Source organism: Haliotis rufescens, unplaced genomic scaffold (genome assembly GCF_023055435.1).
Source record: "Haliotis rufescens isolate VD_foot unplaced genomic scaffold, xgHalRufe1.0.p SCAF_12, whole genome shotgun sequence".
Lineage (NCBI taxonomy): Eukaryota > Metazoa > Mollusca > Gastropoda > Lepetellida > Haliotidae > Haliotis > Haliotis rufescens.
The window spans coordinates 23,332,606-23,404,694 of NW_025963802.1; the positions used below are offsets into that span (position 1 = coordinate 23,332,606).

Consider the following 72,089-nt stretch of genomic DNA (forward strand, 5'->3'; position numbering starts at 1 on the left):
GCCATCACTAGTACACCACCTCCCGCCATCAACCACAACGATTGCACCACCTCCCGCCATCAGCCACCACGAGTACACCACCACCTGCCATCAGCCATTATGAGTACACAACCTCCCACCATCAACCACCACGAGTACACCACCTCCTGCCATCAACCACTACATCTACACCACCTCCCGACATCAACCACCACATCTTCACCACCTCCCGCCATCAACCACCACATCTACATCACCTCCTGCCATCAGCCTCCACGAGTACAACACCTCCCGCCATCACTCACCACGAGTACACCACCTTCCGCCATCAGGCTCCACGAGTACACCACCTCCCGCCATCAGCATACCACATCTACACCACCTCCCGCCAACAGCCACCACATCTTCACCACCTCCCGCCATCAACTACAACATCTACACCACCTCCCACCATCCACCACCACATCTACACCACCTCCTGCCATCAACCACCACATCTACACCACCTCCCGCCATCAACTACAACTACACCACCTCCCGCAGTCAACCACCATATCTACACCACCTGCTGCCATCATCCACCGCCTATCATCATTCCCTATCACTGTACACCACCGATCACACCAATATTCGACTACATATCTGACGTGTGCCTATAAAACATGGAATTTGACCCCCTGACGTGACGTGACTGGCCAATACACCACTGTAGGAAAGGCCTTGTCGTGATCAAAATGCTGGTTGAGACCTGACACGCTGTCATTTGGAAGTATTTTCCAGGCGCTTCAAATGTCATTGTCGGCGCTCGAGTCGATGCCTCTTGTTTCCTGTTCGTCCCGAGCGTCTGAGCAATCTATTTCACTATGGCAGGCATTAAGCATATAGACATACAGACGTACATAGTCGTGACAGACCACTAGACAAATGTAGAATAGACGTGTATAGTCGTTACAAACCACAGGTGTATATATATAATAAGAAATAAACGGTGAGTGGGAGTTAATCGTACAATAAAACACTGCAGGAAGCATATAAACCATTCTACATCTGTCTGTATACTAGTGGTCTAGTGGTACATTTATTTTTCATAAACCAATTATGTCAACATGAATTGCTGTGTGTTAATAACATAGCTACCCTTAATAGTATTACATATAGAAGGTTTTAGCGTTCGGAATAATGGGATTGTGTTTCATTTGCCGTTCCGTATGTGATTTCAGATATTACTAAAAAGACGTTTGAAAGTTTATTGAGGTAAAACATTATTTACCCAAAAAAGTCATATTTGATCTGTCATCCGCTTTTATTGCAACAAAAGCATCAGGGGTGAGACAAAACAGCATGAGTACGTTGAGGAAGTGTATAAGCGAAAGATCGCATATTTCTCTTGACGAATCTTCAAGTCATTATTGGTTATCTTAATCAGTCTGTTGATAAAGCATTAATTACACATCTATTTATAGCATGGCTTCTCGTGTACGTCTTGAATTGTCTCAAGATATCAATAATGTAATAACCTTAGGTGATCATTAAGTTTGTCTTTCGTACATGTAGCTTTGATTTCTAATAATTTGTACAATAGATTCCTATATTACGAGGGGGCACGGGTGGCCCAGTCGTCTAAAGCGCCGCGATTCGCTGTGCAGAGTTGCTTCCCTTGGGCACGCCAGAAACCTATGATTGTGGGTTCGAATCCCGGTTCGCTCCGATTATGTTTCTAGGTTTGTCAGCATCATACCCGTGCTCGTGGGTTTCACCGAAGTGGTAAACGTCTAAGACCTGCATCACTTCGGGCTTTCCTCCCACATTAAGCTGACACGCCTTATATAACTGGAATACTGTTAAAAGCAGCGTTAAACCCAACTCACTCACTCCTATATTACGTTAATCATTACCAGATTTAACTCAAGAGTTAATTTTCGGCAAGTTTATATCTGTTTAGTTGGTTAAATAAATCAAAGTTACAAAACTATGCTGAAACCTTAGCCCCAAACTGAAGACTTTAAAAATATATATTTTCATTTTTGTTGTCTTAAAACGTAAGATGCCAACTCGTGTCATTCCGGGTCAAACCGAATGGCGACTCGTGCGTACGGAGATAAAAAAAATCCACCAGTTAACTGGTTGTACCACACCCACCATTGCTTCCACGTGGAAAATATTCTTAATATAACACAGTTGCCACTTGCTTGTCAGTGTGGTGAAACAGCTCATTTTGTATGTTTTAGATACATATACCTATAAAGAAACACATTAAGGAGGAATTATACGACCAACATACGTGCACATTGCGTTTCACACTTTGATCGATAGGCGTTGGGATGAGTCTCCTTGCAGATTACGGAAGAGACGAGTGGTGACAAATAGCACGCTCCATGTTGCAGTTATCTCCCTTTCATAGTCAAATTGAGCGATATCTTCACAGCAGCACGCCCAGATTTGCAGGACGGAAGTCGCAGGTTAACATCGCAAGGTAACAAACGTGCTTAGACTATCTGGACACGTTTACTTGTGATACCTTCAATTGGAGTGACAACAACATCTAAGTACAACATGCACGCATAACACGACCGACATGTGGCTGCGTGGTATCCTCGACACGCTTCTGTGCACGCATCCAAGATGATTCATTCAATGAGCACTCCCGAGTTTATACTCAGTCGTAGTTTGTTGAACAAGATTGTCTAGTAGGCCTCATTTGGAATTTTGAACCGCCTCCGTGGTCTAGTGGTAGAGCGTCCGACCGGAGAGCGGAAGGTCAGGGGTCCGATCCCCGGCCCGCCCTTTTGCGCAATGATGTAACCAAGTTGATAAATTGGCCTCATGAGGGAATGCATTATAAACAGCTGATAAATGATTTCTTCATCGGCGTGTACAAAGTGTGCAGGTGTACGAGTAAGTGAGTGTGTAGCCTGGCTGGTTGTGTATGATTGTACGACTACCAAGTGGATCTTGGCTGTCATATCAACCACTGATTTGCCCGGATTAGACTCGATTAGAAGTACTTCACAAACCGCCTCAATATGGTTAGAATATTGTTGACTGTTGCGTCACTGAGTACACACTCACGCTGATACAGAGCTACGAATCCATCTTCTAGTGATCTTCCTTAATAGAATTCACCATTAAATAATTCAAGTCAAGACAGCGTTGCTATTTGAAGAATACATGTACATTATATCAATGAACCGCAAGTCTCGTTGACTTGTTTGTGCTTTCTTGTACATAAGTTTCAGCATATTTTTTTATTCGAAATTATTTTGGAGAACTTATAAAGGTCCATGTATATATATTCATCGGCGACTCAAGATATACAGAAATCAATATCGTATTGATCACTGTTATTGGTGGGTTCATCAAATCTGTTAAACTCTTTCTTCAAATGTCCAAACCAACAGTGTGTATAAAACTGAAGCTCCGTGATACATAACATAACAAGTCCATTTATACTGCGCCAGATTGCATTCACCAAGTTAATGCTCATGTTACTACATAGTTTTAGCAAATAATGCTAATGAAAGGGGAGTAGAGTTGATAGAACTGTCTGAAAAGGTGTGTTTTCCGATGAGCTTTAAAGGATGGAAGCGATGGCGACAGCTTAAGATCGGATGGTAGTTTGTTCCATAGCGAGGAAGCGCAGAACTTGGAAGATCTCTGACCAATGGTTTTGAGACGGGTATCTGGGACTTGTAACAGGTGGTTATTCTGAGAACGAAGAGATCTGGAAGACTTGTATTTAGGCAGTGGTTCGGTGAGATATAATGGGGCTGTTTCCATGTAGCATTTATAGGCCAGGGTTAGAATTTCGAATTCAATTCTGGCTTTAAGAGGTAACCAGTGCAGCGACATCAGAGCAGGTGTTACTGGAGTCCATTTTGATGTCCTCGTGACGATACGTAATGCTGTATTTTGTACACGTTGGAGCCTGTGGAATTGATCATTTGTGATGTTACTCATGAGACTGTTGCAATAGTCAAGCCGTGATATAACTAAAGATCTAGCCAAAGTGTGTGCAGCTTCTTTTGTGAGTAGATGTCGAACACTTCCGATGTTTCGGAGATGAAAGAAGCAGGACTTACACGGCTTACATGTTGTTCCATAGTTAGTCAACTGTCCAGATAAACGCCAAGAATTTTCACTGATTTTGAGAATTCGATATTGGAATCACCAACTAGAATCTTGTTTACTCTCATTTTCTCAAGATTTGTTCGGGTACCAATCAATAAAGCCTCTGTCTTGTTGTCTTTCAGTTTGTTCTCAGTCATCCACGACTTGATGGCTCTGGTGCAATCTTCGACTTTTTAAAGCTCTGTTTCAGTTTCAGATGGCATGAAAGTCTTCATTAGTTGCGTATCATCGGCATAGCAATGATAGTTCAGTAGCCGCTTAGAGATGATATGACCCAAACTTTTAGTGTACAGTGTGAAAAGAATGGGGCCCAGAACTGACCCTTGGTGAACCCCACAAGAGAGAACAAAACTATCTGATGTTGCTTCATTGACAGCGACTGACTGACACCGTCCATCTAAGAATGGTGTAAACCATTTGAGAGCATTTCCTTCTAGTCCTATCTGATGGTGTAAACAGTCCAAACGCTTATTGCGGTCTATGGTATCAAATGCTGCAGACAGATCAAGTAGACCAAGCAAGCTTACGTTACCTATGTCTGCAGATGTAAGGATTTCATTTAAGACTCGGAAGTAATGCAGTCTCTGTGCTGTGATTAGCTCTATGTGCGGATTGGAATTTGTCCACTAGGTTATGGGCATGAAGGTGTTCGGACAGTCGAATTTTTACCGCTTTCTCAAGCACTTTCGAGATGAAAGGTAGGTTTGATACCGGACGGTAGTTTTCCAGCAAATTGGGATTGAGACCAGGCTTCTTGAGGAGGTTTAACTATAGCTTCCTTGAAACTCTGAGGAACTTCACTTGATGAAAGACTAAGGTTGATAATCTTTGTTATGGCAGGAAGTAGAGTGTCAAGGTGACCAATGACGATCTTTGTTGGAATTGGATCTAGTTGACAGAACGTAGGTTGTGAATCAATGATCATTTTCCGGATTTCTAGATCTGAGAACGGTTTCAAATCCTTCAGAGGTTCACCATTGAAACTGTTTTGCATGTCATGTAGTAGCAGGGGACTGTCACGTAAACAATCTGGAATGACGTTTGTGTGACTGTCATGGATGGACTTCTCATCTAGGCTTTGTCGAATCTTTTGTATCTTGTTGACAAAGTGTTACTAAAATACAGATTCGCTGTTATATTTTATTTATCGGCCGTAATGGCAAATTTATGCAGAACAATTTCGTACAAATAAACGTATGTCGTGAAAGCGGACGTAAAATCAGTGCTTACTCTCCCGCTTCGTGGAAATTCCACGTGAATCAGTTAAATATCATGAACAAAGTTATATTTTGTATCCCCATTGTATTTGAACAATTTGACGATTTCCCAGCAAAATAATTCAAATGCGAGCAGTTGTCTTCTGGTGTTAAATAAAGAGGTTTTAATCAACTTTGATCACCCCTTGTTATATGTATCGAAGTATCAAGCAAAGGTGACAGGTTTTCACCTGGCATGCCAAAGTAGTTTATGCACAATATTGAAGCATGCATATAAACCGGAATGGACAATATGTAAGAAGTGAATGAAACACCTCTAGTTCTATTACTTAATAAATATTTGTAAGCAGAGTCCATTGTACGATTCGGACTATGTCATAAGCATGAATTGTGTTTATAAAACACTATCAGATGGTGATGATAACGGGTGTTTGCTAAAAGGAGAGTGTATTCTGTCCCACCAGTGGCACTCGTCACAAACACATGCAAAGGCAAGTTTCTCGTGTCGGGTAGTGTGCAATATGAAAAGTCAAAGGTTTTCCATAAATGAACTCAGCTCTTTCTGAGTTTGCAATATTCAAGCAAATTCTTTGTTTTGTTTTTGACAATGCATTGGTATCAACTCCACTTTTCTAAAATGCTCTCTGTAAATATATTGACAGACCTTCCCTGATTGTATGAAGGATTATGGTTACTCACTGAGACAGGGGTGTGCTGGTACATTTGCTGGACGCGGCGATGTCTCTCTCTCTTTGTATGGATTTTTATAGAACTTTGGAACCAGGTGCAAAAGAGGAATGGGCATGTCTTCAGGTGTTCGAGTCAAAAGTGGAAACTACTAATGCTTGTTTGGGCAGATTTCTTCTTCAGGTAGCATATGGCCTTATATATGGCAATATTAAATATGTCGCTAATTCCAAGCTATTTGATAGAACAATTAATGCAGTGATACTTACATATAATGGTTGTGTTATTTGTGGCTTCGTCAGTGAAAACAACTACAAACGTTTCTTTTAGGGCAGCCAGACTTGGGTCTATCCGGTGTACTGCGACAAGTAATATTTCAAACGGACCAGCAATTGTTTAGAGTCAACTCTCTCGTCTGCACAGTAGCATATATTCGGACTTATTCCGCACAGATCTAACACTGGTAGAGTAATATCATGCCTTTTGACAGTCTAGTATAAACTTGCGTGAAGCCAACGCATCTGAATGATGGTGTAAATCAATCATAGCTCTCTGTTCCATAATACCCACAGATTGTTTCAACACGAATAGCTGACTAGACGTTGAAGCGCCTCTCGTCCTACTGGAGAATCATGCTGAGGGGTGGTTACTGATCAGTAACTAGTGTATCACGACACGTCCCTGCCTCAGGTAACGGACGCATAGCCTTTGAAGAAGAAGTTTATTCTCACAAATCACGATGGTGGCGAGAGCAGTGCACAACACATACACATATATACATTACACTGCCGACATATTAGAGTAGCATACGAAATCAACATTTTACAGATTGTTATATTTTCACAAAAAATAGTTTGTAGGCGCAAGACACGAGGAAACTAGGAATATGTGGATGTGATGCATCAACACGGCGCCAAATTCATTCGTCATATAATATTTACTATAAAATACTTTCCCCACAATATTTAATCAACATCGGCATGTTTAACAAACAATATATCGAGACTTTTAAGAATTAGTAGACCAAATATGACATGTCATAAATAAAACGTTTCAAAAGATAGAAAAGCACCCACAGCCTTCCGGGAAAACGGTCTTCCTCTCATGTTTGCGGTAGATTTTGTTCTGATGTCATGCATTTCAGGGTCAGATCAAACTACAACTGAACAACCAACACAATATCTGGATTTTAAGAACTACTGCAGATCAAATGTGAAATGTTGTGAACAATTGGTTAACAAAATAGAAATGCTTGTAGAACTACCCATAAGGCCATATCTCAATTACCCTAGACTTTTCAGAAACATGTAGAAAAAAAGTTATATCAACACAGACACATTTAGAAGAAAAAATAATGTTCGTTCGAATGCATTATTGGTCCACTAGTTCTGCTTGAATGTGTTTCACCACGGATAACGTCACTGAAAGTGTTATTCGGGTTCGCGGTTTCACTATTGTTCACTACATGCGGTTGCCTCCCGTACTTACTTCCTAAACTCGGGGTATAGTGCGCTACACTATTCTGGTTAAGGTCTCCCTTTCATTATTGTGACAAATTTCCTTACACATTTAATTAATGTAAATTCGTTATAAATATATCTGAACAACGGACAACATAACGCTAATGTGTAAACACATATACATAAAAACAAATTGTCACAGGCAAAATTAGAAATGCGTGAATTTCCTGAACAATTTCTCCTAAACCCCAATGTGCCAACAGACGTTTAACAGAACTACTACAAACAGACCACGGGTGGCATGGCTGCCGTGGAATAAGTGTGTTGATATTGTTTACAAGGGTATGATGGAACTTCACAATATTCTGTAGCATAAAATCAAATTCGTTCAATTTTCAATCAGCTTTGTAAACCTGGACCGACGAGAACATGTTTTATATTAGCTTTTAACCATTGATATAACCATATCATTATAATCTTCTAGCAATTGACTTGCCTTTGTATGTGTTTGTGACGGGTGTCACCTGTGGGGCAGGATACGCTCACCTTTTTGCGAACGCCTGGTATCGTCACTATTTGATACTGATTCATAAATATATAATCATGAAATAGTCGGAATCGTATAATCGACGCTGTTTTTGGCAGATATTTCTTATGAATATGGAAAGTGTTTTGTCACTTTGTTTCTCCCCTCCCTCAGAAGACGGACACCCAGCCTAGATCTGTATGTAGCTTGTTTGTATCTAGCAGACTGCGTATCACAACACTATCTCCCTCAGGAGACGGACACCCAGCCTAGAACTGTATGTAGCTTATTTGTATCTAGCAGACAGCGTATCACAACACTATCTCCCTCAGAAGACGGACACCCAGCCTAGAACTGTATGTAGCTTGTTTGTATCTAGCAGACAGCGTATAACAACATTATCTCCCTCAGGAGACGGACGCCCAGCCTAGAACTGTATGTAGCTTGTTTGTATCTAGCAGACAGCGTATCACAACACTATTTCCGTCAGGAGACGGACGCCCAGCCTAGAACTGTATGTAGCTTGTTTGTATCTAGCAAACTGCGTATCACAACACTATTTCTCGTCAGGAGACGGACGCCCAGCCTAGAACTGTATGTAGCTTGCTTGTATCTAGCAGACTGCGTATCACAACACTATCTCCCTCAGGACACCGACGCCCAGCCTAGAACTGTATGTAGCTTGTTTGTATCTAGCAGACAGCGTATCACAACACTATCTCCCTCAGGAGACGGACGCCCAGCCTAGAACTGTATGTAGCTTGTTTGTATCTAACAGACTGCGTATCACAACACTATCTCCCTCAGGACACCGACGCCCAGCCTAGAACCGTATGTACCTTGTTTGTATCTAGCAGACTGCGTATCACAACACTATTTCCCTCAGGAGACGGACGCCCAGCCTAGAACTGTATGTAGCTTGTTTGTATCTAGCAGACAGCGTATCACAACACTATCTCCCTCAGGAGACGGACGCCCAGCCTAGAACTGTATGTAGCTTGTTTGTATCTAGCAGACTGCGTATCACAACACTATCTCCCTCAGAAGACGGACACCCAGCCTAGAACTGTATGTAGCTTATTTGTAACTAGCAGACAGCGTATCACAACATTATCTCCCTCAGAAGACGGACACCCAGCCTAGAACTGTATGTAGCTTGTTTGTATCTAGTAGACAGCGTATCACAACATTATCTCCCTCAGAAGACGGACACCAAACCTAGAACTGTATCTAGCTTGTTTGTATCTAGCAGACTGCGTATCACAACATTATCTTCCTCAGGAGACGGACACCCAGCCTAGAACTGTATGTAGCTTGTTTGTATCTAGTAGACTGCGTATCACAACACTATTTCGCTCAGAAGACGGACACCAAACCTAGAACTGTATGTAGCTTGTTTGTATCTAGCAGACAGCGTATCACAACATTATCTTCCTCAGGAGACGGACACCCAGCCTAGAACTGTATGTAGCTTATTTGTATCTAGCAGACAGCGTATAACAACATTATCTCCCTCAGAAGACGGACACCCAGCCTATAACTGTATGTAGCTTGTTTGTATCTAGCAGACAGCGTATCACAACACTATCTCCCTCATGAGACGGACGCCCAGCCTAGAACTGTATGTAGCTTGTTTGTATCTAGTAGACTGCGTATCACATCATTATCTCCCTCAGAAGACGGACGCCCAGCCTAGAACTGTATGTAGCTTATTTGTATCTAGCAGACAGCGTATCACAACACTATCTCCCTCAGGAGACGGACACCCAGGCTCGAACTGTATCTAGCTTGTTTGTATCTAGCAGACAGCGTATAACAACATTATCTCCCCCAGGAGACGGACGCACAGCCTAGAACTGTATGTAGCTTGTTTGTATCTAGCAGACTGCGTATCACAACACTATCTCCCTCAGGAGACGGACGCCCAGCCTAGAACTGTATCTAGCTTGTTTGTATCTAGCAGACTGCGTATCACAACACTATTTTCGTCAGGAGACGGACGCCCAGCCTAGAACTGTATCTAGCTTGTTTGTACCTAGCAGACTGCGTATCACAACACTATCTCCCTTAGGAGACGGACGCCCAGCCTAGAACTGTCTGCTAGATAGCTTGTTTGTATCTAGCAGACAGCGTATCACAACATTATCTCCCTCAGGAAAGGGACGCCCAGCCTAGAACTGTATACAAGCCTACTGTAGCTGTTATGGAATCACAGTTTATATGAATATATCGTTTTCTGCAACTCTCATTTTACATATGGGATGTGTTATTGATAATTTTACTGACAGATGTACTTTGCAAATCCACTATATATTCATAAAAAACATAATCAACGCTTTAAGATAAGTAGTTCAGACTATGCAGGCGTGCAACATACACAATTGACCTTTATTACACGCGGAATGTGTAAATATACGATTTAGGGTAAGGCTTATAGAAATATCCTTATTATGATGTGAAATACGCATATCTCATTGAAAGTGACAGTTGAAATAGACAACATTGTCACCTGTTACGATTGATAGGGGGTTAATTGGTAATATGATATGAGGTAGTTGGCCTGTACGAATAATTCACTCCAAATCGGTATGAAATCAAACACTATTTCACGAATCTGTTAGCTGAATAATTTGACAGCTAATAATCCTTACTGCTTTCTAACTAGCTTGATCCTACAATAATATATGATATGACAAAAAAACACGATAGAGTCGTGAAGCGCTTCATTACGGTTTTAATATGTCCAACTCAATTCAGAACATCCTCTCTGTTTGGGGGGCCTGTCGACCGTAGACAGACAGACCAGATAGACAGTATCGATACAACATCACTGGCATCAGGGAAGCCGGTAATTACCTCGCTACACACCCAGCTCATTAAACCAGAAAGATGGATATTGATAAGAATCATTGACTTTTTTTATTTAAATATATTGCTGGGTGTTGGCTTTATCCCATTCGACACTCGACGAACTGTGAATGCAATGAATGTTTTTGAAATGAAACAGGTGTGGGACGCAGCTCTGTAACACCGGCGTTGTAATCCCGCCAGTTTGGTACATTGGGTAGTACTTGTATGATATATATATATTGGCATCTGGTTTAAATTTTGTTTATGTTTTTATTTGTCTTTGGGGTAAGGAAATAAACTAATCACACAACCAGGACAAAATCGAAGAATGCGATTTGTCAAATAAAAATCCAAACTACTTTTCACAGTACGTATCATGATTCACGTGGAAATCGGACAAGCAAAACTGTATTTGCTGAGTTATCTCCCTTAGATTGCAAACATACTCCTAGGTATATTTGACAATTCTTGTTGCAATGTATTGATTTGTGTGGAATGAATCAGCTTTCGGTTATCATTGTTAATACATTGTACATGATATCCTATAGATATATGGTCGGCTAGAATAAGTAACACATAATTTATCGGTGTATATGGTGACATTATCATCAGCTCTGTAAACGTGTGTGATATATGACTCTTTGGGCATCACATGGGTAGATGCAAATAAGAAGTCACCAGAAATAATGTTTTAAAGCTGAATTAATTTTTACAAAATTTCACTCATTGGAATAAAACGACCCAATAGACTGAATCCAAGGTGGTAAGAATATATTGAATACCCAAATAAAACTATCACTAGCCAGTGTGAAGGATGACTTGGGTGTAAGTGGCTAAGAACCTGGCTAAAATGGCGAAACCACTTTCTTGAGCCCTGAGTTTATATTGGTCTTCTCTGGAATTTAATCTGTTTTCATTTAGAGTAAGAAAAAATAATATAATTAAGTCATCCCTTAAACCCAAATAAATCGTCTCCGAAGTGTTTGATAGGCATTTTTTTCTTGTAAATTTACGGATGACAAAGTAGATAAAAGTTTAAGGACAACAACTTCTTCATTATACTGTAATAGCGACGTTTCGGTATAGATCCTTATTCTGTTGTCAAGCAAGACTGAATAATGAACATGGTACATAATTATATATGACTGGTGAAGGACTAACAGTTACAACAATTCTCCCGCTCATGTAGGATCCAAGAGATGAGGAGTACTTGGACATGCGGTTCATGAGAGCAAGAGTGAGTGAGTATTGGCGGGGGACACCAGAAACGGGCTTCACACTCATATGTAGAATCGAACCCGGGTGAAGTTCGAACGCTTTAACCACTAGGCCACCCTTCCGCCCCTTGAGAGCTGAGAACGGTATTGTCAACTCCAATAGAAAAAACTAATGACAAGCAGGTCCTTGACCAAAAATGATGGATATATCTAAGTTGAAGACTAGCTCCTACTTGTTCCAATATTAGAAACATGCTTCCTGAAAGTCGCTAATTGACACATTTTATATTAACCTCCACATAAAGCTGACCAAATCATGCAAAGTTTAATACTCAATGTAAAAGAAATTTCAGTGTTAACGTTGATAACAATTCATAAAGGTTTATCCCACTCCGATGACTATGTTCATCCTGTTGGCCAGAACGTGTCCCAGAATACCTTGTTCTTTGTCATAGAGGACTGGAGACACGCCCAGCCCACACTCTGTGCGCGAGTGGACGATTTGTACAAACGGCTTCTATCTTAAAACCGCTTTCGAATGTTTGGTTATATTCATTTTCAAGGACATACCATAGTGATATTTAGGGTAATCTACTGTGAGATTACTATGAAATCTGCGATATCTGGCCACGACGGGAGATTATTATAGTCTTATTTTATCAAAGTGATTCCTCGATCGGAAATAATGAACTTTTTCTCTATTAACGTTTGAGCTGAAAACAACCTCCCCCCAAAATAGCATGTCAAAAATTTCAAGTCACTCAACAATTATGCGTTTATGATTCTTTGAATAAATTACATTATATTTGACGTTCTACCTCAGTGTATCAACTAATGCCGAAGCTTGTCACGTGACCTAAAGATGTTGGCACCCGTCTCCACGGGGTGGATGGGAAGGAAGGCGATTTCTTGCACGAGGAGAATGTTGGTGATTATTTTGATAGAGATCTCGGCATCCCCGCAGTGTCCCAACCTGAACATAATTAGACCCGTAGCTACATCAAATCAAGAGGAATGCTGAACATGCCCAAAAAGCTCGAGCCATTTGTCGTCGCGAGTGAAGTTTACAACGACCAGACAGGGAGATGTGGCTAATTTGTGTTTCAATATGTACCAGTTTGTCGCTACATGCCCGACACCCCCCGAGCTGTGTAGGGGTGTACACATCCTACGTCTCGTCCAGCTACTCACATTCACACTTGAGCTGTTTCCTACATTACAAAACTACTGTAAACACTTCGAGCTTTCTGATAAACAAAGACATAAAGACTTTCATCGTAACGGGAGATTTATAAAAAGGCATGAACGTGTAAATTTGAAATAACTTTCTAAAATGTGAAATTATTAAAATATGCTGAATTGTTAACATGACGCAATCAAGGGTATGTATCTGTGTATGTCCACGGGGGAGTAAGGGTGAGAGTAGCCACTCTCATGTCGAAAGATTCAACTAAAGCGGGGATCAATTGTCATATCTCCCCTACCTCGTGGAGCGTTGCTCTTGCTGTCTATGACAGTTTTCGTGGCCAAGACTCGTGATACAGTCGGAATAGTGCTGCCTGTGGCGTAAAACACAGTCACGCATACTCTCAGATGGGTCGCATTCTGAAGTTGGAAGTAGTTGTACGTTGTGTACAACTTGACCTGCTTGTCTTTCATATTTTCTCCCACGACTGGCTGATCGTGCCTAAACCATTCATCGCTTGCTACAATGCGGTGTACACATCTCAGTCAACTCCTCCTTAATTTGCATAATTGATCATTTGGCCCTGAAGTGGGTTCTCTAAATGTAACACTCGCTGAAGTCATTACTTCTCGATTGATACAATTACAAAATTCATTTTCTGAAAAGCAAGATACTTTAGGTATTGATTTTAAGTGTATTTTAAAATTAATTCTCTCAATTAAAAAAACAGTTCATGTAAGCGCAAAATTTCCATTTAAACATTGTAAACGATGCGGGTCTACTATGACTAAATGTTGCAGTGCCACAGCTCGCGCCCAATGCTCCCGCATAGGAAGATGAGCCCTGCACGGAAGGCTATTAATTACTGCTAATTTCCTCTGATTTAGTCCCATGGTTTCTAGGCGGCCAGATTCACAAGGTGCCCTGATTTAATTAAGCAGAGCGAATTACGGAGAGAACGCAGGCCTGTGTCACAGTGGGATGTCCTAAGCAGATGCTGATGTTGAGCGTCATCGAGAACGCTGGCCCAATTGCCTCACATTGACGTAAGAACCTCGATATAAGGCTAGTAAATCTAAGTAACGACGAAATGGATTCGTGAACTAATCTCCTGCAACTGTGACGTATTGACATACTATGTTGATTTAAATACTGACGTTGGCGTTTGTGACGTTTCGTTGACGTTGCTGGAAAATGACGTTACAACGAGGTAAAATCTTTAATGTTTGACCCAGTGACGAGTATGATCTATGCCTTTAAGATTAGGAGTATGCGGGCTTGTTAATTTCAAAGACCATTTAGATGAAACTGTCATAATCTTTATTTAAACGCATTGTTAACTTGGCGGTGAGAGTTAGAATACTAACAACGTGAGGAGCGTGCGTGGCAGATACATATGTGTCCCTTGCGGCGCTTCAACACCACATTCCACTTTCAAAACCATTCGTGATTGAATCCAAACATGTTCCTAGGTAAGTTATATGATTGCAAATGGGGTCATTTACTTGAAGTAGCGTTGTACCTAATGACGGAGACGTTGTGGGCCGCAGAGGTAGTAGTATGATAATTGATAATAAAAGTAGCAGCAGCAACCACAGCAGCAGAAGCAGTATTGCAATCAGCAGTAAGAACGGAAAAGTGACAACAAAATCAGCAGCAGTAGTGGATTTGGTAGGAGGTACAGCAATAACAGAAATAAGGGACAGCAGCAATAACAGTAATACAGGGTAGAAATAACAGCAATAACAGTAATACAGGGTAGAAGTAGCAGCAATAACAGTAATACAGGGTAGTAGTAGCAGCAATAACAGTAATACAGGGTAGAAGTAACAGCAATAACACTAATACAGGGTAGAAGTAGCAGTAATACAGGGTAGAAGTAGCAGCAATAACAGTAATACAGGGTAGTAGTAGCAGCAATAACAGTAATACAGGGTAGTAGTAGCAGCAATAACAGTAATACAGGGTAGTAGTAGCAGCAATAACAGTAATACAGGGTAGAAGTAACAGCAATAACACTAATACAGGGTAGTAGTAGCAGCAATAACAGTAATACAGGGTAGTAGTAGCAGCAATAACACTAATACAAGGTAGTAGTTGCAGCAACAACAGTAATACAGGGTAGAAGTAACAGCAATAACACTAATACAGGGTAGTAGTAGCAGCAATAACACTAATACAGGGTAGTAGTAGCAGCAATAACACTAATAAAGGGTAGTAGTAGCAGCAATAACAGTAATACAGGTTAGAAGTAACAGCAATAACAGTAATACAGGGTAGTAGTAGCAGCAATAACAGTAATACAGGGTAGAAGTAACAGCAATAACACTAATACAGGGTAGAAGTAACAGCAACAACAGTAATACAGGGTAGAAGTAACAGCAATAACACTAATACAGGGTAGAAGTAACAGCAACAACAGTAATACGGGGTAGAAGTAGCATCAATAACAGTAATACAGGTTAGAAGTAACAGCAATAACACTAATACAGGTTAGAAGTAACAGCAACAACAGTAATACAGGGTAGAAGTAACAGCAATAACACTAATACAGGGTAGAAGTAACAGCAATAACAGTAATACAGGGTAGTAGTAGCAGCAATAACAGTAATACAGGGTAGTAGTAGCAGCAATAACAGTAATACAGGGTAGAAGTAACAGCAATAACAGTAATACAGGTGAAAGTAACAGCAATAACACTAATACAGGGTAGAAGTAACAGCAATAACAGTAATACAGGGTAGAAGTAACAGCAACAACAGTAATACAGGGTAGTAGTAGCAGCAATAACAGTAATACAGGGTAGTAGTAGCAGCAATAACAGTAATACAGGGTAGTATTAGCAGCAATAACAGTAATACAGGGTAGAAGTAACAGCAATAACAGTAATACAGGGTAGTAGTAGCAGCAACAACAGTAATACAGGTGAAAGTAACAGCAATAACACTAATACAGGGTAGAAGTAACAGCAATAACAGTAATACAGGGTAGAAGTAGCAGCAATAACAGTAATACAGGGTAGTAGTAGCAGCAATAACAGTAATACAGGGTAGTAGTAGCAGCAATAACAGTAATACAGGGTAGTAGTAGCAGCAATAACAGTAATACAGGGTAGAAGTAACAGCAATAACAGTAATACAGGGTAGTAGTAGCAGCAACAACAGTAATACAGGGTAGAAGTAGCAGTAATACAGGGTAGAAGTAGCAGCAATAACAGTAATACAGGGTAGTAGTAGCAGCAACAACAGTAATACAGGGTAGTAGTAGCAGCAATAACAGTAATACAGGGTAGTAGTAGCAGCAATAACAGTAATACAGGGTAGTAGTAGCAGCAATAACAGTAATACAGGGTAGACGTAACAGCAATAACAGTAATACAGGGTAGAAGTAGCAGCAATAACAGTAATACAGGGTAGAAGTAGCAGCAATAACAGTAATACAGGGTAGAAGTAACAGCAATAACAGTAATACAGGGTAGTAGTAGCAGCAATAACAGTAATACAGGGTAGTAGTAGCAGCAATAACAGTAATACAGGGTAGTAGTAGCAGCAATAACAGTAATACAGGGTAGACGTAACAGCAATAACAGTAATACAGGGTAGTAGTAGCAGCAATAACAGTAATACAGGGTAGAAGTAGCAGCAACAACAGTAATACAGGGTAGTAGTAGCAGCAACAACAGTAATACAGGGTAGTAGTAGCAGCAACAACAGTAATACAGGGTAGTTGTAGCAGCAACAACAGTAATACAGGGTAGTAGTAGCAGCAACAACAGTAATACAGGGTAGTAGTAGCAGCAACAACAGTAATACGGGGTAGTAGTAGCAGCAACAACAGTAATACTGGGTAGTTGTAGCAGCAACAACAGTAATACAGGGTAGTAGTAGCAGCAACAACAGTAATACAGGGTAGTAGTAGCAGCAACAACAGTAATACATGGTTGAAGTAGCAGTAATACAGGGTAGAAGTAACAGCATAGGTGACAGAGGTGACAGGCTTGTAGTAGTAAGAACAGAGGTAACATCAGGCTAAGTGGTAACAGCAGAGGTAACATGAGGTTGTTATGGTAACAGCAGAGGTAACATGAGGTTGTAGTGGTAACAGGAGAGATAACATGGGGTTGTAGTGGTCACAGCACAGGTACCATGAGGTTGTAGTGGTCACAGCAGAGGTACAATGATGTTGTAGTGGCAACAGCAGAGGTGACAGATGCTTGTAGTAGTAAGAACAGAGGTAACATGAGGCTTAGTGGTAACAGCAGAGGAAACATGAGGTTGTAGTGGTAACAGCAGAGGTAACATGAGGTTGTAGAGATAACAGGAGAGATAACATGGGGTTCTAGTGGTCAAAGCACAGGTAACATGAGGTTGTAGGTAACATGATGTTGTAGTGGTAACAGCAGATGTAACATGAGATTGAAGTGGTAACAGCAGAGGTAACATGAGGCTGTAGTAGTAACAGCAGAGGTAACATGAGGCTGTAGTAGTAACAGCAGAGGTAACATGAGGCTGTAGTGGTAACAGCAGAGGTAACATGAGGTTGTAGTGGCAACAGGAGTGGTAACATGATGTTGTAGTGGTAACAGCAGAGGTATCATGAGGTTGTAGTGGTAACATCAGAGGTAACATGAGGCTGTAGTAGTAACAGGAGAGTTAACATGATGTTGCAGTGGTAACAGCAGAGGTAACAAGTCATTGTAGAGGTAACAGCAGAGGTAATATGATGTTGAAGGGTAACAGCAGCGGTAACATGATGTTGTAGTGGTAACAGCAGAGGTATCATGAGGTTGTAGTGGTAACATCAGAGGTAACATGAGGCTGTAGTAGTAACAGGAGAGTTAACATGATGTTGCAGTGGTAACAGCAGAGGTAACATGAGGTTGTAGTGGTAACCGCAGAGTTAACATGAGGTTGGAGTGGTAACAGCAGCGGTAACAAGATGTTGTAGTGGTAACAGCAGAGGTAACAAGTCATTGTAGAGGTGACAGAAGAGGTAACATGATGTTATAGTGGTAACAGCAAAGGTAACATGATGTTGTAGTGGTAACAGAAGAGGTAACATGAGATTGCAGTGGTTACAACAGAGGTAACAAGTCATTGTATTGGTAACAGCAGCGGTAACATGAGGTTGTAGTGGTAACAGCAGAGGTAACATGATGTTGTAGTGGTAACAGCAGAGGTAACATGATGTTGCAGTTGTAACAGCAGAAGTAACAAGTCATTGTAGTGGTAATAGCAGAAGTAACATGATGTTGTAGTGGTAACAGCAGAGGTAACATGATGTTGTAGTGGCAACAGGAGTGGTAACATGATGTTGTAGTGGTAACAGCAGAGGTATCATGAGATTGTAGTGGTAACATCAGAGGTAACATGAGGCTGTAGTAGTAACAGGAGAGTTAACATGATGTTGCAGTGGTAACAGCAGAGGTAACAAGTCATTGTAGAGGTAACAGCAGAGGTAATATGATGTTGAAGGGTAACAGCAGCGGTAACATGATGTTGTAGTGGTAACAGCAGAGGTATCATGAGGTTGTAGTGGTAACATCAGAGGTAACATGAGGCTGTAGTAGTAACAGGAGAGTTAACATGATGTTGCAGTGGTAACAGCAGAGGTAACATGAGGTTGTAGTGGTAACCGCAGAGTTAACATGAGGTTGGAGTGGTAACAGCAGCGGTAACAAGATGTTGTAGTGGTAACAGCAGAGGTAACAAGTCATTGTAGAGGTGACAGAAGAGGTAACATGATGTTATAGTGGTAACAGCAAAGGTAACATGATGTTGTAGTGGTAACAGAAGAGGTAACATGAGATTGCAGTGGTTACAACAGAGGTAACAAGTCATTGTATTGGTAACAGCAGCGGTAACATGAGGTTGTAGTGGTAACAGCAGAGGTAACATGATGTTGTAGTGGTAACAGCAGAGGTAACATGATGTTGCAGTTGTAACAGCAGAAGTAACAAGTCATTGTAGTGGTAATAGCAGAAGTAACATGATGTTGTAGTGGTAACAGCAGAGGTAACATGATGTTGTAGTGGTAACAGCAGAAGTAACAAGTCATTGTAGTGGTAACAGCAGAGGTAACATGATGTTGTAGTTTAACAGCAGAGGTAACATGAGGTTGTAGTGGTAACAGCAGAAGTAACAAGTCATTGAAGTGGTAACAGCAGAGGTAACATGATGTTGTAGTGGTAACAGCAGAGGTAACAAGTCATTGTGGTGGTAATAGCAGAGGTAACATGATGTTGTAGTGGTAACAGCATAGGTCTCATGAGGTTGTAGTGGTAACAGCAGAGGTAATATGAGGTTGTAGTGGTAACAGCAGAGGTAACATGAGGTTGTAGTGGTAACATCAGATGTAACATGGGGCCGTAGTGGTAACAACGGAGGTAACAGGGGTTTGTAGTGGTAACATCAGAGGTAACATGATGTTGTAGTGGTAACATCAGAGGTAACATGAGGTTGTAGTGGTAACAGCAGAGGTAACATGAGGTTGTAGTGGTAACAGCGGGTGTAACATGGGGTTGTAGTGGTAACAGCGGGGGTAACACCGGGGTTGTAGAGGTAACATCAGAGGTAACATGAGGTTGTAGTGGTAACATCAGAGGTAACATGGGGTTGTAGTGGTAACAGCGGGGGTAACAGGGGGTTGTAGTGGTAACAGCGGGGGTAACATGGGGTTGTAGTGGTAACATCAGAGGTAACAAGTCATTGTAGAGGTGACAGAAGAGGTAACATGATGTTATAGTGGTAACAGCAAAGGTAACATGATGTTGTAGTGGTAACAGAAGAGGTAACATGAGATTGCAGTGGTTACAACAGAGGTAACAAGTCATTGTATTGGTAACAGCAGCGGTAACATGAGGTTGTAGTGGTAACAGCAGAGGTAACATGATGTTGTAGTGGTAACAGCAGAGGTAACATGATGTTGCAGTTGTAACAGCAGAAGTAACAAGTCATTGTAGTGGTAATAGCAGAAGTAACATGATGTTGTAGTGGTAACAGCAGAGGTAACATGATGTTGTAGTGGCAACAGGAGTGGTAACATGATGTTGTAGTGGTAACAGCAGAGGTATCATGAGATTGTAGTGGTAACATCAGAGGTAACATGAGGCTGTAGTAGTAACAGGAGAGTTAACATGATGTTGCAGTGGTAACAGCAGAGGTAACAAGTCATTGTAGAGGTAACAGCAGAGGTAATATGATGTTGAAGGGTAACAGCAGCGGTAACATGATGTTGTAGTGGTAACAGCAGAGGTATCATGAGGTTGTAGTGGTAACATCAGAGGTAACATGAGGCTGTAGTAGTAACAGGAGAGTTAACATGATGTTGCAGTGGTAACAGCAGAGGTAACATGAGGTTGTAGTGGTAACCGCAGAGTTAACATGAGGTTGGAGTGGTAACAGCAGCGGTAACAAGATGTTGTAGTGGTAACAGCAGAGGTAACAAGTCATTGTAGAGGTGACAGAAGAGGTAACATGATGTTATAGTGGTAACAGCAAAGGTAACATGATGTTGTAGTGGTAACAGAAGAGGTAACATGAGATTGCAGTGGTTACAACAGAGGTAACAAGTCATTGTATTGGTAACAGCAGCGGTAACATGAGGTTGTAGTGGTAACAGCAGAGGTAACATGATGTTGTAGTGGTAACAGCAGAGGTAACATGATGTTGCAGTTGTAACAGCAGAAGTAACAAGTCATTGTAGTGGTAATAGCAGAAGTAACATGATGTTGTAGTGGTAACAGCAGAGGTAACATGATGTTGTAGTGGTAACAGCAGAAGTAACAAGTCATTGTAGTGGTAACAGCAGAGGTAACATGATGTTGTAGTTTAACAGCAGAGGTAACATGAGGTTGTAGTGGTAACAGCAGAAGTAACAAGTCATTGAAGTGGTAACAGCAGAGGTAACATGATGTTGTAGTGGTAACAGCAGAGGTAACAAGTCATTGTGGTGGTAATAGCAGAGGTAACATGATGTTGTAGTGGTAACAGCATAGGTCTCATGAGGTTGTAGTGGTAACAGCAGAGGTAATATGAGGTTGTAGTGGTAACAGCAGAGGTAACATGAGGTTGTAGTGGTAACATCAGATGTAACATGGGGCCGTAGTGGTAACAACGGAGGTAACAGGGGTTTGTAGTGGTAACATCAGAGGTAACATGATGTTGTAGTGGTAACATCAGAGGTAACATGAGGTTGTAGTGGTAACAGCAGAGGTAACATGAGGTTGTAGTGGTAACAGCGGGTGTAACATGGGGTTGTAGTGGTAACAGCGGGGGTAACACCGGGGTTGTAGAGGTAACATCAGAGGTAACATGAGGTTGTAGTGGTAACATCAGAGGTAACATGGGGTTGTAGTGGTAACAGCGGGGGTAACAGGGGGTTGTAGTGGTAACAGCGGGGGTAACATGGGGTTGTAGTGGTAACATCAGAGGTAACATGGGGTTGTAGTGGTAACAGCGGGGGTAACATGGGGTTGTAGTGGTAACATCAGAGGTAACATGGGTTTGTAATAGTAACAGCGGGGGTAACATTGGGTCGTAGTGGTAACATCAGAGGTAACATGGGTTTGTAATAGTAACAGCGGGAGTAACATGGGGTTGTAGTGGTAACAGCGGGGGTAACATGGGGTTGTAGAGGTAACAGTTGGGGTAACATGGGGTTGTAGTGGTAACATCAGAGGTAACATGGGTTTGTAATAGTAACAGCGGGGGTAACATGGGGTTGTAGTGGTAACAGCGGGGGTAACATGGGGTTGTAGTGGTAACAGCGGGGGTAACATGGGGTTGTAGTGGTAACAGCAGCAACGGGGTGTTGGGGGACGAACAGCACGTATTGTGTTTTCATTTGTTACACTGAGGTTTATGTTAAATACGATGAATGGGCAGTTAGGTACGATGTATCAGCTGCTTCTGTTTATATCTGTATATTTAGCTCGCCTGACTGAAAGTCAATTGAGCTTGTGTCGTGGCCGGTTTGCCTGGCGTACGAAGTCCGTGGTGCGTCGCGTGTCGTACACATCTGGTCAGACAACACTGGTCCGGTGAAGCTGAAACCTCACATGTTTGTCACCGCGAATGACACATTCATGCATTCAAGAGGTTCAAATCTGAGTTTCAATATGGCCGCCAAGGTTTAACATGTGTGGTATATTTAAAGGTTTCACCTTGGACGATAGTCATGCCATTGAATTCTCTCATAATATATATAATAAATGAAGAATATTTTCAATATCAATCCTGCGAGTTTTGTTAATTGACTGTCTTTGTTGACGTTGTAGACTGTTTATGACATCCAGGTGAACCACAGTGCCACTTCATTGTTTTTCATTATTGGTGTGTATATATGCCTTATAACGTATTGCATGTATTGGTAGCAATTACCCTCGATCACCGGTACACAGGTATGTATGCTTTTGTGAACTACAGACAAGATACATTATGTCGAAGGATCGTCAGCGTGTCTATTTAACACTTGGGTCTAAATGCTTGTGTGTTTATTTGTTTAACGCCGCACTCAGCAATAGTCCAGCTATATGACAGCGGTCTGTAAACAATCGAGTCTTGGACAGACAATTCAGTGATTGACATGAACATGGATCTACGCAAATGGGACACGATGACATGCATCAACCAAATCAACGAACCATGCGATCCCGTTCGTCGCCTCTTACGACAAGCATGGGTTGCTGAAGACCAGTTCTAACCCGGATAAACTCACGGGCGCTGGGTCTCAGTGTTACATCCTGAGAGTTTCATTTGACTGACCTGGGATCAAGTGTACGTTGGGGTTTTCCCAGTTTAAGTTTAAAGAGTGTTATTTTTTTTATAAATGTGTTTGCGGTTATTTGTAATAACCTGCCAATAAAAGTGCGGCTGGGTAATTGATATTCATCTTTTATTCTTCCCGTTATTTCGAGAATTTATGGCATTTTTCTGGATTGATCATTTTCAAACGATTTCTCTTACCAAATCCCCCTGAGGTGACCATGATGCCATCGAACAGCATGTGCCATGAAACCTTTCTTTGCTAATGAACAGCAATACCGCAATGTAACTGTCATGTGAGAAATATCGCTCAGCTAGTAAACGCTCTACAAAAAACGTTGTCATGATAATTTGAAAAGGATACCTGAGAACATTTATTCGTAACTACGAACACCTTGTTTTGTAATAAATAACACACCGGCAGAACAGCGGCAGTGTATGGCTCGTCCTGTCGTAGGTGCAACTGACGCAGCTCGGCACTATTCTCGATGACCTGTCTGCATGAAGAACCCTGAATATATACTGACACACTCTCTAAGTCATCGTTTGTTCCACACAGTGTCCTTCATGTCGACATGGCAGAATACTACATTGTTTAGTGTTCGGTAGCGACTTTCCGGATTTGAATCCCACTGGCGTGACGGGGTATTCGTGAAATTGGTCTATCATCAGGCTACACCATAGGGAAAGTTCCATCAACGCCATGTGGTGTTTAACTGACATTTCAGCTTAATGTAATGCCAGTTCAATGACAAAGGTAGATATATTGCCGTCACTTTAAAACACAAGTTCTTTACATGTCTACGTAGTCATCATCGAAAGCTAAACCAAATTATGAGAAAATTGTATTGACCAAATAGTTATACGCATTTTATTGTATCCATTTTGATAATACCAGTATCTCAAGTTTATTTTCAAATTAAAACTGCAGTCAAGCTCATTTGCAAATTAAAACTGCAGGTATTTCTTCTTGATCAGATTCAACACTAAACTGATTATGAATAGTGCGCTCTGTGATGATGATATTTGTAATTAATATGTGAAATGAAACGTCTAGTTTTAATATTATAGTAATAGGTATAATTGCGTCGCTTATAACATTTATCCATGACAATATTTAATGAATATTTCACAAATGATATTAATGCTGAATCACTGGCTATGAGTTATTAAGAAAAAACTTTCTAATTATTTATTCATGGAGAACTGTCGAAGTGTGTTAAATGCATTTATGGCCTTGTTTTGAGCATATTACTTACCAGAACTGTTGTCGCATGATGTCCTTTAAACTCGTTTTATCATGTTTAACTGGTTCATTATGGGGTTTTTCATATTCAAATAATTACCCATACGTTCGTGCCCAAAGATATCTAATTAATTCAAATAATAAACATATGTATTTATTGAATTGCTTGTTATTTTGTCTGAGCCATTATCTATTATGTTTGAATTATATGTTTTCTATGTCCTCCACTTTAATTTCCCCGGCCGTAGGTAATCCACAGAGCGAAATTGTACAGTTGAATCATATTAGATGACACGTGATGTATTCATTAGAAACATGTGCCATCAAAGCGGGTTAGCAATTGCTGAGCATCGTGATGATGTGCATAATGGGTGGGGGACACCGCTTCCTCATCAGTCAAACATTGAAAATGTTGCTGATGAGGTGACGAAAACATTCCTTGTCTCTATCACGTTTGTCTCCTGTGTCACATGGCACATGAGGTGTTTGTACCACTGAGGTTGGCACAAGTGTGTTTGTAATAAGTGTCACAAGTCAGTGAGTATAGTGATGAACAAATTCGCAATATGCTGTATTACAGCAGTTAACACACACAAATTGGTAAATGTTAATTATAATAATGATAAATGTAATTCGTAAAAGCTACATTATCACTCGCTTCTAATTCACAATATCTGGAAAGTATACAACCAAATGTATCGGGTAGCCGGGGAACCGAAGCCCAAGAAACTCTCAGTTATCAAGCTGCCGAAGTCAAAGACCTGAGTCACCACTAACAGACTCACACATAAAGCGGAAACTGTTCAAAGCGCCGTTAAACCTTCACATATTTATCATGAGACAAATCCAAACCTGTGTGCGGTACAGGTTGTTGGTGTTTTGGGTTTTTTTGCGGCTAGGTGATACAGGGTGTGGGTTGTGTACGGCCGGCTGGAACAGGGTATCGGTTGTGTGCTGTACAGGGTGTTGGTTGTGTATAGGTGTGTGGCACAGGGTGTCGATTGTGTGCGGTACATGGTGTGGGTTGTGTACAGCTGGGTAGTACAGGGTGTCGGTTGTATACGGCTGATGGTATGGGTGTCAGATGTGTACAGCTGGGTGGTACAGGGTGTCGGTTGTATACGGCTGATGGTACAGGTGTCAGATGTGCACGGCTGGCTGGAACAGCGTGTCGGTTGTGTGGTGTACAGGGTGTGGGTTGTGTACAGCTGGGTGGTACAGGGTGTCGGTTGTATACTGCCGATGGTACAGGTGTCAGTTTTGTACGGCTGGCTGGAACAGCGTGTCGGTTGTGTGTGGTGCAGGGTGTGTGTTGTGTACGGCTGGGTGGTACAAGGTGTGTGTTGTGTACGGCTGGGTGGTACATGCTGTGGGTTGTATACGGCTGGGCGGTACATGGTGTGGGTTGTGTACGGCTGGCTGGTACAGGGTGTCGGTTGTGTGCGGTACATGGTGTGGGTTGTGTACGGCTTGGTGGTACAAGGTGTAGGTTGTGTACGGCTGGGTGGCACAAGGTGTGGGTTGTGTACGGCTGGGTGGTACAAGGTGTAGGTTGTGTACGGCTCGTCCTTACATGGTGTGGGTTGTGTACGGCTGGGTGGTACAAGGTGTAGGTTGTGTACGGCTGGGTGGTACAAGGTGTAGGTTGTGTACGGCTCGTCGGTACATGGTGTGGGTTGTGTACGGCTGGGTGGTACAAGGTGTAGGTTGTGTACGGCTCGTCGGTACATGGTGTAGGTTGTCTACGGCTGGGTTGTACAAGGTGTAGGTTGTGTGCGGCTCGGTGGTACATGGTGTGGGTTCTGTACGGCTGGATGATACAAGGTGTGGGTTGTCTACGGCTGGGTTGTACAAGGTGTAGGTTGTGTGCGGCTCGGTGGTACATGGTGTGGGTTGTGTACGGCTGGATGGTACAAGGTGTAGGTTGTGTACGGCTGTGTGGTACAAGGTGTAGGTTGTGTATGGCTGGTGGGTACATGGTATGGGTTGTGTACATCTGGGTGGTACAAGGTGTAGGTTGTGTATAGCTGGGTGGTACATGGTGTGGGTTGTGTACGGCTGGATGGTACAAGATGTGGGTTGTCTACGGCTGGGTGGTACAAGGTGTAGGTTGTGTATAGCTGGGTGGTACATGGTGTGGGTTGTGTACGACTGGATGGTACAAGGTGTGGGTTGTCTACGGCTGGCTGGTACATGGTGTGAGTTCTGTACGGCTGGGTGGTACAAGGTGAAGGTTGTGTACGGCTGGGTGGTACATGAGATGTGTTGTATACGGCTGGATGGTACAAGGTGTAGGTTGTGTACGGCTGTGTGGTACAAGGTGTAGGTTGTGTACGGCTGTGTGGTACAAGGTGTAGGTTGTGTACGGCTGTGTGGTACAAGGTGTAGGTTGTGTACAGTTGGGTGGTACAAGGTGTAGGTTGTGTATGGCTGGTGGGTACATGGTATGGGTTGTGTACAGCTGGGTGGTACATGGTGTGGGTTGTGTACAGTTGGGTGGTACAAGGTGTAGGTTGTGTACAGCTGGGTGGTACATGGTATGGGTTGTGTACATCTGGGTGGTACAACGTGTAGGTTGTGTACGGCTGGGTGGTACAAGGTGTGGGTTGTGTACGGCTGGGTGGTACATGGTATGGGTTGTGTACAGTTGGGTGGTACAAGGTGTAGGTTGTGTACAGCTGGGTGGTACATGGTATGGGTTGTGTACATCTGGGTGGTACATGGTATGGGTTGTGTACATCTGGGTGGTACAACGTGTAGGTTGTGTACGGCTGGGTGGTACATGGTATGGGTTGTGTACAGGTGGGTGGTACAAGGTGTAGGTTGTGTACAGCTGGGTGGTACATGGTATGGGTTGTGTACATCTGGGTGGTACATGGTATGGGTTGTGTACATCTGGGTGGTACATGGTTTGGGTTGTGTACAGCTGGGTGGTACATGGTGTGGGTTGTGTACAGCTGGGTGGTACATGGTTTGGGTTGTGTGCGGTACATGGTGTGGGTTGTGTGCGGTACATGGTGTGGGTTGTGTTCGGCTGGGTGGTACAAGGTTAAGGTTGTGTACGTCTCGGTGGTACAAGGTGTGGGTTGTGTACGGCTGGGTGGTATAAAGTGTAGGTTGTGTACGGCTCGGTGGTACAAGTTGTAGGTTGTGTACGGCTCGGTGGTACAACATGTAGGTTATGTACGGCTGGATGGTATAGGTGTGGGTTGTCTACGGCTGGGTGGTACAAGGTGTAGGTTGTGTATGGCTGGGTGGTACAAGGTGTAGGTTGTGTAAAGCTGGGTGGTACAAGGTGTAGGTTGTGTACGGCTCGGTGGTACAACATGTAGGTTATGTACGGCTGGATGGTATAGGTGTGGGTTGTCTACGGCTGGGTGGTACAAGGTGTAGGTTGTGTATGGCTAGGTGGTACAAGGTGTAGGTTGTGTATGGCTGGGTGGTACAAGGTGTAGGTTGTGTATGGCTGGGTGGTACAGGGTGTCGGTTATTTACGGCTGATGGTACAGGTGGCAGATGTGTACGACCGGCTGGAACAGGGTGTCGGTTGTGTTCTGTACAGGGTGTGGGTTGTGTTCAGCTGGGTGGTACATGGTGTCGGTTGTATACGGCCGATGGTACAGGTGTCAGATGTGCACGGCTGGCTCGATAAGCGTGTCGGTTGTGTAGTGTACAGGGTGTGGGTTGTGTACGGCTGGGTGGTACATGCTATGGGTTGTGTACAGCTGGGTGGTACATGGTGTGGGTTGTGTACAGCTGGGTGGTACAAGGTGTGGGTTGTGTACAGCTGGGTAGTACAGGGTGTCGATTGTGTGCTGTACAGCGTGTGGGTTGTGTACGGCTGATGAAACAGGAAGTCAGATGTGTACTGCTGAGTGTCCCAGGGTGCCGGTTGTATATGGCTGATGGTACATGTGTCAGATGTGTACGGCTGGGTGGTACAGTGTGCCGGTTGTATACGGCTGATGGTACATGTGTCAGATGTGTAGGGCTGGGTGGTACAGTGTGCCGGTTGTATACGGCTGATGGTACATATGTCAGATGTGTAGGACTGGTACAGGGTGCCGGTTGTATACGGCTGATGGTACATGTGTCAGATGTGTAGGGCAAGGTGGTACAGTGTGCCGGTTGTATACGGCTGATGGTACATGTGTCAGATGTGTAGGGCTGGGTGTCACAGGGTGCCGGGTGTATACGGCTGATGGTACATGTGTCAGATGTGTAGGGCTGGGCGTCACAGGGTGCCGGTTGTATACGGCTGATGGTACATGTGTCAGATGTGTAGGGCGTGGTGTCACAGGGTGCCGGTTGTATACGGCTGATAGTACATGTGTCAGATGTGTACGGCTGGGCGTCACAAGGTGCCGGGTGTATACGGCTGATGGTACATGTGTCAGATGTGTAGGGCTGGGTGTCACAGGGTGCCGGTTGTATACGGCTGATAGTACATGTGTCAGATGTGCAGGGTTGGGCGTCACAGGATGCCGGTTGTATACGGCTGATGGTACATGTGTCAGATGTGTAGGGCTGGGTGTCACAGGGTGCCGGTTGTATACGGCTGATGGTACATGTGTCAGATGTTTAGGGCTGGGTGTCACAGGGTGCCGGGTGTATACGGCTGATGGTACATGTGTCAGATGTGTAGGGCTGGGTGTCACAGGGTGCCGGTTGTATACGGCTGATGGTACATGTGTCAGATGTTTAGGGCTGGGTGTCACAGGGTGCCGGGTGTATACGGCTGATAGTACATGTGTCAGATGTGTAGGGCTGGGCGTCACAAGATGCCGGGTGTATACGGCTGATGGTACATGTGTCAGATGTGTAGGGCTGGGCGTCACAAGATGCCGGGTGTATACGGCTGATGGTACATGTGTCAGATGTGTAGGGCTGGGTGTCACAGTGTGCCGGTTGTATACGGCTGATGGTACATGTGTCAGATGTGTAGGGTTGGGCGTCACAGGGTGCCGGGTGTATACGGCTGATGGTACATGTGTCAGATGTGTAGGGCTGGGTGTCACAGGGTGCCGGTTGTATACGGCTGATAGTACATGTGTCAGATGTGTAGGGCTGGGCGTCACAAGATGCCGGGTGTATACGGCTGATGGTACATGTGTCAGATGTGTAGGGCTGGGCGTCACAAGATGCCGGGTGTATACGGCTGATGGTACATGTGTCAGATGTGTAGGGCTGGGTGTCACAGTGTGCCGGTTGTATACGGCTGATGGTACATGTGTCAGATGTGTAGGGCTGGGTGTCACAGGGTGCCGGTTGTATACGGCTGATAGTACATGTGTCAGATGTGTAGGGCTGGGCGTCACAAGATGCCGGGTGTATACGGCTGATGGTACATGTGTCAGATGTGTAGGGCTGGGCGTCACAAGATGCCGGGTGTATACGGCTGATGGTACATGTGTCAGATGTGTAGGGCTGGGTGTCACAGTGTGCCGGTTGTATACGGCTGATGGTACATGTGTCAGATGTGTAGGGTTGGGCGTCACAGGGTGCCGGGTGTATACGGCTGATGGTACATGTGTCAGATGTGTAGGGCTGGGTGTCACAGGGTGCCGGTTGCATACGGCTGATGGTACATGTGTCAGATGTGTAGGGCTGGGTGTCACAGGGTGCCGGTTGTATACGGCTGATAGTACATGTGTCAGATGTGTACGGCTGGGCGTCACAAGGTGCCGGGTGTATACGGCTGATGGTACATGTGTCAGATGTGTAGGGCTGGGTGTCACAGGGTGCCGGTTGTATACGGCTGATAGTACATGTGTCAGATGTGCAGGGTTGGGCGTCACAGGGTGCCGGTTGTATACGGTTGATGGTACATGTGTCAGATGTTTAGGGCTGGGTGTCACAGGGTGCCGGTTGTATACGGCTGATGGTACATGTGTCAGATGTTTAGGGCTGGGTGTCACAGGGTGCCGGGTGTATACGGCTGATGGTACATGTGTCAGATGTTTAGGGCTGGGTGTCACAGGGTGCCGGGTGTATACGGCTGATGGTACATGTGTCAGATGTGTAGGGCTGGGTGTCACAGGGTGCCGGTTGTATACGGCTGATGGTACATGTGTCAGATGTTTAGGGCTGGGTGTCACAGGGTGCCGGGTGTATACGGCTGATGGTACATGTGTCAAATGTGTAGGGCTGGGTGTCACAGGGTGCCGGGTGTATATGGCTGATAGTACATGTGTCAGATGTGTACGGCTGGGCGTCACAAGATGCCGGGTGTATACGGCTGATGGTACATGTGTCAGATGTGTAGGGCTGGGCGTCAGAAGATGCCGGGTGTATACGGCTGATAGTACATGTGTCAGATGTGTACGGCTAGGCGTCACAAGATGCCGGGTGTATACGGCTGATGGTACATGTGTCAGATGTGTAGGGCTGGGCGTCAGAAGATGCCGGGTGTATACGGCTGATGGTACATGTGTCAGATGTGTAGGGCTGGGTGTCACAGGGTGCCGGTTGTATACGGCTGATAGTACATGTGTCAGATGTGTAGGGTTGGGCGTCACAGGGTGCCGGTTGTATACGGCTGATGGTACATGTGGCAGATGTGTAGGGCTGGGTGTCACAGGGTGCCGGTTGTATACGGCTGATGGTACATGTGTCAGATGTTTAGGGCTGGCTGTCACAGGGTGCCGGGTGTATACGGCTGATGGTACATGTGTCAGATGTGTAGGGCTGGGTGTCACAGGGTGCCGGTTGTATACGGCTGATGGTACATGTGTCAGATGTTTAGGGCTGGGTGTCACAGGGTGCCGGTTGTATACGGCTGATGGTACATGTGTCAGATGTGTAGGGCTGGGTGTCACAGTGTGCCGGTTGTATACGGCTGATGGTACATGTGTCAGATGTGTAGGGTTGGGCGTCACAGGGTGCCGGTTGTATACGGCTGATGGTACATGTGTCAGATGTGTAGGGCTGGGTGTCACAGGGTGCCGGTTGCATACGGCTGATGGTACATGTGTCAGATGTGTAGGGCGTGGTGTCACAGGGTGCCGGTTGTATACGGCTGATGGTACATGTTTCAGATGTGTACGGCTGGGCGTCACAAGGTGCCGGGTGTATACGGCTGATGGTACATGTGTCAGATGTGTAGGGCTGGGTGTCACAGGGTGCCGGTTGTATACGGCTGATGGTACATGTGTCAGATGTTTAGGGCTGGGTGTCACAGGGTGCCGGGTGTATACGGCTGATGGTACATGTGTCAGATGTGTAGGGCTGGGTGTCACAGGGTGCCGGTTGTATACGGCTGATAGTACATGTGTCAGATGTTTAGGGCTGGGTGCCACAGGGTGCCGGGTGTATACGGCTGATGGTACATGTGTCAGATGTGTAGGGCTGGGTGTCACAGGGTGCCGGTTGTATACGGCTGATGGTACATGTGTCAGATGTTTAGGGCTGGGTGTCACAGGGTGCCGGGTGTATACGGCTGATGGTACATGTGTCAGATGTGTAGGGCTGGGTGTCACAGGGTGCCGGTTGTATACGGCTGATGGTACATGTGTCAGATGTTTAGGGCTGGGTGTCACAGGGTGCCGGGTGTATACGGCTGATGGTACATGTGCCAGATGTGTAGGGCTGGGTGTCACAGGGTGCCGGTTGTATACGGCTGATAGTACATGTGTCAGATGTGTAGGGCTGGGTGTCACAGGGTGCCGGGTGTATACGGCTGATGGTACATGTGTCAGATGTGTAGGGCTGGGTGTCACAGGGTGCCGGTTGTATACGGCTGATAGTACATGTGTCAGATGTGTAGGGTTGGGCGTCACAGGGTGCCGGTTGTATACGGCTGATGGTACATGTGTCAGATGTGTAGGGCTGGGTGTCACAGGGTGCCGGTTGTATACGGCTGATAGTACATGTGTCAGATGTGTAGGGTTGGGCGTCACAGGGTGCCGGTTGTATACGGCTGATGGTACATGTGTCAGATGTTTAGGGCTGGGTGGTACAGGGTGCCGGTTGTATATGGCTGATGGTACATGTGTCAGATGTGTGAGCTGGGTGGTACAGGATGCCGGTTGTATACGGCTGATGGTACATGTGCCAGATGTGTAGGGCTGGGTGTCACAGGGTGCCGGTTGTATACGGCTGATAGTACATGTGTCAGATGTGTAGGGCTGGGTGTCACAGGGTGCCGGGTGTATACGGCTGATGGTACATGTGTAAGATGTGTAGGGCTGGGTGTCACAGGGTGCCGGGTGTATACGGCTGATGGTACATGTGTCAGATGTGTAGGGCTGGGTGTCAGAGGGTGCCGGTTGTATACGGCTGATGGTACATGTGTCAGATGTGTAGGGCTGGGTGGTACAGGGTGCCGGTTGTATACGGCTGATGGTACATGTATCAGATGTGTAGGGCTGGGTGTCACAGGGTGCCGATTGTATACGGCTGATGGTACATGTGTCAGATGTGTAGGGCTGGGTGTCACAGGGTGCCGGGTGTATACGGCTGATGGTACATGTGTCAGATGTGTAGGGCTGGGTGTCACAGGGTGCCGGTTGTATACGGCTGATAGTACATGTGTCAGATGTCTAGGGTTGGGCGTCACAGGGTGCCGGTTGTATACGGCTGATGGTACATGTGTCAGATGTGTAGGGCTGGGTGTCACAGGGTGCCGGTTGTATACGGCTGATAGTACATGTGTCAGATGAGTAGGGCTGGGTGTCACAGGGTGCCGGGTGTATACGGCTGATGGTACATGTGTCAGATGTGTAGGGCTGGGTGTCACAGGGTGCCGGTTGTATACGGCTGATAGTACATGTGTCAGATGTTTAGGGCTGGGTGTCACAGGGTGCCGGGTGTATACGGCTGATGGTACATGTGTCAGATGTGTAGGGCTGGGTGTCACAGGGTGCCGGTTGTATACGGCTGATGGTACATGTGTCAGATGTTTAGGGCTGGGTGTCACAGGGTGCCGATTGTATACGGCTGATGGTACATGTGTCAAATGTGTAGGGCTGGGTGGTACAGGGTGCCGGTTGTATATGGCTGATGGTACATGTATCAGATGTGTGAGCTGGGTGGTACAGGATGCCGGTTGTATACGGCTGATGGTACATGTGTCTGATGTGTAGGGCTGGGTGTCACAGGGTGCCGGTTGTATACGGCTGATAGTACATGTGTCAGATGTGTAGGGCTGGGTGGTACAGGGTGCCGGGTGTATACGGCTGATGGTACATGTGTCAGATGTGTAGGGCTGGGTGTCACAGGGTGCCGGTTGTATACGGCTGATGGTACATGTGTCAGATGTGTACGGCTGGGTGGTACAGGGTGCCGGTTGTATACGGCTGATGGTACATGTATCAGATGTGTAGGGCTGGGTGTCACAGGGTGCCGATTGTATACGGCTGATGGTACATGTGTCAGATGTGTAGGGCTGGCTGGTACAGGGTGCCGGTTGTATACGGCTGATAGTACATGTGTCAGATGTGTAGGGCTGGGTGGTACAGGGTGCCGGTTGTATACGGCTGGTGGTACCTGTGTCAGATGTGTAGGGCTGGGTGGTACAGGGTGCCGGTTACATGTGTTGTTTGGGGCAAGCACCGAAGCCCTAGAAACTCTCAGGAGCCAACCCACGCGACAACACACGGAGACCGACGTCGGGTTTATTCAACATTTTGCTTAATGTTCATACATAGGCTTATTCGTGTTTGTACTTTACTCCGCATTCGGCAATACAACAGCGTTGGCATATAATTAATCGAGTGTCGGGCGGTTGGAAGGGCCGCTTCAGAAACAATTGAACATAAATTGAATGATAGTTCATATAGGGATGTGATGACAATTTGGTGTATCCTGGATCGTATAGAAAACGCAACCTTGTTCGTGCATCTATGGACGGTTGTTTTTGTCGCGGGGACGTGAGTCGAATTATTAGTGTTGCAGACAGTTTCAGCTGTCGTATTGATGTTGATACATTTCATATCGCCTTTTCCTTGCCAGTTTCTGAATTCACGATTTGGAGAAAATGTGAAACAAACAAACATATACAAATATGCAAATAAAATGTGTGAAATGCCCCGCGTGTCTACACTTCTGCAGTACGACATGTATAATGTGGAGTGACCTGGTTTTACACCGTATTTGGACTGTGTATGCTGTTTTATAACGAAAGGCATGCTATGAGTTTTATAATCTGTATGCCCAGCTTGGACCTGGTTTACCGACAACTCGCCTTGTCTTGCTGGGCACTGAGAAACCTTCATATACTGTCTTCATGTAAAAACGGTAATAATTTCAACAAAAACGATAAGAATACAATTTCTGCTCCAAACTCCGTTTAAAACCAGGAAACATGTTTGTCGTTATCACTTAGAACCCTTAAATTTCAAAGCACTGAGTATGGATGAACATCGCTTAAAACCATCTTGATGATTATAGAACACGCACAGCTATGATTTGCGTGTTTAGCATTGACAACTCTGATAGTAACGTTGTCACGTTGTCCTACTGTGTTTCTTACTCAGCTAACTGTTTGCAACTCGTTATGCTGCGGTAAGGACACGGAGGAAAACAAGGTACACCTTGGTGCAGGTCATTTCCAGTAAAAGAGACAGTATATATAACGTTTTATATGTAATCCAAGTATAGACTATACCGTTTTATCTGTGATTAAGTTCACATAACAATGTATCAGAAATGCAAGTATTTCTAATATCTTCCAAAACATAAAATTTGTAAAAACAAATGTATCAATACATACTCCGCCAAAAATTAAATGTATGCGTGGTTTTCATGAGGTCTTTATTTTAAAAGTGATACGTGGGGAAGATTACAAAGTGAAACAGAGTTCAAACGTTAACGGAGAAATCTTCACAGTGCCAGTTACGACATTATCTCAAGCACTGCAGTTCGTGGCCCAGCACAGTGTGTGTTCAACATTGGCCTAAGTGACTGGACGACACATCCTGTCCAAGGAATTCAGAAGCCTGTGGGTGACGCCTTGTGGAATGGCAGCCCATTCTTCTGGAGAAGATTGGCGTAATTGCTGATTATTTTGTGGCCCGGCGATGTAAACATGTTGCTCATCTAATAGATGCTCATTTGAGCTGAGATCCGGTGTCCTTCACGGCCAGTACGTTTATGTTCTGAACCCTTAGGAAATCAGGACTGGCTCGTGATGTGTGGGGACAAGCGTTGTCCCGCTGAAAAATGGCGCCGGGACAACTTGAGGACGCACGGTCTTGTCACGACATCGAACGCCTGTTAAGTTGCCCTGTATTTGAGAAAGATCTGGTCTTCGCTCATGAGGGATTGCTCCCCACATCCTGACACTTCCTCCACCGAATCAGGCGACTTCATTACGTTCATGCCGTTGGTGATATACACGCACCTCTCCTTTGAACAAATAAACGGGATTCGTCACTACAACAAGCGCTACGCCAACGTTTGGTGAATGAGTGAGGTTGGTTTTACGCAATTCCAGCAATATCACGGCGGGGGAACACCAGATATGGGCTTCACGCATTGTTCCCATGTGGGGAATCGAACCCGGGTCTTCGGTGCGAACGCTTTAACCATTAGGCTACCCCATAAACTCCTTCGCCAACGTTGGGAAGCCGCCGATGATATGATCGACACCACTGCGGCCGCTGAAGTCGAATACACTGAGGTAACACAATGAACAAAAATGGTCTTCTTGCTCTGGTTCCGGCAGCTAGTAAACAGTCTGTGCAGATATGGAACGTAAACCTGAATTTGTATTGCAATGCACATTGCAGTGAATGTCCTGTTTCGAAGGTGGAGGACCCGCATGTCTCCCTGGTCTTTGACGATATCTAGACATGCTAGTAGTGTCATGTTGCTGGTATCGTATTAAACGTCGGGAATTGTGCTCTTGGCAACATTGAAATGCCTTGCCACTGATGCATGTGATTTTCCAGCTTTAAGTCAAATAGCATTATTCCAGCATTAGTATTGAGTCTTGGCAATATGATTTTCGTAAACTGAAGACATGTACCGACCATCACCTTGGACGCTGCAAGCGGTTTGTGCCTCGGTTAGTGTGGACCATGTATGCGTCTATTTACCCTAACGTGGCCACTTTAGGGTGTTCCCTAGTATCGCGTGTATACAATTAATAAACACGTGTAACGTGACTACTCCTAAGTTACACACCATTGTCTGGCAGTCGTCCCTTCTCTTGAAACAGTGCATGCAACAGGTTCTTCTCCAATACTTCCTCTCAACCTCTTCAACATTATTGGCATCTAAAGGAAAGAGAAACTGATTGATGTGTCCATGGCATAACGAGATAAAATATATAGCAGTGTTTCTCTGAATGCCGATTATAATCAATTACGCTTTTGGTTCGAAATAGTATAAGTGATTTTGTTTTATAAGCATATTGTTGTCTTATCAATATTAAACTTGTGCAAGTATTGTATGGTGAACCTTACGTATCTACTTTGAATTGGGAACTTCAGAAAGAGGAGAGAGCTGATAATAAGATTTGCCAAGCTCCACGCTCTGTGAACTCCCAATCGTTTCCCTTTTTATGAAACAAGTAAAAGGTTAACAACGAGGTCGATGATGTTTTCACTTAAAACAAGCCGGATTCGCGCCCTGTTTAAATTATCAACTCAATTTTGATAAATCACCACAACAATTCATTATCAATACTGATTGATCGAATTAAATAGATAACAATTTATTCACTCGACGAAGGGAAGCCTTTACAAAACAGAAATTGTCCTTATCCTCGATTGAAATAATTGCAGCTTTGTCGTCTAGGTCCATACCCGCATGTTACAAAATTATAGGAAATTTGGAAATTACTACCTAGTACACAAAAGCAGTTTGGCAATGGCCGACGATGTAATAGTTGGTGTGGAGTACGCCTGGGACGCTCTCTCGTGGGACCACTGTTGTTGCGCTATTTAATTCGCCACGCATGCATATTTGACTTTTAAATTAAAACAAGCTTATTGAAACATTGGTTCAATAAAGAAGAAAGAGAGAGCGCAATTGTCTCTAATTACCCCATTAATAAGTAAACTGACAACCGTTTGTGCTCAATTATCCCGTTGAAGCTTCAAGTCTCGCTGTAGTTAACTAAATTAGATCGCGATGTCAAAACAATGAGTTCCGATATCAGGGACTAAAGGAGTAATCATTCTAAATAGAGGGAAATAAATTCGCTTCTAAATACATGGTTTCGGACAAAACACGCGAAACTAAACTGAGGAGAACAACTCTGGGTGCAGTGCTCCGGGCAGCGTATTAATCAAAGCTAGAAGATAGCTCGCGTGAGCTGACCTATTTATCTCATCATTAGACCAATTTAACGTTTTATAAAAATCGTAATGACGATTTAAGCAGAGCGATTATATGCTAGCTACCACTTTCGCTGTTTGGCCATCCGGCTTTGGGATGCGACTTTGGATAATGGAATTCTCGCCATCACGCGATATGACCTGTAATTCAAGGGCCTGAGTTGTAATTCATTAAACTCGGATAAGGGAAGAGGGGTCCATCGTGACGTCGATTCCGTGCCGCTGTATAGTTGAGAAGTGCCGCGCGTTAACCTGGCCGGGCAACTGATGTCGTTATTCCAATGACTGTTATTATCGTTTCTCACAATTTGAATAAGATGAGTTAGATACAATTTAGAGATGGTTTGCGTGTATGGTAAAGAACCGGTTAGTGCTGCTAACGTATGGTGGCCTGTTTGTGCCACAAATCCTGTTTGATGACAGGCTAGTGTGAAGCTGTGCTTCAATCTGTTGTAATCGGAGTATCGACTGTGTTAGAATAGCCGGGTAATACACTGACTGGTCTCCATTGGTGTTACCACTAAGAGTTACACATTATATATATTTAATACATATGTATCAATATGGCTTTTAAGATTTATATTTTAAAAATATGTTCATATTATAATGCAATTGATAACAGTTATAAAGAGGTTGAAGAAAGACATTGGTACAGATAAATATTCATATGCAAACTTATGTTTTCATCACAATATCAGATGGCAATTACGAGTAAGGAATTGATCACTTGAGAATAGAATTTTCCTGTACTGAGAATGCAATTGTCCTAATACAAAAATCTTATGACATTAATGGTGGTTTTTTTTTATCTTAGAGTGTATTCAAGGATAACGTTTTTCTATGTTGCTATCCGATCTGAATTAATTGATATTGTGCGTTATATTTCAATTAGAGTACAGTTCTCTAGGTCTCTCGGTACAGTCGTGAGTAGGTTCTATGGATGTACGCATCACTGTGTCAAGGTGGACTATGTGTGTTGCGAGAAGCTGGCGGTATTCCATGGCAATGGGAGACACACCTCCCTATCGCACAGGCATTCACTTTTGCAGATTTTTCTGCCGTGAATCCTAAAACATTCCACATGATCATTCAGTCTTCTTCAAAACCTTTTTAAAAATTCTGATCGTGTGTTGAACGGTTGCCACACTGGCGCTTCTGTCCAATCAGTGTTCGGTAAAAATTCATAATATTGTTATGTCTTTTTACTGATTAGTTATGTGCCGAACAGGCCACCATACTCTAAATGTGATAGTCATGAAATATTGGTCATTATGTCAATGTAAATAGTCACAAAGTTGCGAAACAAAAATTAATTTGTGTCTTCAATGTGTGAATGCTCTCGAGAGCCTTCCAATATTTCAAATTCTAGACATGGTGAATTGAAATTGATATCCCGACCGATGACATTTATATATTACCACCAGCATCATGTGTGTGTGACACCGTGAACAATCTTCATGGAAGGCAAAGTAAGATATTACCATTCAGACGTCATTTCTGTCTTGTCACGACAACTGGGCAAATGAAACAGGTAATTTTCCAAAGTGGATTTATACAAAAGGAATTCTTTTCTCATAAACCGCTATTTCCAAAATGCGTGAAAATAATCGGATTTATTGTTAGACTGTTCTTTACAGCGATATTTGGTAACAATATGTATTTATTATTCTACAAATATGTTACAAACAATATGTTTTCAATTTTACTGGCATGATTCTGTTTTCCAAGTTGCCAATGAGGGGATATTACATTTCAGGAGTGATTAAGAATAGCAAATATTTGGTAACTTTCAAAAACTGTCCCAAATTAAACAAACACAGACAAGATAGCGTGGACCCCTGGACATGGTGCCGTGAGTTACTGGGAGGTCACTGCCATGTTACAGGGCGAGGTAATGACAGACAGTTATGTGTGTTGGTCTGTGGTTGTGGTCAGCGACATCTGAGACTTGTCTGAGCATATATGTCAGTCATCATAGACATCCAAGCATGTGTCCAGACAACGGTCTGTCATTTCTACCACATGAAAGTACATTACCCCAAATATTACACCGTTTCCTCGCCGTCGAAGAAATTGTTTGGCTAATTTATCTTCATCATTAGCTTTTCAAACACACATACGATTTACACAAAATCCAAACAAAAATCCAACGAATTCAAATCAAGAAATACTCCTGAGTATGCCCCAACCCTCTTGTTCCCCCATGGCTCTCGACAGGCTCTCCCTCTCAGCCACATTTTTCAGAAACCATGGTAACGAGATACCCTTGAAGTGGCTACATTCTGGCGCCGCTAGACTTAGCTTTTATGTGCTTGTCAATCAAAATCCATGTGAAAACGTTTCTCGACACCGATGTCGTTGTTGTTGCCCCGCCCCTAAACTGTTGAGCACCTCCCTTGTCGCTACCCGAGCAAGAGGGGCGGGAGTTGGGTTTCAGAAGGCCATTGATCTTGTTAACGGGGTGGGGAGAGAGGGTGGAGGTGGATGGCGCATCTTCAGATACGTTGGTTGCATGTTAGTGTTTAGGGTACCCTATAAATACCGATATATGTACGCTATGTAAAGGTAATTAGTGAGAACTCTGCATTTTAATGCTGACATATAATTATGGTTAATTTGTTAAAATGTTATGTTTACGGTGTTCCATGTAATATACATCGATATATATAAATAAAAATGTGTGTGTGTGTGCGTGCGTGCGTGCGTGCGTGCGTGCGTGTGTGTGCGTATTAATTAGCCATTCTTGCAAATTCGTTTGGTGATGCGTTGGATTCGCGTGTTTGCACTGTATATGTATTTGGATTAAAAGTGCACGGTTTTCCACTCGATATGAAATTATGAAATTATTTCAACATTATGAAAAAGATACAGATGACAATTTATGAGAATCATTAATGTGTCGAAATGTGTTAGTTTCATTATGAGCACACAGTGACCACAGACAATGACGTTTGTATGGCGGAGTGCGTTATTTCTTTAAGGCATTGAATGTTTCTAAATTACTCGTACGTGACACATGTTTACGCAAAATATTGCAAATTTACAAAAATTGATCAAGCAAGGGACTGTTTTCACTGACACTTTGATGTATAAAATGGCGTGACTGTATATATCTATTATCGCAGTCACAATCACCAGAGGGTATTCTGCATAATATTTTAAACATTGATTTAACGAGCTGGGAGCATTGATTCCCGCTCTGAAACAGAACCTATACAAGTGATGGAGATTGGAAGCTGATGCATATTTCCATGACAATTCCTACTCCATCCACTCTGCCTGACACCAATTCGCAATAGCACTCAACACCGGCCTTACAAATATTAATTAATATGCTTATCAATTCGTTAAAATAAATATTTTCAAAACGTGTGAGTTGGTGTCGCTAAATATATGAAACAAAGATATGTATCATATGTAATTTCTAGCCTCAGTCAGTATATTTTTTTTATCAAGTTATCATTAATTTACATTTATATTAATGTAGCAGAATGAATCAGAAAAAAGTTTCAAGTTTATTTAAGATTAATCCTAAATCATTTTATAAACCAACCTGACAACATCAAAGGATGTACGTTGTTGCAATAGATAAATATTCTAAGGTTCATATTTTTCTAACTTGCTGAAACCTCACGTTTATTGCTGTCAGGTTTGTGGTCTGTGTTGCTAAATGCCCACCACTTCGACAGGTATACCACATGTTGATACAGGAGCGAAATGCACATGACAAATACATGGGTATCGGAATGATATGTCACTCAACTGATAATCCTTCACGATAACCAGGTGTGATCCTTGTCATTGTCATGTATTGTCCGTGCATTATATTTTATTCAGATATTCTTTCGACTCATCTAAATACACCAACATTTTGGCTTCGTTAATGTTGCTTATTTCCTAATATGCTTAGAAATTGTATTGTTTTAATTAGAATGTTTTCTATGTTAAATGAAGCTTGGTTAATGCATCGAATGAATATCCTGTACAATTCCCATCTATCAGAAGTAACGCACCATTGATCACTTTTACAATCTGGCATTTCTGCCTATGTTAAGGCTGACAATGGTTGAAATATACAAGGCTTTTATCGAAACTGACATCGACTGGTGTGAAAAGACAATTGTTGTTTGCCATATGTCAACTATATGTTGATTTCAATGGCGATTTCAGACCTGTGTCCACGTGCGTTATTCGTGCAACAAAATGCTCATGCATGTTTAGTTATGATGCTGAATTTAACTGACTGAAATTAGCATCAAGTAGATGCACATTGGCTATCGTGAATACTCTTACTGAATGAAGCCAGATTTCTGGATGTTATTAATTGTTTCCTGAATTATAAACGAATTATCCTTTATAGAAACCGTTTTTACGAATATGAATATGTAGCAGTAATTGTGAATATGTCGCAGTAATTATGAAGGCAAACATCACCCGCTGACGAGCTATTTGTCGTTAATATTTTTTTGTCAATTACCCTTCTCTTAAATTTTTTTTTGAATTGATTATTTTTTTGTACCAGAAGAAAACAAACAACGTTTAAGAGAAACTTTTTCTACATTTGAAATAGTGATCAAAGATTTGATTCCCAAACACTTCATTTCGTCCTCGTGTAAAATTTAGACAAATTCATGATTTGTTTTGAAAGGTCTACATTTTTACAATTTTTCAAGTGAAAACATGAAAATACTATAAATAGCATATAGATAATTCTAATCAATACTGAAACATTTTTCTAGAGGTTACCTTCTTTCAGATATCATTAATTATCTGAAAATTAATAAGGAAAATCACCAATTCAACTGTTAGTTTCTAAGACGAAACGTAAACAGATGTAATTTTATTTTGATTTCATGATGAATGTTCCCACGGGAATCGAGATGTACAAATAGAAACAGACACAAGGGAATAAGATTACCTCCAGTGTTTTCACGTGCAGACATACATATTGAAAATGACAATAAAAGTCTGAAATGTGCACGCAATAGACAATAAAGCAGCATTATGATGCTAGAAAGCGCCAAAAGCAATGTCTTTACACGATCCACGATTGTTGATTTCATCGTCTCTGATTATAAACAATAGGATGACCTGTCAAACTGCTCGTCAATAGCCCTCATCAACATGTCAAACCATGTCTTTATCACCTAAGTCTCTTGTAAATACCAACGTGGAACTAATCGGACTAGGCCAGTCGCCCAGAAACAATAGCCCGGGGAGGGAGCGACGGACCTTTGAGAAAACGGAGATGAAATCATCCCAGAAAAGGGCTCAATTAATGATTTCGTCTTGATGACACTTTGTTGATAAGATGTATATTCAGTATCGCCCATGGTTAATTTCCTAAAGCAATATCACTGATGGTAGCAATGATTACACTTATCTCGACGGTACGTTACCGTTGTCATTTGCAAGTCTCAGTAGAAATATTTAATGTCTGTTTATACTTCGCATATTTGAGAAAATATATTTGTTACGAGGTGAAAATGTCGCAACAATTACCTCGTTCCAAGTCAACAACCAAACAAACTCAGTAACACAGTGCGTACATGTGCTACCTTTTCGACATTGTTTTACATGTCAGCGGCTTTACAAATACCAAACGCGTTGTGATAGTTTCCACGTACAAATAGTTGATAGTGATTGATAAACACATGCTCATGATCTATCTGTAATGTACAGTCGACACTGCTTTCCACATAGATTTCCTATGAATATGGAAAGGGTGTTTGGTGTGGGCTACAACCTTCGACAACTTTTTTTATGTGATATCTTTTGATGTAATCTGCTCATGTAACACGTGGTAGCTATGGCCAAATTCAACCCATGTAATCTGTGATAACTAATTGTGGATCCATGTTTTAAGTAATAGCTATATTAATGGATATAAGTAATAGGTATTGATGGATTAAACCCCTGTAATGCATGATGGATATTGATGGAATCAAGCCATGGAATGCATGAAGGATGTTGATGGATTCAACTCATGTAATCCATTATGGCTATTGATGGATTCAACCTATGTAATGCATGATGGATATTGATGGATTCTACCTATGTAATGCATGATCGATATTGATGAATTCAACCTACGTAATGCATGATGGATACTGATTTATTCAACCCATGTAATGCATGATGGATACTGATGAATTCAACCCATGTAATGCATGATGGATATTGATGAATTCAACCTATGTAATGCATGATGGATACTAATGAATTCAACCCATGTAATGCATGATGGATATTGATTTATTCTACCCATGTAATATATGATGGATATTGATGGATTCAACCTATGTAATGCATGATGGATATTGATGGATTCTACCCATGTAATGTATGATGGATACTGATTTATTTAACCCATGTAATGCATGATGGATACTGATGAATTCAACCCATGTAATGCATGATGGATACTGATGAATTCAACCCATGTAATGCATGATGGATATTGATGAATTCAACCTATGTAATGCATGATGGATACTGATGAATTCAACCCATGTAATGCATGATGGATACTGATTTATTCAACCCATGTAATATATGATGGATACTGATTTATTCAACCCATGTATTGCATGATGGATACTGATTTATTCAACCCATGTAATATATGATGGATATTGATAGGTTCGACCTATGAAACGCATGATGGATATTGATGGATTCAACCCTTGCAATGCACGATGAGTATTGATGGATGCAACCAATGTAATACGTGATGGATACTGATTGGTTCAAGACATGTAATACGTGATGGATATTGATGGATTTAACCTGTGTAACGCACGATGGGTATTGATGGATTCAACCCATGTAATGCACGATGGATATTTATGGATTCAACCATTGTAATACACGATGGATATTAATGGATTTAACCCGTGTAACACACGATGGATCTTGATGGATTCAACCCATGTAATGCACGATGGATATTAATGGATTTAACCCGTGTAACACACGATGGATCTTGATGGATTCAACCCATGTAATGCACGATGGGTATTGATGGATTCAACCCATGTAATACATGATGGATATTGATAGGTTCAACTCATGCCACACGTGTAAGCTATTCATGGATACAACCCAGGCAACAAGTGATAGTTGTTGATATATTCAACACATGTAGCATATGATAGGTATATATGGATTTTGACCAAGTAGTGAGTCCCCATTAGCTACAACATTTAAAAGTTGTGTGTTGGAGTTTTATCACTCATCATCTGAGCTTCATGCGCACACAGAGAGGTAGAAACACGTCTATGAAGGGTTAACTGATTATTGTAATCATAAAGTTAATCCGTTTCCGTCAAGAAGCCATATCTTTCATCAAGTGTGGTGCAGCTCTTGCTTAGGGGTTTTGATTGACATTGAAATGCACACAAGTATGGCTTTTTGACAGCATACAGTGTAAACACTGTGTCCTCAGGCTTGTGATATAGACATCCCTCTGAAATCAACATTGAAACATGTCCTTGGGTGGTGGCGTTACAGACATCTAGCCAGGACACCGTGGGAAAATGTGACAGTATGCACTGTCAAAGCAGTTTTATGTGGAACTTTAAAATCATAAATCTACAATCTCTGAGGTAATCTCTTGTGGGTAAATCACTGTAATGAAAAACTGGCACTGTTAATAGTTGAACTTTTGAAGTTATATTTTCATAATACATTAATATTTTCTATGCGTTTTGTTGTTATAATTGTTGTTATTTTTTAATATAATATAAAGCGTGGGTCTGTTGTTGTTGGTGGTGTTGTTATTGTTGACGTCTTTGTCATTAGGCGACGCGGGGGGAAATAATTGTGTATTGCTGCATCTAACTTACTATTTAACAATGTGTCGCTATTGTATTCACCGTTAATACCATATACATGTGTATCATAGTACGTTTGCTGACTATAATACAAACTCCTACGTTTCTTCAACAGTGTAACCCCGGCAAACTACAGCCAACCCAGCCGTGCCCAGATAGCATCACGGCATCCTCATGACAATATTCATGATGCAATCAACAATCACAATTGACCAAATTGATGACTTGTCTCTTGCACATACTGTTAAGTATCCTGAGTTAATCGTTTCTCGCGCCATATAGTGGTCCTTGCGATGACCGGTACGGTTATTTCAGTCTAATGCACTACTTTTATCTACGTCATGCAGCAGATTTCACCTGAGGTGAAATGTATACATGTAGATGTCGTTAGGATAAGGCCCACATACAACGTGTATCTTGTCGATAACGAAATTGACATCCCTTAGGTGGAAGCTGAATACATTTTAACAATAACGTTACTGATAATGTATGTGGACCGACATAAATCTATTACTGATAAACAGTGTGACCAACGTGATAGGTTTATTGGTCCTTCCCTGGAGGTACAAAGCTCTGGTGGACATCGTTTAATGAAATACGTAAACATCAACATCAACGCATTCATCGTGTGCCAAAGTAACCTTCAAGATAATAAATTGTCCGTGTATGAAATTATGCTTAAAAAATATTTTGTGAGAATAATTCCGGTAAACGTTCCATGTGCAGTCAAGTGAGCTACATATGCACAGCTCGTCACCAGTTAGATCTCACCTGATCGGACACCAGCTATCCGGAATTCCCACCTTCCTGGCTATATTCATTGAAAATGAAAACAAAATTATGTCAAATTTATTTGATGAGATATCCTATCACCGGGTCCAGGCGGTCACATGTTGCTATCAAAATACTAGAATATTCACTTATCACTGATGCCGACAATCACAATGAGATACGACACCAGTGTCCCCATGAACAGACAGGTGCTGTATTCTTGTCGCTTTGAACAAATACAAGGATGCACGAGAATTACCTGTATTGAAAAATTTAATTCAACTAATTATTTGTTTACTAATTACTGGTTATTGATTACTGGTGTGTGTGTGGCTGTGTGTGTGTCCGATTTTATAGTGCAAGCCCACTGAGATACCATGCCGCAGTTTAACATGAATACCCCACTCAGACACAGTATGCTGACTCCGAACCGACCAGTCCTTGTTTTAGCCCCTTAAATGCCGAGCGCCAGGCAGGGTAACAACAAATACCATCTTCGAACGTCTTTTGGTAAGACGCGTTCGGGGAACGAACCCCGACCCCCGACCTTCCCCTCACCGGGCAGACGGTCTAATACCAGACCAGGGAAGGTCCCCTCTCCAACAACCTCCATGATTTCGCTAAAAGAAAACTAACAGAAGCAGTCATCATTCGCCGCCACAAGCCATCAAATCAAGGCTAAGGTTTTTCTCCCAGTTATCCCACCTAGTAATTTAATCCGGCTTAATTGGCTTCCTGTTTAATTGGCTTTCTCGTCGTGTGTTCTCTGTCCATCATATTTCTACAATATTATCTTTTTGTTGTTATTAGTTACTCATGTAAATCCCTCTCATGTATGATCATTGTTGTTACTGTTATACTGTTGTCACCATATATAATTGTTGCCATGTTCATTATTCAGGCTTGCTTGACAACGGATCTATCTGGAAATGTTACAGTATAAGTATACAGTATAAAGTGAGTGAGTTAAAATCGAACGTCGCATCGGCTTTATTCTTGCCATATAGCGACCAGTATCATAAAGAAGTTATAATTTCCATTCACTTACGTCCTCTTTAAGGGACAACAGAATATTCGATTCTCATGGTCTGTACAGCAATGATGACCACCATCAGGAAAAAGGGGCTTACCAATACAGCGTTGTATTACCTCAAAACAGCTTGTTCAAAATGGCTAATATCATAAAATAATTACTTTCATTTTCGTCTAATGCAGCATGGGTTGACGCCTAAACTAGCACTGCTGCTTAGCAGTCTCGCGTGAACAGATATTTCTCGCTTCATCACGTGCAGCATGTTGACATCCGCCACCCCTAAAACTAATTTTCGGATCAAGTCATCTGAAAGATTTGTGGAATAACATTTACAGTAATCTTACTTAGTCGTGTGGAAACCCGTATGCTATAATCGGAGATCTGCTTTCGCCGTGGTTCACCTCAAATTCATATTCTCTAATAGGAAATTGTTTCTATAGCAATAAAAAAAACGGCAATCAAGTCATATAAATTAATCTAAAGTTCTAAATGAGCGGATGTTTCCCTTCAAACTCGTGACCAGAAAGTAAGGAAATTTGCCTATCTAATATTCGAGCTCTCCCCGGGGCTGCGGGGGGTTGCCATAAAGAGAATCCTTTGGCCAATTTTTGAACAAAGGACGTGACGCAATCACACGACGTCATGGTGGGAGATCGCTTCAGGAATTTTATTGCTCTCGTATTAGCTCATTCGGCTACGCAGCGTGGTTCGCGAAATAAATACGGGAATTGTAGACGACAAATTTATTGTGCGAGGCCTAAGCCTCATTTACCAGTTAAGTCCAAAATTGAAAATTTATTGCTCCCGGACTGTAATGCAAAAATCAATATTCGACTAACCGGGGTTGTATCTGGATCCGTACGACTGCAAATGGCCCTCAAACTCACTGAGGTAGCCACTATGATTTATTCCGCTAAGTCTAATTGTCTGTGAAACCTTCTTCGTTCAAATTGAACCGTTTCCTTTCGCTCTATCCTATCATGCAGTTCTGAAACAATTTGCTCCATTACAAAGGAAATGACTAATTTTCGGGATCGTAATTTCTCACAAACAGTCTTCGTCGGTGCCATGGGGCGAGGCTACCTTGCTGTGTGTACCAGTCACCATCAGGTCTGTAGTGCAGAGAGAGACATAGATTTCGCTGGCTTCTGGGTAAATAACGATCAAGTCAATGTAGGAATCAAAACTATGTGTGACTGACGCTTTCAAAAGAATATACCCACCACGGTGGGCCAGCTTAATGTGGGGGTGGGATGCCATGATGCAGGTCTTAAACGCTCATTCGAGGAAACCGACGAGCACGGACATGTGCTGACAAACATAGAAACATAATCACGGTGAACCGGGATTCGAACCCAACATCATGGGTTTCTGACACACTTACAGGGACTGAACATACGCAGACAACATAGTAAGTAAACTCTGATTGAGATGTAACAATATCGAGATAAGGACAGCTGAACGTATTTGTATACATATCGGGATAACGATGGTTGATCATACCTATATACACATATTAAAATATCGATTAAAACGATAGTTGACCATACCTATATACACATATTAAAAGATCGATATAACGATAGTTGACCATACCTATATACACATATTAAAATATCGATATAACGATAGTTGACCATACCTATATACACATATTAAAATATCGAGATAACGATAGTTGAACGTACCTATATACACATATTAAAATATCGATATAACGATAGTTGACCATACCTATATACACATATTAGAATATCGAGATAACGATAGTTGACCGTACCTATATACACATATTAAAATATCGAGATAAAGATAGTTGACCGTACCTATATACACATATTAAAATATCGAGATAAAGATAGTTGACCGTACCTACATACACATATTAAAATATCGAGATAACGATAGTTGAACGTACCAATATACACATATTAAAATATCGAGATAACGATAGTTGAACGTACCTATATACACATATTATAATATCGAGATAACGATAGTTGAACGTACCTATATACACATATTAAAATATCGAGATAACGATAGTTGAACGTACCAATATACACATATTAAAAGATCGAGATAACGATAGTTGAACGTACCTATATACACATATTAAAATATCGAGATAACGATAGTTGAACGTACCTATATACACATATTAAAATATCGAGATAACGATAGTTGAACGTACCTATATACACATATTAAAATATCGAGATGACGATAGTTGAACGTACCTATATACTGCATGTAACAATATCGACAAAACTCCACATGCAAAAAAACAAATATGTGGGTTTGTTTAATGCATCACATCACGAAGTTATGAAAATATTGTTTACGGCCAGATAGCATATGTTGGTTAGATACCGTTCCATGCAGCACCATCGGTGTCGAGCCAGGAGGCTGATATTGCCCAAGATAAGCAAACATTGCATTATTCTCCCAGCGTTGTATCTGATGCTTTATTTCCCTGGTCCATCCACCTGCTGTTGGTTCTCTGGTATTGGCCGTCAAGACGATTTAATCGCCAGCTAGTTAGCATGTGTAACCTAACCAGAGACTAATCATTTGGCTGACCACTTGGCCAGTGGTCTGGTGTCCATCTTCCTCACTCTGACCGCCATGTCAGGCATGTGCTGACCACACTAATGATACAGATAACACAGTGTTGGTCTAGCAAACCATAAAGCTGTCAGCTTGTCAGATGTATATACTAAACAGAGATGCGTAGCGTACTGCACCAGGCTCCAGGCTCTCTAGATCTCGACACCGTGCAGCCTCACGTTCATGTACTGTCCTCGTAGATCCAATGTCTTCCCTCTCCCACAGACGAACCAGTTTTAGTCCTATTTCATGACGACTGGGTCGCCACTTTGTTGTAGCTGAGTTGAGTTTAATAGTAGTTTAGTTCCACCACGGTACGTCAGCCTGATTCGGAGGAGACAACAATGGCGCAGGTGGAGGACGCACTTTGGTAAACTAATGGTTACAGTGCTGACATACCAGGATATATAATCATGGTGGTGCATCTGGGATTCTAAACCACGATCATCGGATTCGGGCACAGCGATTTGCTACGATGTGTACGATACACGTATTCATAAACTTATGGCTATCATGTGCACCCGACATTCTTACGATCTTTATTCTCTTCCGACAAACTATGACCATATCAGGGTGTTCCATTATCTAAAGCACTTGTCAAAAAGGCATTAAACCCAACTCACTCACTCGTAGGGAATTTTTTATAGTGAAACATCGTAACCCCAAGACAAGTGGAGAACTGCTATAAGGATTCTGTCAGTTCAGTGCAGTTTATTTCTCTGAAAACTCGTCTCTAACAGCAGTTGAAGTGCAGAGTGTACAGACACGGTCTTCTCTCAGTAATCCTCGCCATCGGCCGGTTTCAATGGCAAATGATGATTCGGAAATAAAATATTATAATCGGTAAAGTAAATATGTTTTGGAAGTAATAGGAAATTTTCGAATTTAAAGTGTTGGTAATATAAACCTTCTGAACTTGATAAGATATATTCTCGTCACTGTTGAATAAATTTGTCTTTTAGAATTCTCGACCTTTGAAACCAGCTATTTGACAAATAGACGGGTTTATGAATACTTCTGACTGTCCGACTTATTTCAGTATTTCTTTACTGTTGCTATCCATTCAAACGATTTTGTATTTACATCATAATCTTGTATCAAATAATTATATAAAATATGAGATAACGTTGTTGGACCGTTAAAATTCGTTAATTTATGCAAGAAGAAGATCATCCGTTTAAATACTTTAATTTTCATGGGTTCCCTGCCAAATTCCGCCTAAAACCATAAATTTGGGTGTTGAATTATGCAGACCAGTTACTATTTTTAAAAGTCTCAGTTGCATTTTCTCTATTATTTCTATTATTTCTTCCTCCCATCCTGTTTCATATTATGTGAAGTCCCCAATGCAGCCTGTGGAGCAACTAAATTTCTGCGTGAAAAGACCAATGCCGTTGATGGCAGTTAGTTAGCATCGATTTATTCCCATTTACATGTGGTATGCGACAAGGTTGTTGGCTAGTATGCTTGTCGTCTATGGTGGAAGCGGGGTTCAGTCTTGAGTTATGGTTACGTGGAATGCGGAGCGTGTAAGTTATGCTTGCAACTGGGGGATACAGGGAAAGGGGGTGTTGAGAGACTGCCGGGGTGTCCGTGGGAGACTGCATCTAGCATGTCGAGTGTCGGAATAATCAGTCACTAACTCCTGTTGGTCGAGGATGTGATTATAACAATTCTTTTCCGGAAACATTAACTGTTCGCTATGAGTTGTTGTGTTTGAATATATACAACACTGACACAGTGAAGAACCCGTTATGTGTGTGTGTGTGTGTGTGTGTGTGTGTGTGTGTGTGTGTGTGTGTGTGTGTGTGTGTGTGTGTGTGTGTGTGTGTGTGCGTGTGTGGAGGGGTGAGCATTCATGTTTTCAGAATAATAAAACACAATTCAGCAAGCTTTTTTGTCATAAAATAACTTTGGGAGAGACTTCTGTACGATTGAGATTATTTGTCTTAATACGATGGTGACTGTTGTATTGCAGAATCTTGAATATCCCATTGCTTGGCTCACTCTTCTCATCAGCATCCCGATGAATGGGAGAATAATTCCATTAAACGTTTATTCATGACGACCTTCGCCGTGGGATATATAGCAATAAGCAGAAGATTTCACAAATCAGATCTAAAATCTTGAAACAGTTTCACTGCCCATTTAAGCTCATCAAAATTTCAAACGGCTTGCGTCACGTTCACAGCTCAGTAATTACACTCAAAGACGCCGGCTCCTAATTAAAAGGCATAATTCTAATTACCAAACAAAATAATTAATCCCCTCAATCCATTGGGGTATTCTTGCTCATCCCTAAGTCCCCACAGGTTGTACTTAGAGAGGATGGAGATCCCCGGAGACGGGACCAGATCCTGATTCAAAGAGCCATCATTGCGCGATTTGCAATGCTCACATGGGCAATTTGGCAATCAGGGTGTAGATCTGCCCCATGGGATTATACCAGGTTTACAGATAACGCCGGGCCCATTTACAGCCTTCTTGGTTCTACACGCACTAGTCTCCATTGCAACAGACCCATGGTTCATTTCTTTATCAGATTGTCCATTTACCCTTCGGGAATCTATTACGTTGCGGATATGTCTCGGATTTAGGGTTTAGTTATGGGGCTGTTTCATTTCGTTATAGTTGTTTTCATTTAAGGCCCCGTCGGCTGTGCACTGTCTTTGATCACCCAGTCAGTAGATGTGGAATAAATGTGCAAATAGCCAGCATGATATTTTGTTTTTAGTACTTGCTAAAACGTCAAGTGTCGGACATTATACAAGAGTGATTGTGTCCATATGTCTCATGGTCACGGTATTTTGAAAAGTGTATATTTTTTTACGTTCACTTGCCTCGATTACCTGTCAGGTATGGTTCATTGCATTATTAGGTATGGCAATTATCCGGGAAGTGTTGTCAATTTCATGTACATTTCTCCTATCAACTTGTAGATTTCCGGGCTTCTGTTGTACCTGTTCTCTTTGTGATTTCCAGGGACACTCCATGTGCAATTGCCCAGAAAAGCAAGCGATTGGTTTAAATGAGCCATGCAGAGAACTTTCCCCTGGGCCGACACCATGTTCGCTAATGGTGGGTTGGCGGGCCGTTGTCTGCCTCTTAGGGCTTTTTTCTCCCATTTTGGATTTGTTGCCATTGTTCATAAATTTATTAAAGTCCTTGTTAGCATGTGGTTTGTACTATAAATTTATCGGCGGGATTAACTCTGTTGAGAGGGTGAGAGTTATGTTCTTTATACCAAGACAAGTAAATCTAGCATGTTTTATGTTGCGTCTCATGTTTAGCTGACATAAAGGAAATAGAAACAACTTGGTCTCTTACCTTGGAGACCCACATATTTAATATACATGCATTGATTATTTAGAAGTTATAACGTTTTATTTTTTTGTGAACAAAGCTCGTAAAGTACAATTTTCTTCGATACAATATTATTGTCAGTTACTGTGTTTTACTGGTGTGGTTGTTTTTACAGTAGCTATGAACTATGGACAAAGTTTATCACAGACAGATATTTTATTTTCCTCTCATCGCTGTACATCATAAAAACATGCATAAAATAGGAGTTTATACATAAAACTAATAATACAACGCCACTTACATACAGTTATGAAAGACGAAACAAAACGGAATGATATATACAGATAAATATGTTTTATCCATATAAGAAATGCTTTATGCATTGTTATATTAAAAAGCAGGTTTCGGCAGTGGAGTATGCCTCATGTTAGAAAAGGACACGCAACATCCCATCATTTGACGGGTTGGAAAAATTGGACATTTTAGCCGTGATTCTCGTCAATAAGGAAAATAAAAAATAATTGTATTTCGGACATTGCGATAAAACATATTCTTCCTCTTCAATATGATCATTACAGCTATAAAAGCCATACCTTTATGTTTATATATTCCCCAGTTTCGATTCTTAAAGGTGCAATACCACATCTAAATTTTGCAAAGGCAGATAGGGAACTCTGGGGCATACAGATCTTGACATAGTTTTCACAGCAAAATCAATGTTTAAAAATCCTATACGTACGGAGTTGGCTTGTATCAGTATGAACATAACGGTCTCAACGTAAAATACATTCATGTTTCCATTGAATAATCACTCTTTAGTTCTCCATCAGAATAAGCCATCTCCCTAATTTGAATTTCAAACACACCGCTTGAATCTAAGGTCCTTAATCAGTGTTTATAATCAGTTGATTTTCAGACAAAACTGATACATAAACATGACTGCGTGGATGTGTTTCCTCAGTAACAGGCGAGACGTTGATTACCGAAAACAACTAATATCCCGAATCATTATGGACGAGACATCTCTAATTAGATTCATGATTGCTTTAATTACAATATCAATTTTGCCCCCTTTATACCCCAATGATAAAATCAGCGCTTCCTTTTATCTCAGTTCACCCCCCGGGGGCGAGAATTGGGAAGCGTCAACTGTGCGCAGGAGCGTCGGGGGTCAGAAGGAAGGGAGGAGAGCGGGGAGACGGGCGTCTCTTTGTTCATCTATATAAACAGATTTGGGACCATCCAATTGCGTTTGCACTTTGTTTGGCAAGTGATTAGTGTTTTCATTATTACCCGCTAACAACATTGTAATCCTTAAATTATTGTTGTGTAAACAATTAGGGATCGTAAAACATGTCTCTTTTAATAGTAAGACTCAGAGCTACGCCTCGCTTAACAATAAATAAACTTACAATACTTAACTCGTCTCGAGGTGGTTGTAAACGCATTAAACTGAAGTTACCTTAACCGATTTTATGACTGGTTTACAACCAGTGTGTACGAGTTTTCCTTTGAAAAAAAAGGAGTGAAGAATTGTAAACATTTACAAAGTGATAATTTGAAAATAATTACAGCTGTAAAATGTCATTTGACTGTACCGAAAGGCTAATTGTGTCTTGATGCAACTTTCTCACAACAACATTTGTATTCTAAATAAACGAAAATTTTGCAAAAACGTTGTTATATAGAAATGCTGCAAGTGGTAAAATTGTGTAAAAAAGGTTGAATCGTGAATACATGACTGAATCTTGTGCATAAAAGGTTGAATCGTGCCAATATTATTCATCATATACTATGTTCTATATTCCAAATTTCTATGTTTGTTATTTCCAAACATAAAGCATAGAGTTGACAATTATTTGTGTTGTTTGACAATTATTATAATGTAATTGTTTTTTTTACTGAAACAAATCTATCCAAATCTGCCCCTTTCAACATTTAACGTTTCATAGGAAAGTTGTAGTACGTATATAATGCTGAGTGGTTTAAGTCATTATAGTCCCATATTTGTATTCTTTCTTCTCTTTTGGCTTTTTGCTTTTGTTAAAATAAATCCTTTTCATCAGAAAGGAATTTACAGCCGACACAAGTTTTACACTGCGTGTTTATTTAGAAACTGCAGATGTTTATACTCCGACCGTTTAGTGGCTGGGGTGAATCAAATTTATCTTATCTTTATTTAAATTAATCAAATAACGCTAATATATATTACCACAAACGACAACGTAATTGTAGTCTCCTGGTATTCAAAGAGCAGAATGTGAATGGCGAACAGATATCAATAAACTTGTCAAGCCGTCTTAATACCGTTTTAATGTGTACACACTCGGTGTTTGGTAAACAATCGTATCAAATTATCAGATAAATTTCAGTTTCAAGAATTTCAATCGACCGGAAAAAGCAGACCAACAAATGTATAAGGGTGCAAGTGTAAAAAAATAAAAACATTTAAATTTGCACTATGGTCAGAATAATTGCAATTTGCCGGGTTTTTACGAGCCCTAATTCCACTCCAAACTGTAAATATTGACTCTAATTGTACCTTTTGAAATAATATATCTGTGATTGAATCGCGTGTACCACTGGTCGCCAATCCCCACACCCTGAATACCCCTTTGCTACCCCTTTCTGGCGCCTGTCTGTCATTAGGGGTCATCATTTAGCGTCTAGTGAGACTCGGGCCTCTATAAACTTTAATTTGTAATGGTGCTTGATAGATGAGCTAGCGCCCGTCTAAAGAGGACTGCCGGTTTACTTTGTTCAAAGGTTTCCAGTTAATGTCATTAGCAAAGCGAGTCAGCGATCCGCGGTGTATCTGACAGTGTTCATTTGTTAATTAATCGCGGCCCTATCACCCGTCACTTGCTGTCAGTCTATTCATTGAGAAGCAATCAGCACTCGTTTGGCGATGGCCATTTACAGCTATCAATTCATTTGCGTCGACCAATCAGATGCCGGCGGCCCGCGGTGACGTCATATCCGAGCTCGAGCGGCATGCGATATAAACACTACAGGAGATTTGTAATAGACATTACTCGTTGAAAAATAGACGTTGACAACTTGGAGAAAAGTGTGCAATTGTCATCGATTGTGTTCAATTTTGTTTGTACTGGTAAGAGAGAAGTTAATCATGGCAGATGTATCCTCAGACAGTGAATGCGAGCGACAGACTCCGAGTCCCTCGGATGTGAAAGACATTTCATATGAAATTGACAACACTAAGTCGGACGCTTCAGTGAAATTAACATTTGGTGTTGAATCTTTGATACGTTCTTCTGGGGAGAAGAAATCTGACTACAGTTCGAGTAGCGATGAGGAAGCTTTGCCAGTACGGGCAAGTGCAGTTCAAACTTCTCCCAAATCCCTAAACCCGTTTGGAATGGACTGTATATTGAATCGCGCTGGGCCCACCCCGTCGAAGGAGAACACCTCCCCAACTGCCGACCGCCACCCCAACCCCATCTCCCCCGTGTGGGCCACAGAATGTGTTACAAAACTACCGTGGCCCTTGAAACCAGGCGCTTTCACACCAAGTAAGTACAGTTTATTAATGCTTGTTCTTACACATTTGTTTTAGAAACACACAATTCTATTATTTGAAAATTCAAACTTATTTTTTACCCCGAAAAAAACAATTTTAAAAATGTAAAAAATATTAGATAGTGATAATGCTACTGATAAACGAATGCGTATTTTCTAGAAATTATTTCATCTTATTTTCTTTCTTCTGCTATGCTGAAAACTCCTACAAGGTATATGGAAAGACCCGAATTTGTCACAAGCTGACATGTACAGAATTTATTTTAAAAAATCACAGCTCCCTAATAATACTCGAATTATTTAAATAAGCAGATGATATTTCTTATGAACAATATCGAATTCACTACTGGGTTGTGTTATAAGTTATGAGAACTGCTATTTCACATCTCTCATTTGTGAGCTTATACACACACACCGTTTCAAATATATCAATTTTCAATCTAGAAATATCTGAGATTTGGTCGTACAAAAGTAATACATATGTTCCAGAGATTTATGTTGTCAGTAGTTAAAACAAACTGTTCACAGATTATTGTTAAATGTGTGTTTAGGACAATACCCAAATATATGTACAATAATTAGTAAATAACGCTGAAACAGCTTTGCAAAGTCAGCAACGGCGCCACGCAGGGTACCGGGCAAGTCCCTACATTTTTTTAAAACCTTGAGTTGGAACTGTTTCTGCCAACAATGCTCCAGACTCATCATTTGCCTCTCCCCAGTAAATTTCCTGTTTGTCTTTTTATATTTTCCTTAAATTGATAACATCTGTCACACAACTAATTTACTTAAATACCTTTGGCGTTCTCTCTTTATTGCGCCTTGTGATTTCTGATTGTTTTCGTCAGGGGGCGCCTAGCTTGCGGCGTGGGTATTTCTTTTGGAGAAGTGTAGATAAAAGACACAAGACGGGAGCATGAGCCGTCCGCTAGATATTTACTCATAATCCGATTGATGCTATGAAAGATTCATAACATCAAAAAGCGATCTGTTTTAATGATAAGCTTGATTTATTTTGGGGATTTATTATGTAGCATTTCTTGTCATATATTTTAAAGAATAGTGTGGATCTCTAAAAAATTTAAAATATCATAATATCTTAATTCAGATTTCAAATCTAGTTGTTTTTGTGTATTTCTATTCTATTTTGTTAATACTTTACAACCTACTATTAGAACTCAAACAGTTCCAGTATTGAAATGTGTTTTTATTAAAATCTGATTTATGCCACTGAACATATTTTTCTGAATAATAAAATATAAATTTTATGATTTCATAACAAAATATCATTTACTTATGTATACATTTTTCTTTTTCAGAGCATGTATCTCACCCCCCTATCACACCTCCAAAAGTGATGACATTGAGGAAACACAAGCCCAACCGAAAACCAAGGACACCGTTCACCACAGCCCAGCTTCTCGCACTGGAGAGGAAGTTCCGACAAAAACAGTACCTCTCCATAGCAGAACGAGCCGAATTTTCAGCCTCTTTGAACCTAACCGAAACTCAAGTTAAGATCTGGTTCCAGAACCGCAGAGCCAAGGCTAAGAGGCTCCAGGAAGCTGAACTTGAGAAGATGAGGTTTGCTAGTAAACCTATGCTACCTCCTGTATTCGGGGTCGCTATCCCCGCCTCAACCAGCATCTACGGTTCCCTGTTAAATTATTCCGGTATGGGCGGCCAGAGTGTTGTCTCGCCGTTTGGACTTTTTAACCCCATGCATGGCTCGGTGTATACGAACTGATCGTCATTATTTACGATATTCCAAATGTGCTATATTTATTCATAAGAAGGTGTGTCTATGTTAACCACAGGCGCAATGCACGTGCATCTTCAACTGGTGACCCGACGAAGGTACTTACAGCGTCATTCAGTGCTGATATGAACTGGCTCGATTGTCTAGCTGACATTTCTTGTGAATGTCCATGTTAACATAGGAAATGATATCCAGTTTTGTTCAAACAAGATGCTTTAAACAGAGCATTTTAATTGTTTTGTAAATTATTTTATTGTGAAATGTTTAAAATATTGTTACGATTTGTATATAAGATAAAACAGTAAAAGTCAAAGGACTCTAAATATATATTATGTTTGTTGTTTATTGACAATTGAATCCACATTACTACAAGAATTACTCTCTGTGTGTGTGTGTGTGTGTGTGTGTGTGTGTGTGTGTGTGTGTGTGAGCGAGAGAGGTCACAAAGGTCGCACTTCTTTAAAGCAAGTCCAATACTAGTCCGTCCACTCAACACCTACTATACACTAAGGTAGAAAGCGGCCCCAGAACGGCTTTGTGACGGCGGACCTAGTATCCCCCCACATAATCTCACCCAGCATCTCTTATCTCTCCTGATATGCATTTCTCCTGTGAATCATTTCATTCTTAAATCTACATAATTTCTCCGTCTATCACCGCCATGACATCGCACGGGTGATGTATGACTATTGTACTGATAGCATCAAACGTAAACCACCCAAAGACGTTCCAAACCGCTATAATGTAATCTCATCACGCGAATCACTAACTCAACTCTCTTCATTCTAACGCTTAGCTAATTTTGAGTCAACATACCTGTTTACTCAAACCACATCTAAATGTTCTGTGCCTTATTAAAATGTATAAGCTACTTTGGTTTGGAGATTAATGATGTTATACGCGACTAAAGAATAATATTTCACTTAAAGGATGATTCCAGGCCAAGCTATGAGGGGTTTAGAATGCGGTATGAAATTGAAAGTATTAAGTAAAATCAAACGAAATCATTTAGTTTCTTTCTCCTCAGACCGAATTAGATTTTAATATTGAGCTGTGTGTCGCTGTCTTTGATAGGAGCAATCACATTGCCCCTGTGCTGCCGTGAGTAACTAACCAAGACGCTTTATATTAACCTCTAATGAGCTTGTATTTCACCACGGCAGGGATATTAACTCGATTTCATAGTCAGGCAAAGGGCTAAAGAGCTAAAAATGCAATATGATTGACCGCGATGTGAAATTGACTACAAGTTGCTCATTTCTGTTAAATCAACATGCAATCGGTACCTCTCCTATGCATACCAAACAGGCGTAATGTCCTACAATGATTGAAAATGGCAAGCGAAATTGAAACCTCGATTCCTGGTAACTCGCGAGCATGCCCCGTTCAGTCACAGGGCGCGGTAATGGAGAGTATTGATTCGGAGGGGGGTTTTATTTGAAACAAATCGCCAATGTTTTGCTCCAACGGTCAAACCGGACACGGACGAAATAAGAGTAAAATGGCATCCTGGCACGTGAAGTCTGGATATGAGCGGCGTGTTATAGACAGCTCGGCCTAACCACCATATCTGCATACATGTGGATTTTAATAGGGGTGTTCATTCATGGCGATCTGGTGAAGAAAGCGGTAGGGGCGCACATCAGACATCACTACACGCAAATACATTCATTTGGGTACTTAAATATATTTAATATTCAGGATCACTTGAGATAACACAACTCATAAAACAACACGTGGACGTCAACGACATCTGGTAATCACAGAACTAGTCTCTATTACAGTCCCAGAACATAATCACAACCATTCCATCCCACGCCTCATGCCATCCTGAGCTTGTCAGTCTATCCACATCCCATTCGCAAGAGATGTGAGGGTTCTCTTTCAGATGTATTTTATCTCACCCAAGACTCTCATACCCTCCCAGAAATATAGTTACAAAACCTATGTAGAACCTTAATAAATAGTCAATTTCGTAATTGTGTTTTAAAGGATAATTTTAATATGCTTTACGGAAGAAACGAATACACCAAGAGTTGCTTTGTTCCAAATTATTATACGTATAATATATTCAATGTATAAGTATTTATTATGTTTACGGACATTATATACCGACTGTATGCAGTCCATGCATAAGTCATTGCTGTTTTGCGAGGAACATTGTATCCAACGTGGCACTGGCAATACACATGAAATAGACAACCTTATTCAGCTGTGAAATACGTTCCCGCCAACAAATGTTTAATTACAGTTATAACTGTTTGATATGCCCGCCAGTGACATAACGTTGATGTAGACTGTCCCCTGGTCATCACTGGACACGATATTATCTGACCCTGGGCAACAGGTGGCCATTGTTTACAACCTCACTGGTCGGCACGTTTATAAATATTGCCACGGGTTATTTTGACTGGGGTGATGACGTGTATTGACGCTTGTTATCTTATGTTTTGATACACGTGACGTAAGCTAAGTGTTTGATGAATAATGCTAATCAGGTCTCTTCAGCAGAAAGGGATCAGCTCTGTTGTGAATTCAGTCTTGATAGATTTCACAATTACAAATCTTTACAGCTCTAATTATTTTCGACCCGCACCGTTTTCTTTGTCTTCTTCTGTGGACTAGTAACCGAAAATAGTCACCTTTGATTTCCAGTTTATTTTTACATAACACAAAAAAAGGAAATGTACAGAGCTTTGATTACGATTGGAATTTGCTCCACATAATTATTTAATCTTTGGTTAAATGGAATATATTTCACATATATCCCAGCAGGATTCCTAGTGTTAAGGTCAGTAGAGCTGTGTCGATCTCTAGACACTAAGGCACGACAAGGGAGAAACTATCCGCTTTTTTAATTACTATTCATTAATGACTTAACTTGGTATCTACTAGTCAGCGACGGCAATGGAGTTTTCTCAGTGACGAGTTGGCAGATTATTACACGTGCAGAGGAGATACGGCGGGGCTCCGGGGTGAGGATACTTCGATCTGTGAACACGTGACAAACACCCAATTTTCATTTGTATCAGTTTGTATCACTTCTGTTCTTGGTGTTTTATATGGAAACGATAACAAATAAATTCGAATACCTCATTCTAGGTACCGATTAATATATAGCTGCGACCTTTGAGGTTATAAAGTTTTGTTTTAATGAAATATAAATTAAATTTCTTCGAAACTAACACCAAATATGCAAAGAAATCATGAATGTGTTATAACAGGTAACTGGATAGAAACCATTATTGTCGACATTGGTTCTCTACGACCTGCATTAGACCTCGTCTTGCGGCAAATAAATATCACATTTATGTAATAAAATCTGTATTCCCAGTTATACCATAACTATTTTAACAAACGATAACTATCTCCTGTATCACAATATGCCGTTACTGTTAGCGGCTGTGGGTGGACGGTTATACCTGATGCCAGGGACTCCACACCCTCTGGGGATTCCGCGGTCCGGTAGGCACTCAGTATCACACCCTTGCCAATACCCGACTGAAGAGTGTGTGAGTGAGGGACTGCTGTTTCCCAGTATGTAACTGATCGAGCCTGTTAATCAACGCCAATGTCCCGTATGTAATGTAAAAAACCTCCAGCCCAAACCTGTTTTCTTATACTGACTAAGAAATGTACATAAAGTGTCTGTAACGTCTAAATATTAAAGTCTCTCATAATTCCAAGAGGAATGGCTTATGTCCCCTATCTCATTGTTATGTATTTTAGTAACTTATTTATGTTGTACATAAGGTTTTGACTGCCACCGGTGGGGCAGGATACACTCACATTTTCGCGAACGCCTGGTGTATTTGATAGTTATTCATCGACGCATGCTAATGATATAGTCGGAATCGAAAAATCGACTCTTATGAATATGGAATGGGTTTTGTCGCTTTTATTTATCGAAATAAATTATCTGTCTGTATATTATCGAGTTCGGAACAGACTAAATATTCGGGGATTTTTAGGCAACGGCCCACTCAAGGCGGTGAAGTGACACACAGTCAACCAAATCACCGTCTCTTACCATGCGATCCATTTTAGTCTACGAATACATTCCCTCCCTCACTACAGGAAGCGAGGACCGTGATGCCATGAAGTTCAATCCGGGGTGAAGTAGCTGCTCTCCTTGTCACCGTGAACAAGCAAATGTCCAAACTGTTCAAAGTAGCCTAGTTAGTATTCTGGGCAAATCTTAGGTAGGTAAAAAAAACACCCTTTCCCCTTAGTGCCGACTAAATTTGTAAACTTAAGGTTACAATTTGGTTGTCATGGTACCTATATATAAACTGAACCCTTTTGTTTTACAGGTTGTCTGTGATCGGGAGTCCAGCCTTAAAGACCTGTTACATGTATATGCTTCTTAAAACGTATTTGTTTACTTTTTGCCAAGTAAATGGTAAAATGTTTCGGTTTGAGATTAAGCTTTAACCAGTACATATCCTTTCCAATAGACACGTCACCAGTTATTGAAATGAATTATGGGATTTTGGTAATCGATAAATGCCCAGACGAAAGGTGTATTATCAGTTATTGCTTAAAACACATGGTGACAGTTCGTCGTCTTTTGTTCAAGTGACGCACCTACAGTCTGATGTCACCAGCTACATCAGTATCCCGTGGAAAGATTGAAATCTAATTGACCCGACATGTACCCAGAGATATTGTTCAAGCTGTTGTTTAGTCATCATTTAGAATGTTCATATCCAGATTAAATGACATCTATTTACAAAACCTGCAATGTGGCTCACAAATCAGACTCACGACATTGAGTGCATTTAGATTCAGTGCTTTCCAATAATCATGAATATGTGTTTTATATGTTATCATTCTATCAACGAGTCACGTTTGTTTTTTAAACCTTTTGTATCTGATAATAACAAGTGCGTTTTTGACAGAATAATTAAACAGAACTCTTAATTAGTGCACAATGATAAAATAGGCACAGAGATTACACTTATCTAAAAACTAAACATTTACATGTAAATGATAAAGTTACAATCTCTAGACGCATTCATACACAAATAGACACGCTTAAAAACTTAATCACCTGTGCAAATACGATAGGAATGTATCAGGCCAATCAGCGGTCCAAATCGCGAAGTACACAATCGACTTGCATGTCTTGTAATAGACATCGAGTGACAGCTGTCGATCATCAATGGACCCGTTACAGATCTCGCCGAGTCCGTACGTGCATTTGCATAGCACTATGTCAAGCGTTAAAAAGAGCTCACTGATAAAGCATAAATTACCCTTTGAATTGTCCCAAATATTTTACTAGTACCAGAAATATGTGATTATACCCATTGCGTGTTATCAAAATACAGCGTATGCAAATATTGCGATGTAACGAAATTGCGGAAAATTCATAATTCAAATGTATGCTAATTTTCTCGAATCAGCTGGTCACAAAGCGTATTCAATGTCGATACATATCTTCATGCTGCATGACTCGCTTAAGCTAGGATTCAAATTTAGTAAGTTCCATTCTTTTACCACCATCATATTTATTAATGTTCAAACTAATCTAGTCAATTAATTTCACTTTTCGATTTTGGTAGACAGATCTTGAATTAATATTAAAAAATACAGTGGTATTGGTATTGAGTGATAACGATAAAAGCTTGTGTATGACAGTCAGTTCAAACTATTATTCATCATGATAAAACAAGAATAATAATAAAAGGATTTAATGTGTTACCACGCGTTCGGGCTAGAGTGGGGCAGTTTATGTATAATCTCATGTAGTCAATATGCAAGGTGTTTTGGGTTTGTTTAAATGTGCACGTAAGCAAAGATATCAGTGAAGAAGAAAATAGGATTCATCGATAAATGATGTCAGGCAACTGAGTCTTTGGGACGTCCATATTTAATTAGGAATGTATATGTACTCGCGAGAACTTTTAATACAATCAGAGTTAAGAGAAGCATACCGTATGACACTAAACGGACATTGATGGTCATGACGCAAGGGAAATGGATGCATGTTATGATATGAATAAATCACCAAATGGCAACGGGAATTGTAAATATATTTTGGATGTATTATTTTGTCAATCCTGCAAAATCGCAAAAACATTGTATCGAATGGAAATTAGTTGTACACATTATATCGCTATTGTGAAGGAGGCGGTCAAGCTATCACTGAATGTGAGAGAAAAACCTGAAAGTAAATATCTGTACAGAGCGGTGAACACACTTAGAAAACCTAGTCTGCAGTAAACATACAATACACCAAAATGAACACCTAGTCTGTAACAAACATACAATGCACCCACAGAACACCTAGTCGGCAGTAAACATACAATACACCCAAATGAACACCTAGTCTGTAGCAAACATACAATGCACACACAGAACACCTAGTCTGTAGCAAACATACAATACACCCAATGAACACCTAGTCTGTAGCAAACATACAATACACAAACAGAACACCTAGCCTGTAGCAAACATACAATACACCCAAATGAACACCTAGTCTGTAGCAAACATACAATACACCCATTGAACACCTAGTCTGTAGCAAACATACAATACACACAATGAACACCTAGTCCGTAGCAAACATACAATACACACACAGAACACCTAGTCTGTAGCAAACATACAATACACACACAGAACACCTAGTCTGTAGCAAACATACAATACACCCAATGAACACCTAGTCCGTAACAAACATACAATACACACACAGAACACCTAGTCTGTAGCAAACATACAATACACCCAATGAACACCTAGTCCGTAGCAAACATACAATACAACCACAGAACACCTAGTCTGTAACAAACATACAATACACCCAATGAGCACCTAGTCGGTACCAAAAATACAATACACTAAATGAACACCTAGTCTGTAGCAAACATACAGTACAGCCAATGAACACCTAGTCCGTACCAAACATACAATACACACAATGAACACCTAGTCTGTAGCAAACATTCAATACACACAATAAACACCTAGTCCATAGCAAACATTCAATACACACAATGAACACCTGGTCCATAGCAAACATACAATACACACAATGAACACCTAGTCCATAGCAAACATACAATACACACAATGAACACCTAGTCCATAGCAAACATACAATACACACAATAAACACCTAGTCCATAGCAAACATTCAAAACACACAATGAACACCTGGTCCATAGCAAACATACAATACACACAATGAACACCTAGTCCATAGCAAACATACAATACACACAATGAACACCTGGTCCATAGCAAACATACAATACACACAATGAACACCTAGCCTGTAGCAAACATACAATACACACAATGAACACCTAGTCTGTAGCAAAAATACAATACACCTAATGAACACCTAGTCTGTAGCAAAAATACAATACACCCAATGAACACCTAGTCTGTAGCAAACATACAATACACCCAATGAACACCATGTCTGTAGCAAACATACAGTACAGCCAATGAACACCTAGTCCGTAGCAAACATACAGTACAGCCAATGAACACCTAGTCCGTAGGAAACATACAATAAACCCAATGAACACCTAGTCCGCAGCAAACATACAATACACCCACAGAACCCCTAGCCTGTAGCAAACATACAATACACCCAATGAACACCTAGTCCGTAGCAAACATACAGTACAGCCAATGAACACCTAGTCTGTAGCAAACATACAGTACAGCCAATGAACACCTAGTCCGTAGCAAACATACAGTACAGCCAATGAACACCTAGTCCGTAGGAAACATACAATAAACCCAATGAACACCTAGTCCGCAGCAAACATACAATACACCCACAGAACCCCTAGTGTGTAGCAAACATACAATACACCCAATGAACACCTAGTCTGTAGCAAACATACAATACACACACAGAACACCTAGTCTGTAGCAAACATACAATACACACACAGAACACCTAGTCTGTAGCAAACATGCAATACACACAATGAATACCTAGTCTGTAGCAAACATACAATACACACAATGAACACCTAGTCTGTAGCAAAAATACAATACACCCAATGAACACCATGTCTGTAGCAAACATACAGTACAGCCAATGAACACCTAGTCCGTAGCAAACATACAATAAACCCAATGAACACCTAGTCCGTAGGAAACATACAATAAACCCAATGAACACCTAGTCCGCAGCAAACATACAATACACCCACAGAACCCCTAGTCTCTAGCAAACATACAACCCAACCACAGAACCCCTAGTCTGTAGCAAACATACAATACACACACAGAACACCTAGTCCGTAGCAAACATACAATACACACACAGAACACCTAGTCTGTAGCAAACATACAATACACACACAGAACACCTATTCTGTAGCAAACATACAATACACCCAATGAACACCTAGTCCGTAACAAACATACAATACACACACAGAACACCTAGTCTGTAGCAAACATACAATACACCCAATGAACACCTAGTCCGTAGCAAACATACAATACAACCACAGAACACCTAGTCTGTAACAAACATACAATACACCCAATGAGCACCTAGTCGGTACCAAAAATACAATACACTAAATGAACACCTAGTCTGTAGCAAACATACAGTACAGCCAATGAACACCTAGTCCGTACCAAACATACAATACACACAATGAACACCTAGTCTGTAGCAAACATTCAATACACACAATAAACACCTAGTCCATAGCAAACATTCAATACACACAATGAACACCTGGTCCATAGCAAACATACAATACACACAATGAACACCTAGTCCATAGCAAACATACAATACACACAATGAACACCTAGTCCATAGCAAACATACAATACACACAATAAACACCTAGTCCATAGCAAACATTCAAAACACACAATGAACACCTGGTCCATAGCAAACATACAATACACACAATGAACACCTAGTCTGTAGCAAACATACAATACACCCAATGAAAACCTAGGCTGTAACAACCATACAATTTACCCTCAGAACAACTAGTCTGTAGCAAACATACAATACACACGAAAAAACACCTGGTCTGTAGGAAACATACAATACACCCACAGAACAACTAGTCTGTAGCAAACATACAATACACACACACAGAACACCCCGCCTGTAGCAAACATACAATACACCCACAGAACACCTAGTCTGTAGCAAACATACAATACACACCCAGAACACCCAGTCTGTAGCAAACATACAATACACCCACAGAACACCTAGTCTGTAGCAAACATACAATACACACACAGAACACCTAGTCTGAAGCAAACATACAATACACCCAATGAACACCTAGTCTGTAACAACCATACAATACACCCACAGAACACCTAGTCTGTAGCAAACATACAATACACACACAGAACATTTAGTCCGTAGCAAACATACAATACACACACAGAACAACTAGTCCGTAGCAAACATACAATACACACACAGAACAACTAGTCTGTAGCAAACATACAATACACACGAAAAAACACCCCGCCTGTAGCAAACATACAATACACCCACAGAACACCTAGTCTGTAGCAAACATACAATACACCCACAGAACACCCAGTCTGTAGCAAACATACAATACACCCACAGAACACCTAGTCTGTAGCAAACATACAATACATTCACAGAACACCTAGTCTGAAGGAAACATACAATACACCCAATGAACACCTAGTCTGTAACAACCATACAATACACCCACAGAACACCTAGTCTGTAGCAAACATACAATACACACACAGAACATTTAGTCCGTAGCAAACATACAATACACACACAGAACAACTAGTCTGTAGCAAACATACAATGCACACACAGAACACCTAGTCTCTAGCAAACATACAATACACCAACAGAACAACTTGTCTGTAACAACCATACAATACACCCAATGAACACCTAGTCTGTAACAATCATACAATACACCCAATGAACACCTAGTCTGTAGAAAACATGCAATACACCCACAGAACAACTAATCTGCAGCAAACATACAATACACCCAATGAACACACATAGCCTCAACCAAACAAACAATACACCCAATGAACACACATGGCGTCTGACGCAAGTTTGTGTGTTCACAAGCTTGGACATGTGACTGGCAAAGTGCACGCAAGAATATACCACATACACCACTATACTGCCATTTGTACGGCGCTCCTTCAGTTGGACGAGTCTGAAGTCAATGACCTGACCTGCAGTCAATGATTGATGTAACATGGTACTGATAGATGCTGCCCAAGTCTAATAATCTCATACAGCTGGAACAAACAAACAAGGTTGATAATCGTGCTGAGTCCTGGCACAACTAAGGGAAGTAACACTGTACTCCGAGCTGAGGGACCACTCCCCCTTGGCCCACCTGTATCTGCTCATTACTCTGTAGGCATTACTATTACACAGCTGAATATCTCCGTACAACACACCACGAATATGTGTCTGATTATGGATACCTCGAGAGTTTCACGAAACCAGTCTCTTCATATTTCATATTTCAGTATCATCCAATATGGGTTTAAATATTACGGCTATATCTTATTAAGTTTCATTTTTGAGGTAAAATCAAGATTTCTTATGCATACTAACTGCGTGCTACATTGTATCAATGCCCATGTTTGCCCGTGCAGCAGTTAGATGGTAGATTGGGCTACCACGGGTTGTGATGTGATAAAATGGCAATACTTGAATTAGTCTACCTGTGGACATCAAAGGAGAAGCACAACTACCCAAAGTAATGTTTAGGCTACCGTGAAATAGATCGTTAGTGTTGGCTAATTACAACTAATGAACTGTAAAATAGGAAATTAAACATGCTTCATAATTAGAGATTGATTTCTACCGTCTCAGGACATTTTTATGTTCAAGTTCCGAAACATATTTTACCGGAGAGGTATTGTCAAACGATTGCTAGCAGCAATAAGCAGTTTGGAAGGAAATGGCCAATTTGGAATTGTGGCAGCCCTCTGGTGTAAAGTAATACCGAAACAGTTGTATCATTCCCCGGCACACATTACCTCCCATACCGAGAGGGGATCTGTATAATAATCCACTTATGAAGGGATTTGAAAGGATGTGGGAATAAACGGAATTTGACGATGTTGGCTATTTCATTGGGTAATTTTGTTCAAGATTCAATAACGTGCCATTACATAACGCATTATTAGTTTCTAAATCACCAATATCCCCCATACGCTTGTTATTTTGTAATTATATTTATTATTGGCGAAGATAAAACGAAATGTTATTTTAATCGGAGAGAGAAATGAAAAGGTCACATGTTACCTGTGCAAAGAATGACGCGAAGCAGTTTGACCATCGTAGACCTATATCACTGAGCAGTGCAGCAATCAAGCACCCCAAACATCGCGACGTTACCACGGTATAACGAACCTCCGTGCATCACTACAATATACGGTATAACGTAACCACCGTGCATCAATACAATATACGGTATAACGTTACCACCGTGCATCAATACAATAAACGGTATAACGTAACCACCGTGCATCACTACAAAAAACGGTATAACGTAACCAACGTGCATCACTACAATATACGGTATAACGTAACCACCGTGCATCACTACAATAAACGGTATAACGTAACCAACGTGCATCACTACAATAAACGGTATAACGTAACCAACGTGCATCACTACAATATACGGTATAACGAACCTCCGTGCATCACTACAATAAACGGTATAACGTAACCACCGTGCATCACTACAATAAACGGTATAACGTAACCAACGTGCATCAATACAATAAACGGTATAACGTAACCACCGTGCATCACTACAATAAACGGTATAACGTAACCACCGTGCATCACTACAATAAACGGTATAACGTAACCAACGTGCATCACTACAATATACGGTATAACGAACCTCCGTGCATCACTACAATAAACGGTATAACGTAACCAACGTGCATCACTACAATAAACGGTATAACGTAACCACCGTGCATCACTACAATAAACGTATAACGTAACCACCGTGCATCACTACAATAAACGGTATAACGTAACCAACGTGCATCACTACAATAAACGGTATAACGTAACCAACGTGCATCACTACAATAAACGGTATAACGAACCTCCGTGCATCACTACAATAAACGGTATAACGTAACCACCGTGCATCACTACAATAAACGGTATAACGTAACCAACGTGCATCACTACAATATACGGTATAACGTTACCACCGTGCATGAATGCAATAAACGGTATAACGAACCGCCGTGCATCAATACAATAAACGGTATAACGAACCACCGTGCATGAATGCAATAAACGGTATAACGTTACCACCGTGCATGAATGCAATAAACGGTATAACGAACCACCGTTCATCACTACAATAAACGGTATAACGAACCGCCGTGCATGAATGCAATAAACGGTAAAACGTAACCACCGTGCATCAATACAATAAACGGTATAACGTAACCACCGTGCATCAATACAATAAACGGTATAACGAACCACCGTACTCCAATACAATCAACGGTATAACGTAACCACCGTACTCCAATACAATAAACGATATAAAGAACCGCCGTGCATCACTACAATAAACGGTATAACGTAACCACCGTGCATGAATGCAATAAACGGTACTACGTAACCAACGTGCATCACTACAATAAACGGTACAACGTAACCACCGTGCATGAATGCAATAAACGGTAAAACGTAACCACCGTGCATCACTACAATAAACGGTAAAACGTAACCACCCTGCATCACTACAATAAACGGTACTACGTAACCACCGTGCATCACTACAATAAACGGTATAACGTAACCACCGTGCATGAATGCAATAAACGGTACTACGTAACCACCGTGCATTACTACAATAAACGGTACAACGTAACCACCGTGCATGAATGCAATAAACGGTAAAACGTAACCACCGTGCATCACTACAATAAACGGTAAAACGTAACCACCGAGCATCAGTACAATAAACGGTATAACGTAACCACCGTGCATCAATACAATAAACGGTACAACGTAACCACCGTGCATGAATGCCATAAACGGTATAACGTAACCACCGTGCATCAATACAATAAACGGTATGACGTAACCACCCTGCTCCAATACAATAAACGGTATAACGTAACCTCCGTGCATCAATACAATAAACGGTATAACGTAACCACCGTGCATCAGTACAATAAACGGTATAACGTAATCACTGTGCATCAATACAATGACCGGTATAATGTAACCACCTTGCATCGGTACAATAGACGATATAACGTAACCACCTTGCATCAATACAATAGATGATATAACGTAACCACTGTGCATCAATACAATGAACAGTATAACGTAACCACCGTGCATCAATACAATGAACAGTATAACGTAACCACCGTGCATCAATACAATGACCGGTATAACGTTACCACCGTGCATCAATACATTAGATGATATAACGTAACAACTGTGCATCAATACAATAAACGGTAAAACGTAACCACCTTGCATCACTACAATAAACGGTATAACGTAACCACCGTGCATGAATGCAATAAACGGTACTACGTAACCGCCGTGCATCACTACAATAAACGGTACAACGTAACCACCGTGCATGAATGCAATAAACGGTAAAACGTAACCACCGTGCATCACTACAATAAACGGTAAAACGTAAC

The 72,089-nt window shown here is 41.4% G+C and overlaps 2 protein-coding genes across 2 annotated transcripts; one reads left to right on the forward strand and one right to left on the reverse strand.

Annotated features, from left to right (window-relative positions):
* Positions 1-28,961: 28,961 nt before the first annotated feature.
* On the reverse strand, positions 28,962-29,834 carry LOC125378271 (keratin-associated protein 16-1-like). Its single transcript, XM_048393727.1, has one exon. The coding sequence runs from the start codon at positions 29,832-29,834 to the stop codon at positions 28,962-28,964; it is 873 nt and encodes a 290-aa protein (XP_048249684.1).
* Positions 29,835-56,086: 26,252 nt separating this feature from the next.
* On the forward strand, positions 56,087-58,713 carry LOC124111709 (homeobox protein MSX-3-like). Its single transcript, XM_046471488.2, has 2 exons — positions 56,087-56,628; positions 57,955-58,713. Exons 1-2 carry the CDS (start codon positions 56,226-56,228, stop codon positions 58,380-58,382), a joined length of 831 nt encoding a protein of 276 aa, XP_046327444.1. The 5' UTR covers positions 56,087-56,225; the 3' UTR covers positions 58,383-58,713.
* Positions 58,714-72,089: the final 13,376 nt, after the last annotated feature.

Bases quoted from the DNA above. Each gene is read 5' to 3' on its own strand.
- LOC125378271 (XM_048393727.1), bottom strand. From the start codon at position 29,834: ATGCAACCGGCACCCTGTGACACCCAGCCCTACACATCTGACACATGT.
- LOC124111709 (XM_046471488.2), top strand. From the start codon at position 56,226: ATGGCAGATGTATCCTCAGACAGTGAATGCGAGCGACAGACTCCGAGT. The intron at 56,629-57,954 runs GTAAGTACAGTT...TTTCTTTTTCAG, and splicing joins ACCAGGCGCTTTCACACCAA to AGCATGTATCTCACCCCCCT.